The sequence below is a fragment of the Haemorhous mexicanus genome, chromosome 31, assembly GCF_027477595.1.
Source record: "Haemorhous mexicanus isolate bHaeMex1 chromosome 31, bHaeMex1.pri, whole genome shotgun sequence".
In the NCBI taxonomy this organism is placed as follows: domain Eukaryota; kingdom Metazoa; phylum Chordata; class Aves; order Passeriformes; family Fringillidae; genus Haemorhous; species Haemorhous mexicanus.
In genome coordinates, this window is record NC_082371.1 from 3,725,433 (window position 1) to 3,786,489 (window position 61,057).

The window sequence follows — 61,057 nt, forward strand, 5'->3', positions numbered from 1 at the left end:
CTTTGTCTTGGGCAGCGTCCAACCAGTTGGCGTTGTAGAAAACAGAAATCACATTAAAAGCTCACCCAGGGGACAAAGCCATCCCTGTTTCCATGTGCAACAGCTCAGTTTGCTCCTACAGCAGAAGGAAAATGTGCAAATTTTTCGTAGTGTTGCAAAACTCCCCAAGTTTTGGCAACTTCTGCCCGGACGGCCTTGCCCTCGACACGGAGATGTGACCAAGCCGGGGTTTTTCCCCTCCCTGAGCCCTGTCAGAGGTGATGGAGGGGACAAGGACAACATTTCCAAAGCCTGGTGGGTGCAACCAGGAACTGGAGCGGAGGAATGAGGCCGGGAGGGGCTCGGGGTTCCCACCTGGCAATTTCCAGGTGCGGGAAATGTAAACTCAAGCCGATGCTTGTGGCAGGTGTGTCACCAGCTCTGATGAAACAAGACCTCAGACAGGTATAAAAGGGCTGCTCCAGGCTCCTGGGGCACATTGACGGATCCAAACCCTCCTTGGAGACCAGGGTGAGTAGGACAGGGATGGTCCTTGCAGGGGAAAGGATGAGGGAGAAGCAGTTTGGGATCCATCAGCCCAGTGTGATGGGTTCTCCTCGGGGTAGAGCAGAAGGTTGGTTTGGGTTGGAAAATGAGGACAAATTAATGGGGTTTTGGTGCCATCTTTGGTGGAGGCACCACTAATTCTGTGCCCTCTGCCCCTGCTTCCCTCACCTGAGAAAGGTCCCCAGGTGTGTTGGAACAAGCTGCTCCTTGGCAAAGCCAAACTGGAGCTGTATCCCAGCAATATCCCCAAATCCCCTCATTTTCTGCTCCCCACCAAGGAGCTCAGGCGCAGCTCCCGCTGATTTTTGCCCCATCTCACTCTTCGAGGTTTGTCCCCAACCCCTGCAGGTCCCCCCAGAGCTCAGCCATGTCCACCAGCACCCACAGCCACGCCGGGAGCCGTCAGTTCCCGGGGAATTGCACCCTGGAGAAGGCCCTGCAGACCGTGGTGGACACGTTCCACCAGTACAGCATCCGCCAGGGCGAGATCGACCTCCTGAGCCTCGGCGACTTCACCACGCTGCTGACGGAGCAGGCGCCGTCCTTCCTGCAGACCTGTGTGAGTGCCCCAGGGACAACCCCACGGGGATGGGGCTCAGGAGCCCCTGGGGGTCGGGGGGTTTCTGCCACGCCCAGTTTGGGGTCACCTCTGCTCTTCCTCCCGCCGCGCGTGGTGGTGGTGGAATCAAACGCAATTTAAAATTCTTCTGGTTTTTGCCATGCCCGGTTGAAAGGTTCCACATGTGTGGCACTGGGAAGTGAATTGAGCTCACACCTGAACAGTCCAGCCACGAGATTTGAGATTTTTCTGGTTTTTGCAAGGCCCAATCGAAAGATTCTCTTTTCAATGGCAGATAAAATGTGAAATCTTTGCTGTCGTCAGCAATCTCGCTCTGGCTCTGATTACGACCCGAGCTGTCGTTTCTCATGTCGTAAAAATTGGTTTTGGAGGTCTGCAGGATAAGAAAATCCATTTGGATCCCTCTTTGAGGTGTCCCCTTGAAATCTGAGACCACACAATTGCATTTTTCCTCCTAACACTGCGAGAAGAAGTGGCTGTGGCATCCATGTGTTGTGTTTGTTGAAGGACCTCAGCAACCTTCTCCAGGGCTTCTTGGGCCTCGGCTGTGAGGGTTCTGGGAGTTCTAATGTTGCAGTCTCCTCTCAATAAGGTGGAAAGTGGTGCAAGTTCATTGTTGGTGATTCCCAAAATTGGCCTTGTCCAACTGATTTCTCCCAAAATTGGCGTGGTCCAATTGGTTTCTCCCAAAATTGGCCTGGTGCAATTGGTTTCTCCCAAAATTGGCCTGGTCCAATGGATTTCTCCTAAAAGCCACTGTGTCCCCAAACCACAGGGATTTGGGACAAAATCCTGTCCCCTCTGGGGTTTAATTTGGGGCTAAGGGCGAGGCAGGGGAGGGTTGGGACATCCTGCAGCTTCCAAACCCTTCCCAGGGCAGAGAAGGATCCACCCAGCTCCAGGAGTGGAGTTGGGACAGGGACGTGACCCCAAATTTAGGAGAGGAACCGGGCTGGCTACTTGGGCAAGCTCTTCCAGGAGACCAACCTGAACAAGGACACCCTCATGTCCCCAAATTTAGGACAGGAACCGGGCTGGCTACTTGGACAAGCTCTTCCAGGAGACCGACCTGAACAAGGACAAGGAGGTGAGCTTTGAGGAGTTCACCATCGTGCTGAGCAAGCTGGCCGACGACGCCCACCGCATCAGCCACGGCTCCGAGCGCTGCGGGCCCGACCAGGACTGAGCCCGGCCGTGGAAAAATGGGAGAGGGAAGCTTGGGGAACTGGGCTCTGGCTGCTCCCTGCCCGCCTGGAGCAGCCCCATGGCACAATAAAGCAGCACTTGAAGTTCTCTGAGCTGTTCCTTGTCCATTGTGGGGGTGGGAGGGACATGGGGACAGAGGGACAGAGGGACAGAGGGACAGAGGGGGGTGGGTGGGGTCACCTGCAGTGATGGTTTTGTCAAAAAACCCTCATGAAGCAAAATGTTCCCAGTGCCCAAAATCCTCTGGTTTGGGATGTTGGGGTTTCAGGGTGTGGTAATGATGACTTTCTGCCGTTCTCGGAGAGTTCAGACACTTCCATGTCCCAACACTGCCACACCCAAATCCCAAATCCCAAATCCTGCACCTCAGGCACTGGGAATGCTCTGCTTGATGACAATTTGGGATTTGGGAAGTTGGGATATCCGGGTGTTGGGATATGGACCCGGGGGGGACAAAGCTGCTGCCCCCTCTCCCCACCCCAGCCACTCTCCTGCCCCTAAAAGTGAGTTTTGAAAGAATTTTGCAATTCTTTGCAACCTCGGGGTGTCCCGGCGGGCCCCTGGGCACCTCCCAGCAGATCCTGGGTTGCTCCTGCTCTGGTTCATGGATCCCTGGCCGAGCCTGGGCCTTGGGGACAGCTGGACAGGGAGGCTGCCCTGCAAGGACACCTGCAGAGCCGCCAAAGTGGTGCCAGCCCCTGTCCCTGTGACCCCCTTGTCCCTCAGTGCCTGCACTGACCACTCACACCTGGGGGTCACCCCTGGCTCAGGCCACCTTGGAACCCCCTGTCCCCCATCCTTGTCCCCCATCCTCGTCCCCCTGGCACCTCCAGGGCGATCAAAGGGAGCCCAATTGCACCAAATTCCTGAAATTGCACCAAAACTCCGCAACACGGCGGCCGCCCCCGGACACCCGGTTGTGAAACGTCCCCGATGTCCCCAGATGTCCTGTTCTGCAGCAGAACCCACCAGTTGTGAAAGCAGAGCACGCCAGCAGCCAGGGCTGGGGGCTGGGGATGGAATCCCGGGGTCCTTTCTCTTGGGAAAGACCTCCAAGGTCGAGTCCAGCCTGTGACCTGTCCCCATCTGGTCACCCAGACCTGTCCACACTTGGTCACCAATGTCCAGCCTGTGACCTGTCCCCACCTGGTCACCCAGATCTGTCCCCACCTGGTCACCCAGACCAATGTCCAGCCTGTGACCTGTCCCCACCTGGTCACCAACTTCCAACTTCTGACGTGTCCCTACCTGGGCCAATGTGCAACTTGTGACCTGTCCCCACCTGGTCACCAATGTCCAGCCTGCCACCTGTCCCCACCTGGTCACCCAGATTTGTCTAGCCTGTGATCTGTCCCCACCTGGCCACCAACTTCCAGCCTGTGACCTGGCTCCACCAGGTCACCCAGATCTGTCCCCACCTGGTCACCCAGACCTGTCCCCACCTGGTCACCAATGTCCAGCCTGCCACCTGTCCCCACCTGGTCACCCAGACCAATGTCCAGCCTGTGACCTGTTCCCAACTGGTCACCCAGATCTGTCCCCACCTGGTCACCCAGACCAATGTCCAGCCTGTGACCTGTTCCCACCTGGTCACCCAGACCTGTCCCCACCTGGTCACCCAGACCAATGTCCAACCCTTCCTTGGACACCTCTAGGGATGGGGACTCCAACCCTCTGTGTCCTGGTTGTCCTTTCCAGGAGGAAATTCCTGCTGGAAGGAGCTTCTGAACTCGGCCTTGTTTTGGCCTCCAAACCCAGGAGGCCCAAGACCAACCTGAGACCGACCATGACAAGACCAGCCCGAGCTGGGCAGGTCAAACAAACCCCAGATGAGATTGCTGAGTCAGCAGGCAGCTCGTTTTGATGAGGAAACGCTGGAAAATCTCGTTTTGCTCCCAAACTTGGCGGCTCGGAGCTGCCAGGCCCGCGCGAGGCCTCCGCCACGCCGAGAAACACCACCACAAAAAAAGCCACAAAGGCAGGCCAGAGGCCTGAAAAGTGAAATAAAAATGCACCTTTCAGCCACACCTGGGCTCTGCAGCTCAGGGCACACCTGGGGTGGGGACAAGCCAGCCTTGGCACGGAGGGAACGGAGCTCCTGGAGCTGGGCCAGGCCGGGAACACGCCCGGATCGTCTTTCATGGACAGCTGGTTGCTGCAGGCTGGGGACGGTCCCGGTGCCACCTGTGCCCCGGGTGACACGGAGCGGGTAGCACTCGGTGTTCTGCTCTGGTGAGGGGTCAAAGGTTGGGCTCGGTGATTTTGGAGGTTTTGGGCAAGGTGTGGGACACTGGGATGCACCAGGGGTGGAGATATTTTGAGGACCTTCAACACCTGGCATCAGCAAACGGCTCTGGAAAGGAGGAAAATGGGGAAAAATCCCAAATGTGGAAAAAATCCCAAATGTGGAAAAAAATCCCAAATGTGGAAGAACTAAAAAGTGGAAAAAATCCCAAATGTGGAAAAATCCCAAATGTGGAAGAACCCAAATGGGGAAAAATCCCAAATGTGGAAAATCCCAAATGTGGATGAACCCAAATGTGGAAAAACCCCAAATGTGGAAAAATCCCAAATACGGAAAAATCCCGAATGTGGAAAAATCCCAAATGTGGAAGATCCCAAATATGGAAAAATCCCAAATATGTAAAAATTCCAAATGTGGAAGAATCCCAAATAAGGAAAAATCCCAAAAGTGGAAGGATCCCAAGGGAAGGGACTTTTGCCCAGAGCTGGTGGTGAATCCCAGCAGGTGAGGGGACAGGGCCACCCCCACCTGAGCTGGTGACACCCCGAGCTTGCGGGAAAAGCCACAGAGCCCCTTTTGGGGAACTTTCTGGAGCCTTGAGCAATGCCAGGGGCGTTGTGGGGCCAGGAACGGGACAGGACGGGGACATTTCACAATGGGGACATTTCATGGCTGGGCTATAAGAGACACCGGGGTGGCACCGGCCCCGCAGCCGCCCCAGGGGACGTCGCTGAGGTGACAAGATGAGCAAGGCAAGTGTGGGGGGCATTTGGGGGTGTCCGTGCTCTTTTCCAGGTGATCCGAGGTGTGAGGATCCTCAGGGAGCTTCTCTTCATCTCCACCCCGGGGTCCTGGCTGGGCAAAACCATCTCCAGAGCCTGTGAGGAGAGAGGTTTCCTCCTGGAAGAGGTTCCTGGCCACCAAAGAGGCTCGGGGACATCAGATCTCCTGCTCTGTGTCCCCACTGAGGGTTTTTGGGGTGTTGTCACCTGCTCTGTGTCCCCACTGAGGGTTTTGAGGTGTTGTCACCTTCTTTGTGTCCCCACAGAGGGTGTTGGGGTGTTGTCACTTTCTCTGTGTCCCCACTGAGAGTTTTGAGGTGTTGTCACCTTCTTTGTGTCCCCACAGAGGGTTTTGGGGTGTTGTCACTTTCTCTGTGTCCCCACTGAGAGTTTTGAGGTGTTGTCACCTTCTTTGTGTCCCCACAGAGGGTTTTGGGGTGTTGTCACCTTCTTTGTGTCCCCAAAGAGGGTTTTGGTTTGTTGTCACCTGCTTGATGTCCCCACTGAGGGTTTTGGGGTGTTGTCACCTTCTTTGTGTCCCCACTGAGAGTTTTGGGGTGTTGTCACCTGCTTGATGTCCCCACAGAGGGTTTTGAGGTGTTGTCACCTTCTTTGTGTCCCCACAGAGGGTTTTGGGGTGTTGTCACTTTCTCTGTGTCCCCACTGAGAGTTTTGGGGTGTTGTCACCTTCTCTGTGTCCCCACTGAGGGTTTTGGGGTGTTGTCACCTTCTTTGTGTGGTATCAGCTGCTCTGGTTGGTTTAGCACCAGAACCAGCCTTAGGCCAGGCCCATTTTGGGGCCAAACCAGCTCTGAGCTCTCACCTGTAGGTGCACAGAGGCTGCGAGGTCCTTCAGCCTCCTTGGAGAAAATTCCAACAGCTCCAAAAAGGAACGTTCCTCCCCAGATTTTCTCCCTCAGCCTCCTTGGAGAAGGAGGTCCTTCAGCCTCCAACAGCTCCAGAGAGAAATGTTCCTCCCCAGATTCTCCTGGATCCAGCCCAGATATCCCAGATTCTCCTGGATCCAGCCTGGTTATCCCAGATTCTCCTGGATCCAGCCCAGTTGTCCCAGATTCTCCTGGATCCAGCCCAGATATCTCAGATTCTCCTGGACCCAGCTCAGATATCCCAGATTCTCCTGGATCCAGCCCAGATATCCCAGATTCTCCTGGACCCAGCTCAGATATCCCAGATTCTCCTGGATCCAGCCCAGATATCCCAGATTCTCCTGGATCCAGCCCAGATATCTCAGATTCTCCTGGATCCAGCCCAGATATCCCAGATTCTCCTGGATCCAGCCCAGATATCTCAGATTCTCCTGGATCCAGTCCAGTTATCCCAGATTCTCCTGGATCCAGCCTGGTTATCCCAGATTCTCCTTGATCCAGCCCAGATATCCCAGATTCTCCTGGATCCAGCCTGGTTATCCCAGATTCTCCTGGATCCAGCCTGGTTATCCCAGATTCTCCTGGATCCAGCCTGGTTATCTCAGATTCTCCTGGATCCAGCCCAGTTATCCCAGATTCTCCTGGATCCAGCCCCGATATCCCAGATTCTCCTGGATCCAGCCCAGTTATCTCAGATTCTCCTGGATCCAGCCCAGATATCCCAGATTCTCCTGGATCCAGCCTGGTTATCCCAGATTCTCCTGGATCCAGCCTGGTTATCCCAGATTCTCCTGGACCCAACTCAGATATCCCAGATTCTCCTGGATCCAGTCCAGATATCCCAGATTCTCCTGGATCCAGCCTGGTTATCCCAGATTCTCCTGGACCCAACTCAGATATCCCAGATTCTCCTGGATCCAGTCCAGATATCCCAGATTCTCCTGGATCCAGCCCAGATATCTCAGATTCTCCTGGATCCAGTCCAGTTATCTCAGATTCTCCTGGATCCAGCCCAGATATCCCAGATTCTCCTGGATCCAGCCTGGTTGTCCCAGATTCTCCTGGGCATTCCGAGTGACCATTTCTCCTGCAGGGCCAGCAGAGCCAGGAGAAGCTGTCGGAGCTGGAGAAGGCCATGGACGCCATCATCGACGTCTTCCACCAGTACTCGCGCCGCGAGGGCGACCTGGACACCCTGACCAAGCAGGAGCTCAAGCTGCTGATGGAGAAGCAGCTGGCCAACTACCTGAAGGTGAGGGGCTGGATCCCAGTGCCTGGAGCATCTCCAGGGTTTGGGTTCACCCCCTTCCTGCTCTGCTCTCCTGCCCAACCACCCCGTCCCAAACGTTCTCCACTGGAGGAACCCTCATCCCCTTCTCTGCAAAAATCAACCCAAAATCTCATTTTCCACACCACAAACACCGCAAAAAACCATTTTTTTTCATTTGGAGCTCACCTTCCTAAAGCCAAAGGAACGTTTTCTCCACCCAGGGATGGAGATTTTGCCCTCACTTTGTCCCCTCTTTCTTCACAGCACGTGAAGAGCCAGGCCACCATCGACCAGATCATGAAGGACCTGGACGTCAACAAGGACGCCCAGATCAGCTTTGGGGAGATGATGCTGCTGGTCACCCGTGTCACCTGTGCCACCCACGAGCACCTGCACGAGGTGGAGGACCACCAGCACCAGCACCACCACCAGCACCAGCACCACCACTGAGCTCCTCCCAGCAATCCTGGAGCTTGGAGAAGGTTCCAGAGCTGAATCCAGCCTTAAAATCCTCCCTCCTCTTCCTCCTCCTCCTCCTCCTCTTCCTCCCAGCGCCGTGGCTTTGCTGCCAAATAAAGATTTCCAAAGCTCTCCTGGGTCTCTGTGGGTTCTCCGGGGTTTTTTCCCTCTCCTAAATCCACCTTTGGGATTGGGAATCTGGGATTTGGGCTTGCACCCAGGATTTGACAGATTTTTGCATTTCCAGCTGGAAAAAAAACCCACTTTTTGTTTTTTTTTGGCCTGCTGTGGTGGTGGGGAGGAGCTGGGAGGAAGGATGGGGAGGGATGAGCAATGTTTTTTGCAGAAAAACCTTTTTGGGGCATTTTTGCTCCACAGGTGGTGGTGGACACGTTAAATTTTGGGCTTAAAAATGGACAAGAAGGTGAAAGAACCCCAATCCCTGACCCAGAACACCCCAAATTTACCCCAAAAATGTTAATTAGTAAATAATTAGCTGCTCTCCAGAGTGAAAAGCTGCCCGGGAGCTCCCCAAACCCTTTTTGGGGCAGAAAACCACCAGAGCTGATTTCCCAAGGGTGACTCAAAGCCCTGAAACCGCCCAGCTCCGGGAAGGAACCTTCCAGAAACTTCCCCAAAGCAGCAAGAGCTGAAGCAAGACGCAATTAATTAAGGCAATTAACACAAGACCTCCCCGGGTTTGCTTCACCCCCAGGTTGCTTCAGCTTCCTCTGGAGGCAGTTTTGACACCCAAAATGTCAAATTCCTCCCAACGGGGTCAAAGCTGGGGGTGCCCTCAGCTCTGTGCCCCAGAAAAAAATGAGGTGTTCTAAAAATGTTTATTTTTAAAATTTATTTTTAAATTTTATTTTTAAATTTCATTTTAAAAAATGTAATAATAAATAATAATAAATAATAATAAATAAATAATATTATTTTGCATTACAAAATAGTATATATGTTATATATTATTATATATTATATATTATATTATTAATATATATAATATACGATATATTATTATGGTATATAATAATATAATATATTATAATAATAGATAATATTATGTTAATATGCACTATTAATACGTGTTCTATTATATTAAAATATATAATTATTTTATTATATAATATATAGTATATTATTAAGTCAATATATAATATAATATATAATAGATAATAGATAATAGATAATATAATGTATAATATATAATATATAATTATTATATATCTATTATAATAGATAATAGATAATAGGTAAAATATTATATATATTATTATATATTATTTATAATATATATTATGCAATATATAATATGAAATAATATAATATGAAATAATATAATATAATATGAAATAAATAATATAATATAATATAATATAATATAATATAATATAATATAATATAATATAATATAATATAATATGAAATAATATATAATATATAATATATAATGTATAATATACAATATACAATATATAATATATAATATATATTATTTTTAATTTATAATATATATTAAGTAATATATAATATAATATAATATAATATAATATAATATAATATAATATAATATAATATAATATAATATAATATAATATAATATAATATAATATAATATAATATAATATAATATAATATAATATAATATAATAATATTGAAATTATAAATAATATATTATTATTTATTTATTTTTAATAATAATCCCCTAATAATCTATACAAATAATAATAATAATCCCCTGAAAGTCTCCGGGATCCGGAGGCGAGCCCGCGCTCCTGCTGCCACCTGCTGGGACGCGACATCGCCAGGATGCGACACTTGGAGAGGCCACCAGGTCCTGCCCGAGCTGCGACCGCCAGGGGAGCTCTGACTTTGACCCTCGTTCGTGGAGAAAATTTCCTAAACTTCAGCCTAGACTGGAACCCACACAAGTGGGAAATTATCGAGAGCAGCGTGGGTGAGAAATTCAATTTTTGGGATTTTTAGTATGCAAGGTGGAGGGCACAGTGTGTCCTCCTGGGTTTCTTCTTCTTCCTCCTTCTTGGGTTTCGTGGCATCTTGTAACCGGGTGGAAAAATCCACACTGGGATCAGTTCTTGGGTGAAAAGGGAGAATAATTTAATTTTCCAGCTCTTAATTGGATAGTTTAATCTTAAAAGACCTCGGAAGAAGAGACTGTTGGCCATTTTGGGCCTTGCTGCCCAACTGACAGCAGTGAGATTGTTTCACTGATAAGAAATAACAAACACAATAATAAACACCTGAGTCCCAACATGAAATATCACCTCGAGTGCCTCCAACCCAGAGAAACCGATGGTTCCCCAGCCTGACTCATCCTCCCAATTCAATTTTTGGGATTTTTAGTATGCAAGATGGAGGGCACAGGGTGCTCTCCTGGATTTCTTCTTCATGCTTCTCCTTCCTTCTTGGGTTTGGGTGGCATCTTGTAACCGGGTGGAAAAATCCACATTTTGGGCTCTTTGGGGTCAGTTCTTCGGTGAAAAGGGAGAATAATTTAATTTTTCAGCTCTTAACTGGATAGTTTAATCTTAAAAGACCTCGGAAGAAGAGGCTGTTGGCCATTTTGGGCCTTGCTGCCCAACTCACATGTGTTTATTATTTCTTATCAGTAAAATAATCTCACTGCTGAGTCCCAACATGAAATATCATCTCGAGTGCCTCCAACCCCGACCCAGAGAAACCCACACCTGGTACCCCCACAGCCATGCCCCAAACCCAGCCCCGAAGGGAATCCCCAAAAATCCCCCAAAAGCTCGGGGGGTCCCTAAAGAGGGGGAGCAGCCAGGGCTGCTGCTGCTGCCCCAAAAGCAGCCAGGGACCTGCCGGGACTTGCTGCCTCTTGCCTCATCCTGCTGCGGGAGGAAAATTTGGCTCCAGCCCGTGGCCTGATCCCATTTCCAACCCAGCGAGGGGCGTGGGTGGCTCTGCAGCCCCTCCTGTCCCAGCCGCGGGGAGATGGCGAGCGAGATCAGCCCCAATCGGGAGATCGCGGTGCCCGAGCTGCCGGGAGCGGCACGCCCTGGGCACGGGGAGGGACCCGGGCAGCGCCGGGCTCCTCCGGGGGCACAACGGGCTGGGCTGGGCTGGGAGCGGCCCCCGAGCCTCTGCCGGGTCCTGGGGATGGATCAGAGCCTGAGCCTGGTCCTGGTTCCATCGGGGCAGGATCAGAGCCTGAGCCCGGATCCATTGGGGCAGGATCAGAACCTGAGCCCAGATTCATCAGGGCAGGATCAGAGCCTGGGCACGGATCCATCGGGGAAGGATCAGAACCTGGTCCTGGTCCTGGTTCCATTGGGGCAGGATCAGAGCCTGAGCCCGAATCCATCAGGGCAGGATCAGAACCTGAGCCCGAATCCATCAGGGCAGGATCAGAGCCTGGGCACGGATCCATTGGGGCAGGATCAGAACCCGATCCCAGATCCATGGGGGCAGGATCAGAACCAGAGCCCGGATCCATCAGGGCAGGATCAGAGCCTGGTCCTGGTCCTGGTTCCATCAGGGCAGGATCAGAACCTGGTCCCAGATCCATCAGGGCAGGATCAGAGCCTGGGCACGGATCCATGGGGGCAGGATCAGAACCTGAGCCCGAATCCATCAGGGCAGGATCAGAACCTGAGCCCGAATCCATCAGGGCAGGATCAGAACCTGGTTCTGGTCCTGGTTCCATCGGGGCAGGATCAGAACCTGAGCCCAGATCCATCAGGGCAGGATCAGAACCTGATCCCAGATCCATCAGGGCAGGATCAGAACCTGGTCCTAGTGCTGGTTCCATCGGGGCAGGTTCAGAACCCGATCCCAGATCCATTGGGGCAGGATCAGAACCTGGTCCTGGTCCTGGTTCAATCGGGACAGGATCAGAACCTGATCCCAGATCCATCATGGCAGGATCAGAACCCGATCCCAGATCCATCAGGGCAGGATCAGAACCCGATCCCAGATCCATCAGGGCAGGATCAGAGCCTGATCCCAGATCCATCAGGGCAGGATCAGAGCCTGGTCCTGGTCCTGGCTCCATCGGGGCAGGATCAGAACCTGATCCCGCATCCATCATGGCAGGATCTCATGCTGATCCTGGATCCATCAGGACAGGATCCCGTGGTGGTCCCCAGGTGTCCCCAGGTGTCCCCTCCGTGCCAGCACTGCCCTGCCAGCTCAGGGCTCCTGCTCCTTTCTCACCACAGCAGCCCCAGCTCTGCTGCCCTTGCCTGAGCTGGCCCAAGGCGCCTCCAGTCTGAGCCCAGTGACATTTAGGACAGCCTAAAAATAAGATTAAACCCCCTTTTCCTGCAGGAATTCTCCAGGTTTGTGACATTTTCCAAACTTTACCCTTGAACCCACAAACCCCTTCTGTTGTAGAGGGAAAAAAAACCCCAATTAGGGGATGTGAAATGCAGAATTTTACATGGGAAGGGAACATCGGGCTGGCTTTGTTGGGGACCCAAGGAGGTGCTTCGTCCCTGACCTACATACACCTCTCCAGGTGTGCCGTAAACATCCTCGGAGCGCAGGATAATGAGGGAGGCTCCTTGGGAAGAGGCAGCCAGAGAACAGGACTGACCGGAAGGAATCTTCTCCTCCTCCCACCCCCGAACCTGCCCGGGGCTGCTCCGAGCCGCTCCCGCCACTCCCGGCCCGGCCCCGGCGGATGCAGGTGAGTCTCCGCCGCTTCTTTTCGTCTTTAAGATGAATTTTTGTGTTTGAAATGAGCTTTTGTGTTCCTGGGGTTGCCTTGGAACCGGCTTTAGCCGGCGGCAGGACGGGATCAGCTCCCGGGCAGGAGGCTGGACGCACCTGGGGCACCTGGGGCACCTGCGGGAGCTGATTCATTCAGCCCCGAGCGCCTGGGTGGTTACAGGGAGCTGCTTCCCTCTAATCGAGCCGGGGAAAGTGGAGAAATGAGGGGAGGCGAGGGGAAAGTGCTCGGAGAAGCCGGGAAAGGAAAGTTTCTCTTTACCTCTGGAGAAATCAAATGCAGGAAGGCTGAGGGGGGATGTTTGGGACCGTTGGAAGGGATTTTTGGGGTTTTTGGAAGGGATGTTTGGGATTTTTGGAAGGGATATTTGGGATCTTTGGAAGGGATTTTTGGGATTGTTGGAAGGGATGTTTGGGGCGATCATTGGAAGAGATATTTGGGATCATTGGAAGGGATATTTGGGAGTTTTGGAAGGGATGTTTGGGATCATTGGAAGGGATGTTTGGGAGTTTTGGAAGGGATATTTGGGATTTTTGGAAGGGATGTTTAGGATCAATGGAAGGGGTATTTGGGGATTATTGGAAGGGATGTTTGGGATCATTGGAAGGGATATTTGGGTTTATTGGAAGGGATGTTTGGGATCTTTGGAAGGGATATTTGGGGGGATTTTTGGAAGGGATATTTGGGATTTTTGGAAGGGATGTTTGGGGGGATTTTCCTGCCACCCTGACAGTGGCTGTGGCCTCAGGCTCTGCTCCTCTGCAGGACTGGAGCCATGTCCAGGCTCATCAAAGCCATCACTGACATGATGCAGAGCTCCCAGGGCAACGCCAGGAAGGGCAGGAAATCAGAGACCTTCAGCAGGAGCGAGTTCAAGAAGCTGATCCAGCAGGAATTCGTTCCTGTCAAGGTAACAGCAGGGCCTGGAGGGGGAAGAGGGGCTGGGAAAGGGACCTGGAATTGTTGGAGTGAGTTAATAAAGGGACTGGGAATGTTGGGAATGTTGGGAATGTTGGGAATGTTGAGCCTGTGGAGACCCCAGAGCCCCTCCAGCATCTGCAGGGGCTCCAGGGAAGCTGGAGAGGGACTTTTCCTCAGGAACTGCAGGGACAGAGAGGTTGGATGGACACGCACAGCTGGGCACTCCCCATGGGCCGTTCGGGCACCCAAAATTTGGGATGTGGGTGCTGGGGACGCTGCAGCCACTGGGGGAGGTCGTTCCCGCTGTCACCACATCCCCCTCTGCCCTCTGGGGTATTTCGGGCTGGACGGGGGGGTTTGGGGGTCGGCAGCAGCCCCCCCCACATCCCGGCTGGGCTGGGGTCTCTCCTCTCTGGGGGTTTTTCCTGCGGAGCTCCCGCGCCCCCTCCCCTTCTCCCACAGGGGCAGCTCCAGCTCTGCAGCTCTGGCAGCGGGTTTGGACCCCTCCAGCACCTCGGGCTGAGGGGTCCCGGCCCTTCCCCACCTCGGGAGGGGCTGACGGGGTCGTGTCCCCCCTCAGAGGTCCCCGAGCAGCAAGTACAGAGCCATCCCCCGGCCCTCGGAGCCCGACACAGAGCCCATCAACAAGGAGAGGGCTCCCGCCAAGCCCTGCGTCTACTGAGGGCTCTCGGCTGCTCCTGGCACGTGGAGGGAGCAGGTGAGGGACAGCAAGGTGATGTCACCCGTGGGACACCCCCTGGGGTGGGGACAGAGCCGTCCCTGTGCCCGGTGTCACCCCCAGGTGACAAGGTGTGGTCATGGTGGTGAGCCCAGCCCGGCGGGGAGGGTGGGGTGGAGCAGGAGCTGGGCTCTGCAGGGCGTTAATCAGCTCTTAATTAAACCTGCGCAGTAATTGGGCACCAATCAGTGCCAATCAGAGCGGGCTGGAGGGAGGGACTCGAGCCCTGCCAGGTTTTGTGGGCTCACCCCCCGTGGGTTTTCCTCCCTTTCTGTAGGATTGCTGAGATCTCCTTCCAGGCTTTTCCTGCTCCTCCTTCCAGACCAGGAACATCCTGGGACAAGTGAGGACCACACCCAGCTCCACCAATTTACCTCCATGAGGCAAAAAATATCCCCAGGTGTCCTTCAGTCCCCACGTTCCAACGGCGTCTCCTCGGGGTGCTTGAAAAACGCAGCTTTGAAGGCTTGGAGGGGGTGGCTGGGGGCAGATTTTCTCTTTTTTTCCTCATAAAAAGCAAAAAATCTCAACCCCGTTGAAATCTCAGCCCCTTCACCCCGGTTATTAATGGGGAGAAAGTGGAAAAAAATCCCTGGTTAACAGGGCTGGGTTGAGCAGGGTAATTATTTGGGTCAGCCTGTACAGCAATAACGAGCCCAGAGTGACAATTCCGGGGGGAAAATTAAAATTTCATTTTTTGTTGGGAGTTCAGCTCGTTTGGAGTCAACAGCAAAATTCCCACGGGATTTTGGGGGGTGGACTCACCGAAAATGCACCTCAGCTGCAGCCAATCCTTCAGCTCTGCCTGAGGGGGCTCCTTGTGGTTTTTAGGGCGATCTTTCTGCACTGTAAATATCCCAAAGGTGATTTTTCCTTGCTTGTTTTTCCCCTTTCTCACATGAACGGTTGTAAAACCCCAAAAACCCCAATAAAAACCGTCCAACCTGGTGCCTGCCTGGATTTTAGGAGCCTCCCGAGGCTGGAGGGTGTGGTGGGGAAACTCCAAGGGGTTGGGAGGGTCTGGGGGCTGTGGGGTCCTGGAGGGCACGCTGGGGGTGGGGGGAGGTTTCTGGGATTTCTGCAATGTTGGGATTCTGCAGGGGTGATCCACCCAGGAATGATCCCACAGGGATGATCCCATAGGGGTGATTCCCCCAGAAATGATCCCACAGGGGTGATCCCACAGGAATGATCCCACAGGGATAATCCCACAGGGGTGATCCACAGGGGTGATCCCACAGGGGTGATTCCACAGGAATGATCCCACAGGGGTGATTCCCCCAGGGGTGATCCCACAGGGGTGATCCCACAGGAGTGATTCCCCCAGGGGTGATCCCACAGGGGTGATCCCACAGGGGTGATTCCCCCAGGGGTGATCCCACAGGAATGATCCTACAGGGATGATCCCCCAGGAATGATCCCACAGGGGTGATCCCACAGGAATGATCCCACAGGAATGATCCCACAGGGATAATCCCCCAGGGGTGATTCCCCCAAGAATGATCCCACAGGGGTGATCCCACAGGGGTGATTCTCCCAGGAATGATCCCCCAGGGGTGATCCCCCATCAATGATTCCCCCAGAAACGATCCCACAAGGATGATCCCACAGGAATGATCCCACAAGGATGATCCCACAGGAATGATCCCCCAGGGGTGATTCCCCCAGGAATGACCCACGGTCCCCAGAGCATTCTGAAGGTTCAGGGGGAGCCCAGCTCCATCCCGAACCCCTCCTGAATCCATCTGGATCCTTCCGGATCACGGAGGGGGAGTTGGGGATCAGCCATGCCAGGGGTCTTTCCCAACCTCCTCCATCCCGTGACTCTGAGTTTAGGGACACACCGAGCCCAGAGGGATTCAGGGAATGTGGCTCTTCACTGGGCACCTCACGGGGCCAGGGCACAGGTGACCCGTGGGGACAGAGGAGCTGGCAGGTGTGGCTGCAGTGCCACCACCCCCATGGTCCCAATTGTCCCCAACCCCTCCCCTGTCCCTTGGCGCTGCTGTGCAGATCCTGGAGCTCCTTCCTGGGATCTGGAGTAATTCCAGGATGGAGGAATCCATTGCTGGTCCATCATCAGCCACGAGATGATCCTGACCTCCCGTCACATTCACCTTTTCTGGAAAAATCCCTCGGCCCAGGATTTTTCTCCTGGGAAGCTGAGAAGCCTCAGAGAAAAGGGAAACAATTCTTAATCTCATTTGCTTCTCCTGAGTTTTGCTGGTCTGGAATGGGTTTGGAGATTGTTTACCCCCAGGTGGTTGTTTTGTTGGTTTCTGGTCTGAATTATTTTGTCTCGTTGCCAAGCTGTGTCGGGACTCTGGAGACAGTCACAAATTTTTCATGATTGTCTTTTTTTGCCTTCTGTCTGGATGCTTTCTGTATTCTTTAGTACAGTTTAGTTAGGATTCTTTAACATAATATATCATAAAATGATATGATAAAATAAAGTAGCATAAAATAAAAATTATAATAAAGTAATAAATCAGATTTCTGAGAACATGGAGTCAGATCTGTCATTCCTTCCTGCCCCGGGGATCACTGCAAATGCAACAACCTCCCTCCCTGCACCCCAACCCCAACCCCATCCCAGCTCTGTGTCCTCCTCTGGGAAGTGATTCCCCAAAGGAGGAAAATCCACCTGTAAAGGAGGGAAATCCACCTGTAAAGGAGGGAAATCCACCTGTAAAGGAGGGAAATCCACCTGGAAAGAGGAAAATCCACCTGTAAAGGAGGAAAATCCACCTGTAAAGGAGGGAAATCCACCTGTAAAGAGGAAAATCCACCTGTAAAGGAGGAAAATCCACCTGGAAAGGAGGAAAATGCACCTGTAAAAGTGGAAAATCCACCTGTAAGGAGGGAAATCCACCTGTAAAGGAGGAAAATCCACCTGTAAGGAGGGAAATCCACCTGTAAAGAGGAAAATCCACCTGGAAAGGAGGAAAATCCATCTGTAAAGAGGAAAATGCACCTGTAAAGTGGAAAATCCGCCGCTGCTGCCAGAGTTCCCTGAGTGTGAGAGCAGGGAATGAGGATCCGGGGTGGGAACAGCCCTGTGTGGGGGGTGTCTCTCTTTTTTCCCGGAAATGAGACAGCTCCGTGTCACTGAGCTGTGGCTCCAAGCCCGATTCCTGACTGGCCTCCCTGTGTTTACAGCTCCCTGACTCACTGCGATCGTTATCGCTCCGTTTTTATCTCCTTCCTGTGCCAATTGCCAGCCTCACCTGCCTGCACTGAGGTGCTGCTTTTCCAAAGGTTCCTCTGCTCGTGCTGGGTGAAATTAAGCCCAGGTTTAATTATAGCTCCTTCTCCAGCTCCCAGAGCTTAATCCTTGCTCTGGAGCTGGAACTGGATAAAGCCAGGAATGGTGCGGGTAAAAAAAGAGGGGAAAGTGGTTTTTTCTTCTCCAGGAGATCCCAACCCTAAAAGTCCATCCTGGGCTGTCTCCCTGATTCTGGAGAACATCCCAGCCCTAAACCCCCATCCTGGTTCTGGAGAACATCCCAGCCCTAAAACCCCATCCTGGTTCTGGAGAACATCCCAGCCCTAAACCCCCATCCTGGTTCTGGAGAACATCCCAGCCCTAAAACCCCATCCTGGATCTGGAGAACATCCCAGCCCTAAACCCCCATCCTGGTTCTGGAGAACATCCCAGCCCTAAAACCCCATCCTGACTCTGGAGAACATCCCAGACCCAGATCCCCATCCTGGGCTGGTTCTGGAGAACCTCCCAGCCCTAAAACCCCATCCTGGTTCTGGAGAACCTCCCAGCTCTAAAACCCCATCCTGGTTCTGGAGAACCTCCCAGCCCTAAACCCCCATCCTGGCTCTGGAGAACATCCCAGCCCTAAACCCCCATCCTGGCTCTGGAGAACCTCCCAGCCCTAAACCCCCATCCTGGCTCTGGAGAACATCCCAGCCCTAAAACCCCATCCTGGTTCTGGAGAACATCCCAGCTCTAAAACCCCATCCTGGGCTGGCTCTGGAGAACATCCCAGCCCTAAAACCCCATCCTGGGCTGACGCTGGAGAACCTCCCAGCCCTAAACCCCCATCCTGGCTCTGGAGAACATCCCAGCCCTAAACCCCCATCCTGGCTCTGGAGAACATCCCAGCCCTAAACCCCCATCCTGGCTCTGGAGAACCTCCCAGCCCTAAAACCCCATCCTGGGCTGGTTCTGGAGAACCTCCCAGCCCTAAAACCCCATCCTGGGCTGGCTCTGGAGAACATCCCAGCCCTAAAACCCCATCCTGGGCTGCCTCCCTGATTCTGGAGAACCTCCCAGCCCCAGATCCCCATCCTGGGCTGCCTCCCTGGGTCTGGAGTGCAAGGAAACACCAACACCAGCGGGATTTAGGGAATGTGACTCTTTATTGGGCACAGCCCAGCCCTTGCCAGGCTCTGGAGGGCACCGGGGAGGCTTCGGGACCGCCGAGGAGGTGACAGGGAGCCAGTCCCCATATGGCCTTGTCTGCCAGAGCTGGGACAAGGTGATGGCCACGCTGTCACTTCATCTTCTGCTGGGGCATCTGCAGCACCTGCTGCTGCTGCTGCTGCTGCTGCTGCTGGACCTGCACCTGCGGCTTCCCGTGGCAGCTGGAGCCACCAGAGCTGTGACAGCCACCGCCGCCCGAGCTGTGACAGCCACCACCACCGGAGCTGTGACAGCCGCCACCACCGGAGCTGTGACAGCCCCCAGAGCTGCCACCGGAGCTGTGGCAGCCCCCAGAGCTGCCACCGGAGCTGTGACAGCCACCACCACCGGAGCTGTGGCAGCCGCCACCCCCCGAGCTGTGGCAGCCGCCGCTGCTCTGGCGCTGCTGCCGGTGGCACTGGTCCTTGTCCTGGCGGGAGCACATGGTGCTGTGCTGGGTCACCTGTGGGGACACAGCAGCTGGCAGGGGCTTCTCCTTCCTGCTCCTGCCCTTCCAGGCAGCAGGAATCCAGGTGTTCCTTGTCCCAGTCCCAGCCAGATCCCACATTTCTGGATCCTTTTCCCCCCTGGCATTGTCCCACCGAAGGTGTTGGGGACACCCAGGCCATGCCTGGCTTTCCAAAACCAGAATCAAGACCCCAGACCCTCCCTCCACGTCCCCACCTCTGCTCCCTCTGAACCCCCAGGCTCCCTCCTCACCCACCCCGGAACAAATCCCAGCCCCGTTCCAGGTGTGGAGATCCAAACTCACCCCCCGAGGGTTCTGGAGCCCCCCAGCTCTTACCTGAGCTGCTTGTGCAGGAAGAGATGAGGAAGGATGAGAGGCAATGAGGCTTTTGGGGACTTTTATACCCTCTCTGCACACCCCACCTGGAGAAGCCCCTCCCTGTCCCGTTCATTTAATTCGCTGGTGGCTTTTTCTTTTCTTTTTTTTTTTTTTTTTTTGCCTCCCCATTTCTGGGGCTCCTGGGGTGACTCACCTGATCCACGCTGGGATTGCCTCTCCTTGTAGGTCGCCTTTCCTGTCCACAGAGCTGTAATTGCTGGCTCTGCCTGTGCAGGGCCGGGCTGGGGGAGCCGTGTGGGTGGCCCTGGTTTCCCCAGGTCAGGTTTGCTGTCGATCACACCCCGGGAGTGATTCGGGTTCAGGGGGAGATGATGTCTCACCCCCAAACCACAACTTCCCTCCAGGATGTCCTGAGGTTCTCTGGGCCTGCAACTCCCCTGAAAACTGAGGTGGGCCTGGAAGAGGCAGAAACAGTTTTGGGAAAGGAGAAAACTCTGCTTTAGCAGGAATTCCCTGGGCACTGGTGAGGGGAATGTCCAGCGCTGTGTCCAGTTCTGGGCATGCATGGCAAGAGGGGCTGGAGAGGGTCCAGAGAAGGGAATGGAGCAGGTGAAGGGGCTGGAGAACTCCTGAGGGAACTGGGGGAGCCCACCCTGGACAAAAGGGGGTTCAGGGGAATTTCTGACTCTGCACAACTCTGACAGGAGGCTCAGGTGGGAATCAGGAGGAATTTTTTCCTTGGAAGGGGTTTGGAGTCACCTGGAGGTGTCCAAGGAAGGCCTGGCTGTGACCCTCTGGCCTGGGGACAAGGTGGGGATGGGGCACAGCTTGGACTGGATGGCCTTGGGGGGGCTTTTCCAACCTCTGGGATTTTGGGATTTGCCTGGAATCACCTTTGGCTCGTTCCTCTTAGAACTGGTCAAAACACAGTGGGGCGATGAGGAAACTCCAAGGTTTCCTGCCAGGAGGACCTCAAGCAGTTGGAATTCTTATTTTTGGAAGGAATAAGCCCTGCCCTGGGTAACGATCCAGGATTAGCAAGGTGCTTAATTATGTGGTTGAGTCTCAGCCCGGGAACAAATCCATGGTTTTATTCCAGGTGAGCTGCTCCAGTGCTGCTGGAGGAGGAGGAGGAAGAGGAGGAGGAGGAGGAAGAGGAGGAGGAGGAGGAGGAGCCCTCGGCCACACACAGTTGTGGGCAACTGGCAGACCCCCGGGACTTTCTCCAGAGCTGCAGGAACACCATTTTTGCATTTTCCTTGATCCCCAATTAGCTCCTAATTGGGGCCAGCAAATCCCGGATGCACAGCCCCACACGGAGAGCTCAGGAGAGGCAATAATTTGGGATACTCCCTGTACCTTTCTGCTGCGTGGGCTGGGAATTCTTTAGGACCATGGAGCTTGCTTGGCTCCTCCTGTCGCTGCTTATGGAAGACATTGCAATCGTTAAACTGGAAGCAAAAAAAGGCTGAAATCTGGATTTTCCCACCTAGGAGCTGCTGTTGGTTTTATTGGAGTGAAAAATCTTGGGAAACAGTGGGTGGGAAATATTTGCCTTCCTCCCAAGCTCTGCTGCCTTTGATTTATTGATTTTATGGAGATGGAGGCTGAGTGGTTCCTGCCATCCAAACCCCATCCACATTTGCTGGTACCCAAACCAGAGGATTTTGGGAAAAGTGGGAGGACAGGGCAGGTGAAGGAACCAGGTGAGCAACCTGCAGCTTCTTTTGTGTTGCCAAACTGCTGCCACGATCTAGAACAGTGTCAGGACAAACTGTGGCTGGGTTTGGTCGCTGCTCTTCAACTGGGTTTTGTTCTGGCCTCAGCAGAAATGTGGGCAATGACTTCTGAGAAAAAAACACTCAAAGGTATTTTTGGCTCTTGGCATCTCCCTGTGTTCATTTCTTGGTGTTTTAATTGCCCTGAGTTTGTTAACAATGGGCACCTCTACATTTTGTGGTTGGCCACGCCTTGGAAATGGGTTTTGAATTGGGGGGCACAAGGAAAACCCCAGACTGGGACAAGGAGCCTTCCTGAGCCACCCCTGCTCCAAAAACAGGGAGTGAGCTGCTGCCTGCACCCTTTTCAGCAATGCCAGAAATTTCTGATCCTCCTGACGCACTCGAGAACAATCTTATCGTGGTAACATCCATTTCGTGAATGGCAATACCAGAGCAATAAATTACCCAATTCCTTTTAATTACAAGCTGAGAAGAAATTCAGCAGCTCGTTGTGTAACCATCGAGCAACGCCCCTGGCACGACCCAGAGCTTGGGCAGGGCTGGGCACAACTTTTCTAGGAAGGGTGGCTGGGAGTTTGCCACCAGCACGTGGAGGTACCTCCCACAGGGGCGGTGTTTTGGGGCCAAATGGCAAAAAAAAAAGTTTTATTTTTCTATAGGGCTTTTTGGCTCAAAACCTCTCAGAAATTATGGATTATGGTGGCTCAAATGTAGTCACAGACTGATCCACGCACAACTGTGCCAGCTGAGCAAAGCGTTTATTTCAGCACCCACAGACAAGCTCAGGACGGGTTACAGGACACACCAGGGGAGGGAAGGACACATTGTCCTTGGAAATTGGAAATTCCTGGGCACATGCAAAGCTTTCGGAAGGTGGCACAGGATCCAGGGCACTCCTGTGGATCACCTGCAGCTGGTGGGGTGATCACTTGTCATCGGAGGGTTTTCGGTGGATGTGCTGGAGGCACACCTCCGTGTTTCCATGGCAGGATGCTATGCTGGCCCCGTGGAATCCGGATCCGCTGCTCCCGTGGCTGCCAGATATGCCCCCGTGGAAATTGAATCCGCTATTGCTCATATGACAACCAGCTCCGCCGCTGCTCGCGTGGCTAACGGAGCCGCCGCTGTCTGCGTGGCTAACGGGTCCGCCACTGCTCGTGTGGCTACCAGATCCACCACTGCTCGCCTGGCTACCAGATCCACCACTGCTCGTGTGGCTACCAGATCCACCACCGCTCGCCTGGCTACCAGATCCACCACCTCTCCCACGGCTACTGGATCCGCCACCTCTCCCGGGGCTACCAGATCCGCCACCGCTCCCGGGGCTAGCAGGTTTGCCGCCTCTCCCAGGGCTACCAGGTCTGCCACCTCTCCCGGGGCTACCAGGTCTGCCACCTCTCCCGGGGCTACCAGGTCTGCTGCCTCTCCCGGGGCTACCAGGTCTGCCGCCTCTCCCGGGGCTACCAGGTCTGCCACCTCTCCCGGGGCTACCAGGTCTGCCGCCTCTCCCGGGGCTACCAGGTCTGCTGCCTCTCCCGGGGCTACCAGGTCTGCCAATGCCCCAGACACAACGGGATTCCCCGCTGTGCTGGGAGGACCGTTCCTCGTCCTGGCGGGAGGACATGGTTGGAGACCTGCTGGGAAAACTCATCCGTGAGTGAAAGCAATGAGCAAGTATCCAAGGCTGCGTTGGATGGGACTTGGAGCACCCTGGGATGTGCTAGTACTAAAACCAGTGAGCGGATTTTAAGGTCCCTTCTAACCCAGCCCTTGCCATGGTTTCATGATTCCATAATTCCATGATTTCCCAGTTCTAAGCCAAGCTTTTGAGCAGGAGAAGAGTAATCGCCGCACATCTACCCGTGATGGCCCCCTTGTACATCAGAGAAGTGAAAAGAGAAGAGCTGGACAGACTCCAGAGCTGGCAGAGCCCTCAGCCACCCGAGCCAGGAATTTTTATGCTTTCCTACTTGGCAGAAGGACCGAGACGGAGATAGGACACGGAAGAGAAGTGCCCAAGAGCTCAGGACTGGGGGGACGCTGGAGAGCGATACGAGAGCAAAAACCAGATGGATCTGAACTCACCTGGATCGGAAGGAGCTCGAGAGGAGACGCTGAGGAGCTGAGACACTGAGGAGAAACGGGGAGCGGGGGCTTTTAAAGTCTAAATTGGGTTTCTCTGGAAATGGGAGGGACGTGATTGCTCAGCGCCCTGAGCACTTGGCTAATTAGGAGTATTTCCTTCCCCCCCCGCCGTTGCTTTGATACATGGAGCAGATAAAAATATTAATTGTCCATCAGGCCTGGCCCCCACGTGGGTGCTGCAGGGCTGGGAGAGTTTGGGAGGGTTTTTGTCACCTTTGATTGTGGCATTTACCTGTTCCTTGTGCCCAGTTCTGAACTGAGATGGGACAGGTGTTGGAGGGTGGGAAGGTGGGATTGTGGGGTGGGGTGGTAAAGGAAACCCAGAAATAAAAGGGAAAGGGAAAAGGACCAAAAAAGGCCGTGGTGGTGGGTAGCAAAAATAAACATAATTGGACAGGGCCTAGCATAAAAGAAACACCAAAAATTCTGAATGAAGTCAGCAGAAAGCACTAAAAGCAGGGCTGGCATTTTTCAACCCAGTCCTTTCTTTACTTCAAGGCTTTCAACCCAAACAGAAAGAATTTAAAGCCCATAGGATGTGGGAAGCATCCTGGTAGGAGCCAAAGGACATCGGGATCTGCCTCTTCAACACTCTGCTTTGGGGACAAAAGTGTCTTTGTGCCCATGGAGAGCTTCAGGTCCCATCTCCTGCAGGACCCTAGAGGCCACTGGGATATTAAAAATAGCCTGGATTGAATGAAAATAAAACACAGAGTCCAGGAGACCCCTTGGTCCCCAAAGGAGCTGAACCACTGGAACTGAGAGATGGGGAAATCCGGATTCCTCACTTGGCATATTTCACAAACACGGGGGAAATGGAAATCCTTGTGAAACTCGTTATCCGTGATTAATTACAGCCCTGATTCCGTGATGGGGATAAACCTGTTCCATCGATGGAGACAAACACCTGAGCAGGGCCTGGGCCCACGTCGGGGGCAGGACTGTGCTGACCCCACAGCTGCTCTCTGTATCCCCTACAAAGCTCCTGTTCCTTGGAGAGGCCTCCCTGGATCCACAGACACCACTCTGAGAGGGAAATGGCTTTTTTTGGGTCATTTGTTGGTTTTATGAAGGAATTGCCCTTGCAGAGGTTGGCGAGGGAGGCTTGGGGCGGTGTCGCTGTCAGTGTCCACCCTAAAACCCCCACCCTGCACCTGCTTTTGCTTCTTTCCCTTTTCCTGCAGGAGAAATCCCCACCCTGGGAGGTGGCTGATGGTGCCATGGGCCCTGTCCTGACGTCAGGAGGGGATGGAGGTGTTCACCTGGGCTGGGGAGGTGCCAGGAGCTCCGAGCACACGGGGCCGTGACTCACAGCGGCTCCACATCCCTGCTTGGCCCCAAAAATCCTCCCAGGGGGTTCCTACCAGACCCCACCAGAAATTTAGGGCCTTTCAGAGCCATTCCCAAATCCTTTTCCTGCCTTTTTTCCCCCAGGGCTTTTTTTTTGGAGGTTTTTGGTGCCAATCCAGCTGCTCCCGTTGCCTCGCGGTCCCAAATAGACCCTGAGCTTTTTCCCTCTCCGATAAAAAGTGGATTTTTCCTACACAACGTTATTAATATTTAATTACCCCCTTGCATAAACACCCCGCGATGAAAACTGTTACTTTACCAACCAGGAAATTGCCTGGAGTGAGAACGAGGAGCCACCAGGTGGAACCACCCCGGAGCCTTTGTGAGGCCGCTGCAAACCCAGCTCTGGCCACCAGAAGGACCAGGAGCCACTCAGAGGGACGAAGAAGAAAAACCACGGATGCGAGGGGGGTTTGAGCCAGCATTTTTTATTGCCTCCACATCTGCTGTGAAATGAGGTGAAAAGCATTTTAAATTTCACAGCATCAGTGGGTCACAACTTCAGAGCGCGTTACAAGCAGAGCGACAGAGAGAGATGGGTGACAAAGCAGGACAGGGAGGGGGGACAGGGACAATTCCCTTTGCTTCCCCTCACTCCTCACGTCCTTTATTTGATCTTCCGGGCTGGCACTTTGCAGACCTGCTTCTGCTGCTGGCGGGGGATGCCCTTGGCCACGGGCACACAACCCTGCTGGACCGGAGGGGGACAGGGACAGGGACAGGTCTGGACTGGAGGGGGACAGGTCTGGACTGGAGGGGGACAGGTCTGGACTGGGATGCTCTTCACAGGGGGAGGACAGGGACAGGGACAGGTCTGCACTGGAGGGGGACAGGTCTGGACTGGGATGCTCTTCACAGGGGGAGGACAGGGACAGGGACAGGTCTGCACTGGTGGGGGACAGGTCTGGACTGGGATGCTCTGCACTGGTGGGGGACAGCTCTGCACTGGGATGCTCTGCACGGGTGTCCCACAGCACGGCTTCCCCCCTTGGGCCACCGACCCGTGGCACCTCTCGGAGCACACGGACCTCCCATATCCCTGGCACCCCCCTGAACCCCCGTAGCTGTACGTGGGCCTCCTGACACAGGTGTCCCCCCCTCCGTGGCACGAGCCCGAGGAGCCCTGGCACCTCTCAGCGCACACGGACCTCCCGTAACCCTGGCACCCCCCTGAGCCCCCGTAGCTGTACGTGGGCCTCCTGACACAGGTGTCCCCCCCTCCGTGGCAGGAGCCCGAGGAGCCCGAGGGGCAGCGCTCGGTGCAGCGGGGCTGCCGGTAGCCGTAGTGGCGGTAGTCGTGGCCCCTCATGCCCTCGGCGCCCTGGCCGTGGCAGCCCGAGGAGCAGCAGGTGGCGTAGCCGTAGCGGAAGGGCGTGCGCCGCGTGTCCAGCCAGGAGCCCGAGGGGTCGTACCAGGTGGAGTTCAGGTTGAAGTAGGATTCTCTTCCTGAGGAGTAAATCATGGCGGGGGGAAAAACCTGGGGAAGAGATGGGTTGGTGTCAGTGCCTCCTCCCTTGGGGTTTGGCCCGAGGGCCTGGATCCAGAGGAAATTCCTGCAGTTGCCCAACGCTGGTCAGATTGCATCCAAATTGCATCCAAACCCTCTTTCTGACCTTCCCTCTCCCATTTTTCACCTCCAAGAACAACACCAACCACAAGGCACCACCACGCGTTGGTGGCACCGCTGTAAATCCCACCCCAGATCCCTCAAGAGCTTCTCCCGTGTCAGAGTGTGGCCTGAAGGTCCAGGTGTGACCTCCCAAATCCAAACCCCCATCCAAGAAGGGATGAGCCTCACCAGGTCTCAAACGAAGACAGGCAGGGGAGCAGAATGTGAGATGCTGCGGGGCCGAGGGCTTTTATAGAGCTCCAAGAGTTCTCCTGAACGTGAAACACGCAGCAGGAACGAGGATTAAATTATTTATTGGCAAAACATCTCCTCCATTTGGATGCTGTTCCCGGTGCCTGGCATGTTCTGCTTGACTCACCATTTCTGATAAGCATCTTTTAATTATAACATCGGTCCCCAGCGGGGAACATGAAAGTCTGAGGCGGACTAAGCCCCACTTTGGAGGTGTGAGGCAGGTAATAAAGGACTTATTCACCCTCTGCAGGGTGACCTGTGAGTCAGGAGCTCTGAGCCTCCCCTCCCGCTGCCCGTGAGGAGCATTTCCAGGTGAAGCACGAGCAGGTGATGGGAAGAGCCAGCTCAGAGTCACCAAAAGCAAATTGTGCCCGTCGGTTTCCGTGATGTTCTGGGCGGGAGGGAGCCAGGCCGGGCAGGGCCTGGCACGGCTTTTCCAGGGAATTTCTGGCTGCCTCATTCCTGGAAGTGTCCAAGGCCAGCTTGGACAGGGCAGGGATGGTGGGAGGTGTCCCTGCCTGTGGGAGTTGCAGTGAGATGAGCCCTAAGGTCCCTTCCAACCCAAACCATTCCGTGGTTCTGTTTCTTCTCCATTTCTGAATTCCAGGCTTGCCCCTCCCCTCACCCCCAAGTTGGTTTTTTGAGGTCCCTCCCAACCCAAACCACTCCACAATTCCATGGTTCTGCCCCAGCTTCTGAGAGGGTTTTGGCACAGTCTCCCACAGCAGCCTCGGGGCTGAACAGGGGGAGGCTCGGACTGGGGGGATGGAAAACGTGGGGGTGAAGAAGGGGCTGATCCTGGGGCTGGGGGTGTTTAACAGCTCCATTAAAACCTGGAAAATGGGGTGGACTTGGAAAATCCTCCAACTGGGGTGAGGGGCTGGGATGGGGAACTGGGATGGGAGAGCTGGGATGGAAGGACTGGGATGGGGGAACTGGGATGGGGAACTGGGGTGGGGGAACTGGGGTGGGAGAACTGGGATGGGAGAACTGGGATGGGAGAACTGGGATGGGGGAACTGGGATGGGGAACTGGGGTGGGGGAACTGGGGTGGGAGAACTGGGGTGGGAGAACTGGGGTGGGAGAACTGGGGTGGGAGAACTGGGATGGGGAACTGGGATGGGGAACTGGGATGGGGAACTGGGGTGGGGAACTGGGGTGGGGAACTGGGATGGGGAACTGGGATGGGAGAACTGGGATGGAAGAACTTGGGTGCAAGGGCTGGTGAGAAGCAGCTTGAGAGCTAAACTGGACCAAATCAGACCTGGAAGTGAGGGCTGAGCTGGCCCTTGGTCTGTGGGCCCTGAGTCACCGTGCTGGGAACTGGGAAGAAAATCCCTAATTAAAAAAGGGCTCTCCCAAGGTAAATCTCACAGGTAAGTGTTTTTTTTTTTATTTGGAATGAGACACGAGAAAAAGAAATTGCTGTGGTGAAGAAAACGAGGGTGAATTTCCTTTTTTTGCCTTCCCAGCTCTCCGTGGTGGTTGTGTGAGGACACGCCCGGGAGATGCCGAGGCAACAGAAAGAAATTAAATTATTCATTTTCATGGCCTCTGCGGGAGGTTTTTTTGGCAAGGCGAGGAGAAGCAGCAGGTTTTCTGTGTGCCTGCACCTTCCTGCAGGAGCGAAAAGGCATCCCCGGCATGCACAGCCACCCCTCCCGTGCCGGGCCACGCGCTCATTATCAAAATTAACATGCAAATGAGGATGTGCACTGCTCCCATTCGGGGGATGAAGGCTCTGGCACGGCCGCAGAGCAGATGTTGGTGCCCGGCTGTGCCCATGCCGAGCTCCCGGGGTGGGTGAACCACGGCGGGGAGGATTTTCCAGCCTGGAGAAACCCCGGCGGGCAGAGCTGAAACCCTCCCGTGTGAGCCCTGATTTAAATGTCCGAGTTCCCTCGGGAGAGTTTGAATGGCTCTCAACATCTTCTCATTGCAATACCGATGGGCAAGACACAGAGGAACCGAGAGTTTGCTAAATAATTTTCAACTTTATTCTTGAATACACGGGGAGGAGATAAAGCTGCAGGAGTCTGCGATGCTCCTGCCTTTTTACAGTGGTTCCTTTTTTCCTTGTAAAGTCCGGGAGCTGCTTCCAAACTACCCTGATGCCCGGGAGAGCAGATCCGTGGTGGTTCCTCCACGTCCGAGTGGCCTCAGGAGGGGGAACCCCTTCTGCTGCTCCCCAGGGACAACCAAAACCCGGCAGGGGGAGGACGCCCCGAATTTAAAAATTTAAAGTGTCAGTGCCGGGGCCAAGCAGGGCACCCCCAAATCTGACGTGTAAAAAGCAGCAGCGAGCCCAGAGCAGCGCTGGGAGCATCCCTTGGGCCGGGGGGCGACCCCCCCCAGCCCAGCCGGGAGCTGGGGAGGGGTCCCCGGGCTCAGTTCTTCACGCAGAGCGGCACCAGCGTGACCTGCTTCTGCTGCTGGTGGCCTGGGTGAGGTGGCAGGGGGACAATGGGTGGGCAGCAGCGCTGGGCGGGCCGGGGGCAGCAGGGCACGGGCCGGGGGCAGCAGGGCACGGGCCGGGGGCAGCAGGGCACGGGCCGGGGGCATCGCTGGATGCAGGGGCAGCGATGCTGCAGGGGCTGCAGGACCACCGGGGGCTCCTCATCCTGCTCGGGTCGTTGCTCCACCCGCCTGCGGGGCTTCCCCGAGTCGGGCTCCGGGCACGGCGGGCACGGGCGGTGCTGCTCCAGCGGCCGGCGGTGGATCTTCACGGGCGGGGGGCACACGGGGGGCACCGGGCTCACCTCCACCCGCCGCCGGGGCTTGCAGCTCTGCGGGGCTGGGCAGCAGGAGGGCCGGGGTGGGCACAGCTCGCAGGGGTGGCAGCTCTGGCTGGAGCCCTCGGTGTCGTGGCTGAGGCTGCCGGGGTTGGGGCAGATTTCGGGGGGGTTGGGGCAGATTTCGGGGGTGTCGTGGCAGTGCCCGGCGGAGCTGGGCCGTGTCCAGCCCTTGTGCTGGCACAGGTCGTGGTCGGTGCCGCCTCTCTGCTGGAGCATCCTGGGGCAGAGATCACAGAAGCGGGGAGTTATTGAGGATGGAAAAGAATTCCAGGGTCATCCAGTCCAGCCTGAGATGGATCTACATCACCCAGCCCAGAGCACTGAGTGCCACCTCCAGGAATTCCTCGATGGGCACTCCAAACCTCCCTGGGCAGGCCCTGCCAAGCCCTGACCCCTTTCCAGGAGGAAATTCCTCCGGAGTCCAACCCGAGCCTGTCCTGGCACAGCTTCTCTCCTCCTGTCCCTGTCCCCTGGGAGCAGAGCCCGACCCCCCGGCTGTCCCCTCCTGCCAGGGACTTGTGCAGAGCCCGAAATTCCCCCTGAGCCTCCTTCTCTCCAAGCTGAGCCCCCCAGTTCCCTCGGGAGCTGCTTCTCCCATGACTCACAAATCCTTTGAGGGTGACCAAGCCCTTGGGCATAAACAGCCTGGAAAAACGCAAACAAAACGCCGACGCCTTTTTTTCTTTCTTTCTTTCTTTTTTTTTTTTTTTGCTATTTTCAAGGAATCGGAGAGAATCCAACTCACCCTGCGAGCAGAAACGGACGGGCTGAGCAGGGAGCCGGAGTCCTGAGCGCAGAGAGCCGGGGCTGAAAGCTTTTATATGGGCTGAGCTCTGCAGGGAATGAGGCACGTCCTGGGAATGAATAGCTGAGCACTGAGGCCGCTGCCGTGTGTGTGTGTGTGTGTTTTGTTCCTGGAGCTCGCTGTCGGCTTAATCAGCCTCAATTAGCGCCTGGCCCGGTGTGGCCAGCGCTCTGCAGAGGCAGTGGCCATTATCTCATTAGTGCTGGCCGTGCTCGGATGGGCTCCTGCCCCGCGTTAGTCAGACGGGATCCCGGGATGCGGATACCTGGGATGCCGGGATGCTGAGTGATGCGCCCAGAAGGGGACTCTGGTGGCGGTGGGAAAACCACAGAAAGGCTCCGGAGTCCTTCCAGAGGAAGGGGAGGGAATCCAGGGTGGTCCCAGCACGGCGAGGAGCAGCGGGTGGTGCTGCTGCGGGTGGCTGGGAGATGGGAACCCGGGATCCCTGCGGACGAAGGGCACGGGGGGGACAGTGGCAGGCTGGGGATGGGATGTTTGGAGGATTATTCCCTGATTTAAATGGATTCATTCCCTCCCAAGTGCGGAGCACCTTGTTCCGGCGAGGAAAAGCCTTTTATGTGTGGAAAGTCTGGAATGGGGACACCAGAGGAGCGATGACCTCACCCAGAAACAATTCCGGGCTCTGCCAAGCACCGTGTCCACCTTTCTGACATTTTTGCTTTGATTCACGCTCGGTGGAGCTGCTCCAGTTTGCATTTCTGTGGCCGAGACATTTTTAAGTACCAGGAAAATTCCTCTCCCAGCAGCCCCTCGGGGCTCCAGAGGCATTTCCATGCGGAGTAAGGGATGCTCGGAGCTCTGTCCGGTGGAATTTGGGTTTGAATCACTGGGAAAAGCATCCGCAGAATTCGGGGGTGTGGCTCCAGGGCTGTGCTGGCACCTGGCAGGGCTCTGCTGTAATTTATTCCGTAGCTACAGGAGAAGTGGAATTGCCTGGCAGGAAGCCACGCGGGATTTGTGTGGAAAGATGGAAAAGACCTCGGGATCTGTTAGGGCCGAGCAGGATTTTAGGTTTAGAGCTCATTGCCAGAGCCTCGAGTTGATGCTGGGCTTGGATTTTTTTTTCACATTAGAGGAGTTTTGGAGCCACTTCCCGAGGATTTCACAAATCCCCAAGTGGGAATATTGAATTTCTGATCTGGTCTCTTAAAGCTTCCCACATTTTAATAGAACCCAGAGAAAATGACTCAGTGTTTCTGGATCCTTCAGGCTGGACCTAAATCTGACCAGCCTGGGCTACTGGGACGTGTCCATGGCAGAGGGTGGGACTGGATGAGATTTAAAGTCCCTTCCAACATGAACCACCCTGGTCTGTTTAATAATTTTAAAACCTTAAAAAGCTCAGCAAATTCTCTGGGAAGATTCCCATCAGGAAAAAAAAACCCTCCAGCTCTGGCTTTAGGACCACAGAGATGCTTTGGTCGCAAACTGGATCTCAAATCAGCAGGAGAAAAATGAATTAAACTGATTAAACGAATGAATTAAACTGTCACCTCTTGCTGAGGTGACATTTTTCACCTGCAAGTTCCATTTTCCCCCAGGTGAGCCCCAGGAGTTCACCAGGTACACCGGGGGCGTTGTCGTCACAGAATGCCAAACATGCAAAATTAATTACATTAATCAATTAGGCAAACGCTAAACACGTCCCACACTGCTGTTTAAGGGATAAAGAGAAATGAATAAACATAACCCAGGAGTCTGCAGAGTCAGAAGTTACAAATTTTATTGTCTTTCACGGCTAATTGGGGATTAAAGAAAGAGAAGGGAGAAGGAGACAGCCCCATCACCAAGAGGGGAAGGAAGAGCAGCGCCAGAAACTCGCTGGGCAGCGGCTTCAGGGCACAGCCAGGGGGCTAAAGGCAGCAAAAAGAAGTTCTGGGTGTCCAAGCAGAGCAGGAGGAGCGTTTGGGCTGGGATCCATGTCCACATCCACGTCCGAGCCGGAGATCCGCCAGGTGAGCTCAGTTGCCGCCGCAGCAGCCGCCGCAGCAGCCGCTGTTGTTGTTGCTGCTGATGGTGTAGCAGCAGGAGGTGGGCATGCAGCAGGACTGCATGGGCATGCAGCAGGGGCTGCAGCACTGCATGGGGCTGCAGCACATGGGGGTCTTGCAGCAGCGGGGGCTGCTGTAGCAGCACACGGTGTAGTTATTTCCGCCGCCGCATCCGCAGCATCCGTTGGGCATCTTGGGGGTGGTGGGAGTGGAGGCGGAGCTGGAAGGAGCAGAGAGAGGCTGTGAGGGGGAGCAGCAGGTTTGGAATTTGGGGTGAATTCAAAGCTCTGGTGATTCGTTCACCGATTGGGGTTCAAGGAGGGCAAACCCAGGCGTGTCCTGTTTGTAAATCGTGGCTGCAGTTCTGGGTTTTCCCCGTGGTGCGGGGGCCCAACGACTCATTCTGGTGTCTTAGGAGGAGCAAGCCACTCTGGACCCTTCTGGAATATTCTCCGTGCCCCTCCCCTGCATGGCCCTGTTGATTGTCCCAGAGCCTCCTCGAACATTCCCAGCTCATCCCCGTAACTCCTCGTGCAGAGTCCACAAAACCCTGATGTCCAAGCCCCATCCCAGACCCCCAGAAATACTTAGACCTGCTATAAGTAGCAGATATCCAAATTCTGGATATCCAAAATTCCCTTTTGGGGGGCGAAGGAAGGGTTAGAAGTTCTCACTTACCCTGCTGAAGAGTGAGGAGAGGTGAAGGGAGGAGAAGACGAGCGAATGAAGCGAGCTGGGCCCGGAGCCCTTTTATACTCCCGTCCATCCTTCCTCCTGGAAGTGAGACAGCCATTGACCATTCCAGCTTCCCTGTTTATCCATTCAAACCCATATTTTTTAGCCATAGGTGTCGCCTGGAATTTGCATTTCGCCTCATTACTGGTGATCCACCACGCTGCTTCTGCCTCGTCATGGTTTAGCCTGGAGATAATCAAAGGGCTCCGGTGAATTTGGATGAATTTGTCCTCCCCACAACCTTGAGAGGGAGCCAAAAAATGTGGCCTCGTATCTGCTGGATGGATGGAGATGTTCTGGGATTGACTCAGCAGCAGCTGGTGCTGAATCAGTGCAGGAGCCCAAACCCGGCCCCGGCGTCGTGCCGGTCGTTCCGTCGGGATGATGTTTGGAACAAATTGGGAAAATATCAGGAAAATGGGGATGTTTGTTTGCTCCTGGTCACCAGATGTGCATGTGAGGAGGGAGCCAGGAGTGTTTGGGATGTCTGGGGCTCACTCACCCGCACGTGGCTCCGTGCAAATGCGTTGTGGAATGGTTTGGGTTGGAAGGGACCTCAAAGATCTTCCAATTCCTGCTGTGGGCAGGGACATGTCCAGGCTGCTCAGAGCTCCATCCAGCCTGTCCTTGGACACTTCCAGGTTTGGGAAGTTCTCGCTTTATTTATTCATTTTTATTATTAGTAATATTTTTATTAATATTGCAATTAAAAGGTGAAGGGGCAGCTCTGCCTGTGCAAGAGGCAACACAAGGGATGGTGGCTCTGGGACGGGGTGTGGAGCACCCCAAGCCAACATTTCCCTCCTGCAGCCTCCCCTGGCATCCAGCTGAAGTCCAGGAATCCTGGAATCCTGGCCCTGAGCAGGGATGGAGGGGTTTGGAGTTGGTGCAGGACCCTCCGAGGGTGTTGGAAATGGAGTGAGCCCAGAATGAACCAAAAGTGAGAAGATTGAGGTGGAAGAGAAGGGCCCAGCACAGAAACTGCTCCTCACTGGGCTGGTGGAGCTGAGTGGGAGGCAGGGACTCAGGAAGAGACTTTGTTGAGGTGAAACCATTTTCTGTGAGGTAGAGGAGGGACATCAAGGTAGGGCAGAGCCTTGGGCAGCTGAACCCTGGCAGGAGCACCGGGCAGGAATTTTGGGAGGAATTTTTTCACCGTCTGAAATTGCAGCTCTCAGTCGAGGACCTGGCCACATTATCCTGAGAGCTGCCTAATGAGAGGATGGAGATCCTGCCTGGCCTGTTCCCTGCTGCTGCCTGACATCCTCAGGGATCCCGGGGCTGCTGGGGAGAGGGGTCGGCCCAGGTGAGCTGGGACCAGCCCCGAGGACGGTGACAAGGACCTGGCATTGCTCTCTGTGCAGTGCAAGGGGGAGCAGATTGAGATTTTAGAGCTGTTTCATCCCTGAAGGAAATGCCAGCAGCTCCCTTCCAGGCTTCCCTGGCATGAGAGCAATTCCTGGAGTGAAAGAGGGGAGAAGCAAGGTGGTAATTGTGACTTCTGCGTGAAGGGCAGGAGAACACGCGCGGCATTTCCTTCCTGCTGGGAGAGACAAATGCACCTGGACGGATCCATTTATTAATTTACAAGGAATTAACGGGGCAGAAGCAAAGGGATGCACTCCACTCGTGCCTCCTGAGGGAGGTTTTCCATTGGCAGCTGTGAGAAGGGAGGTGGAGGTGGGCACTTCCCACCCTGGATGGTCGTGTCCAGCTCTTGGTGGAACCAAGGTACCCAAATGATTTTTGGGGAGTGGGGTGTGGATCACAATGCAAAGAAGAGACTGAAGCAGGGTGCAAACAGAGTCAGAAAAAGGCAAAAAATGCATCAAAAGGATGGCAGTGCAGAACTTTCATGTTTGGTAGAACCCAAAGCAACCCTTGAAGGCAGCAGACGTTCCTCAGCATTTGTTTTACAGCTTCAGTTCAGTGTCTGATAACTCAGATGGCAGAGGCAGAACCTCCATGTGCTGAGCATCAGACTGTCTGCAGGGACTGGCTGTGGGTCCCGAGGCAGATTTTGGCTGTCTGGGATGTGTCTGTGTCAGACTCTTCCTGAAGACATTCCTGTTTTTTGTGAGTTTATGAATTATTTTCATAGAACCAGCCACTGGTTTGGGTTGAAAGGGACTTTAAAAATCCATTTTTTCCACCCCTTGCCATGGGCAGGGACACCTTCTACTATTCCAGGTGGCGCCAAGCCCTGTCCAACCTGGTCTTGGGCACTTCCAGGGGCAGCACAACCAGAAATTCCCTGGAAAACCTCTGCCAGCTCCTCACCACCCTCACAGGGAACGATTTCTTCCCAATATCCAACCTCAATTTCCCCTCTGTCAGTCTGACCCCACTCCCCCTTGTCCTGTCACTGCAGTTCCTGATGAAAAGTCCCTCTCCAGCTTCTCTGGAGCCACTCCATATCCTGAAAGCTGCTGTGAGGTCTTCACACAACTTTTTTTTCTCCTATTCTCTTTCTATTCCTCTGCTATTTTATACAGAGAGAGCAAATATCACTCCCAGAGGTGCCAGAAACTCCAGTTTGAATTAATTTACCATCAAGGACACCCTGATTTTATTTGAGTGAGCACCTTGGAGACAGGAGAATCCCAACACTGGGAAAAAACACCGGGAAAAGGTGAAAGGCGCGGCAAAACCCTTTGGACCCACCAGCCAACAAACAGCTCAACACCAGGAGGTTGCAGGGTCACAAACTACAGATTTTATTGTTTTTTTTTTCCAGAAAGATTGAAGCAAAACAGCGATGAAAAGAGTGAAACATCCCATGCACCAAGAGGAGAGCGAAGAGCAGCGCCAGCGCTCGCGGGAGGAACTCGCTGGGCGGCGGCTTCAGGGCAGGTCACAAGCACGAGGTGAGGGAAGGCAGGAGAAGAAGAGGAGTTCTACAGCCTCTAAGCACAGGAGGAGGAGCGTTTGGGGCCATATCCATATCCAAATCCGTATCCAAGAGGGAACGAGCCCGGTGGGTTTAGCTGCTGCCGCAGCAACCGCCGCTGCTGCTGCCGCCGCAGCAGCCGCTGTTGTTGCTGCTGATGGTGTAGCAGCAGGGCATGGACATGCAGCAGGACTGCATGGGCATGCAGCAGGGGGTGCAGCAGGGGCTGCAGCACTGCATGGGGCTGCAGCACATCGGCCTCTTGCAGGTCTTGGGGCTGCTGTAGCAGCACATGGTGTAGCTACTTCCGCCACCGCAGCATCCGTTGGGCATCTTGGTGATGGGAGTGGAGGCGAAGCTGGGAGGGAAAGAGAGAGTTTGTCTTTTTCTCTGCTTGAATCTCCCAGAGGCTGAGGCAGCTTAAAGCATTCTTATCCCCAAATCCAGCCCAAACTGGCCAGGGAGGTGCCTGGTGTCCTGAATCCCAGGACAGGCTCCTGTGCTTCTGGCGCTCTGTCCAGCACTGGTTCTCACAGAGAGAATCCACCTGGGTGCAGCCCAAAACCAATCTCTGGTCCCCAAAACCAATTTGTGATCCCAAATCTTCTGCAGTGTCCAGTCCCAAGCCGGACAGCCCAGAAAACCCTGGAGAAGCCCAGGGAATCAGAGAGCCCCAAAGTTAAGACAAGTAGCAAAGTCCAACTTACCCTGCTGAGCAGTGGAGGGAGGAGAGGAGAAGTGGAGATGATCGAATGAAGACCCCTGGGCTGGGACACCTTTTATACGCTCCAAAGCCTCCTCCCCTGGAAATGAGGCATCCCTCGGCAATTCCGACCCCGTGGATCACCCGGGGTACCCCCTCACGTGCCTTCCTCCTCCGGTGTTTAATCTCTGCCTCTTTCTGTTTGCTCACCGCCTCAATTGTGCCCCATAATTACTCCTCCAGAGGAACAACAGATGCAAATTTTCTAATGGATTTGCGTTAATGGCACCGGAGGGAGGGAGCTCTGAGGTATTCCCATCCCTTCCCAAGGAATGACCTTGGGACACAGGGACACTTAGCAATGTGCCTGGGGGGAGCCAGGTGCTGAAGCAGTGGGACAACCATGCCTGGAACTTGGAGCTGTCATTGCTCATGTGTCCCCTCTGCCCTTGGCCAGGATCTCTGGGGGCCGGTGGAAATTTTTGGTCAATGGGGATCCTTTTTTTCCTGCCTCTGTGGTCAAAGTTTAGGCTGGAATTTCTCCTTTCTCAGTCTTGCTCTTGGGCCTCCCTTCAGGGTGCTGGGTCCTCACACTCCCAGTTTTGTAATTTTTGCTGTATTGGTAAGATTTTTTTCATTTTCACCCACGGAATGGATGGGTTGAGTCTAAACGAAGTGGCTTTCAAAGCACCAGTGCACATGTGAGGGTTTTTCCCTGTGTTGGCTCCACACATCCCATTTTCTGAGATTATCCCAAAGGTTTCTGGGACTGAGGAGATTTGTGGTGATCTCGTTTGAGTGTTCACATGAGGAACTGCGGCCACACGAAGAGCAGGGACAGCTCCACCTTAGAAAATGTTGATGGTGCTTCCATGTGATGAGAGGGGCCTCCAGTAAAAGATGGGAATTCCAGGATGCTGAGGCAGCACCAATTCATGGCAAAAAGAGGCTGCCATCACATCCAGGAGACTCTGACTGTGAGGCTGACGTGCTGGCAGGTGATCCCTGGTGATTGGGACAGGATCTGCCTTTCCAGGATGTGACCACGACCTCTTGTGACGTTGGGTGTCCCCTCTGGAATTGTCCCCAGGGGAGCATTGTTTTGGTCACTCAATAATAACCAAGAGTTGCCTGCAGGAAGCAACGTCCTCCTTGTGTAAACCCTCAAACATCTCCCTTGAATCAATCATTCATGGCATTTTTATCGGGTTTTATTGCTGTCCTGTTGGCCAAGATGATCCTGGTATTGTAGTCATAGAAATACGGAATGATTTGGGTTGGAAGAAACCCCAAAATCATCCAGTCCCACCCTCCTGGATGGGCAGGGATAACTTCCAATATCCAAGGTTGCTTCAAGCCCCATCCAGCCTGGCCTTGGACGCTTCCAGGGATGGGACACCCATGGAATTCCCTGTGCCAGGGCATTGCCACCCTCACAGGGATGGATTTCTTCCCAATATCCCATCTAAACCTGCCTCTTCTCCAGGCTGAGCCACCCCACCACTGTCAGCATTTAGAGCATTTTCCCTGCTGTTCAAGGCCATTTAACCTGCTCTCGGGTCGGGAATAACACCCCCACAAAATTCCTTTTATAGGCCACACCCCATCCTGTGATGTTTTTGGAAACTTCCACGGTGGTTCTGTGAGTTTGAGATTTTTGGGGATCTGTTCCTGCAGCTTTTCCAGTGTGGGGTAAGGCCACGTTGGATGGAGCTCTGGTCTAGCTGCAGGTGTCCCTGTCCATGGCAGGGGTGTTGGAACGAGGTGGTTTTTGACACCCCTTCCAACCCAACCCATCCCACGATTCTGTGATTCAAAGATGGAATGAATATTATGAATATTCACAAGATTTCCTAAACAGAAAGCATTTTATTGAATGTTCTGATCTGGGATATCCTCCTGCCTGATTTACAATAAATAAAAACCCTCCTGAAGACCCAAGCAATGTTTTCAGAGAGTCAAACACGTCGAGAAGGTGATTTTAATGCAGATGTCGCTTGTGAAGGTTGGAGGAAGCAAATCAAGCCAGAGCTCCGGGCATTTTCTCCAGACCTGCAATTCCAAGCTGAGTCCTGCATTTTAATAGCAAAGAAAGTCCCAGCCAGGGAGGGAAGGTATCGTTGACTCACGGGTTTGCTATTTTAGGAATGAGGCTTTTAGGTTGATTGCCAACCCCAGGTTTCATTCCCTGCTCGGAACTCGCCGGGGAAACGCTCTGCTCCCATAAAAATTCAACGATTTCGGGGGGTTTCTAAGGTTTTATTTTTGGAAGATGGTGGTGGGAAGAAGATGCTGCCTGCTGTCCAGTGAGTAGTGAATTCCTCCTGGTACCTTTGGAATGTCCCTTCCGAGGTCAGGGGTGAGCTCCTGTGCATCTCAGAGCTGTCCACAACTTCCTCCTGAGGGGCAGCTCCGACCTCTGCTCTGGGACCAGGGGCAGGACCTGAGGGAATGGCTGGAGCTGTGCCAGGGAGGGTCTAGGTTGGATATTTCTGGAAAGTTCTTCCCCAGAGGGTGGTGGGGCACTCACAAGGCTCCCCAAGGAAAGGGCTTTGCCCCAAGGCTGCCAGAGCTCCAGGAGTGTTTGGATAATGCTCTCAGGGACAGGGTGGGATTTTGGGGTGTCTATGGAGGGGCAGGGGTTGGGTTCCGTGATCCTGGTGGATCTTTTCCAAGTCAGGATATTGGAGGAGTCTCTGATTTATGGAGCCCTGCGTTTTCACATGGTGCAGTTACACCTCACTCAGACTTTGAGTTTTAATTACTTCAGCTTTCCGTTCTGTAGTAAAGTCTGAGCTGATGTGAATGCTCAGGAGGGGCAAGGAGGAATCAAGGAATGGTTTGGGCTGAAAAGGACTTTAAAGCTCATCCCGTTCCTCCCCTTTCCATGAGACACCTCCCACTGTCCCAGGCTGCTCCAAACCCTCCAACCCAGCCTTGGACACTTCCAGGGATCCAGGAGCACCCACAGCTCCTCTGGGCACCCATTCCAGAGGATCAGGAATGCTCTGCTTGCTTCAGACACGACTTAATTTGTACCAAGAGCCTGGACAGCTCTTTGTGTCCAAAATGTTCTGCCGTGCCACCGGGCACACCCAGGACCTTGGCCAAAGGCACAGATGGTGCTGGAGTGAGGACAAACTCTGGGCAGAGTGACAAGTCCTGGGCAAGGTGACAGGTCCTGGGCAAAAGGGAAAATTCTGGGCAAGGTGGTAAATTCTGGGCAAGGTGGTAAATTCTGGGCAAGGTGGTAAATTCTGGGCGAAGTGGAAAATTCTGGGCAAAGTGACAATCCTGGGCAAGGTGACAAATTAAGGGCAAAGCCACGCAAGAACAACCAAAAGACCAAACGTTGTGTTTTGCTTAATGCCAAGTTTTATTGTCTACAAGCCAAGAGAGGAAATGAGGAGAGGTCACAGTGACACCAAAGGTTTCCCAAACACCAAGAGGAGAAATAACACCCCACTAATATCTAATGCCTTACACAATGGATGGTAAATTCAGGTGTTCTCAAGACAGTCAGTAATTAAAGAGAGCTGATAAATAAAGGACAGAAAGAAGCAGCAGCTTAAGCTTGGAAAGAAGAAGAAAATCTCTATGAATTGTCTCCATCACCATGAGAACCAGAGGCAAACCAGGAGCTTTTCACCTCCTTGTGCCCGTTCTTGGGGCCACCCGGGGCAGCTCAGCAGGTCTTCCTGAGGCTGGCGCAGCACTGCTGGATGGGGATGCAGGGGGTGCAGTACTTCCTCACCGGGGTGCAGCAAACCACCACGGGCTTCTTCACCACGCAGGAGCAGCAGGGAGAGCAGCAGGGACGTGGGACACAGCACACGGACTTATGGCACACCTTGGTGCAGCACACGGACTGGCACGGGTCACAGCAGGTCTGGCACGGGTCGCAGCAAGGCTTCTGGCATGGGTCACAGCAGGACTGGCACGGATCACAGCAGGGCTTCTGGCACGGGTCACAGCAGGTCTGGCATGGGTCACAGCAGGGCTTCTGGCACGGGTCACAGCAGGTCTGGCACGGGTCACAGCAGGGCTTCTGGCAAGGGTCACAGCAGGTCTGGCACGGGTCACAGCAGGGCTTCTGGCAAGGGTCACAGCAAGGCTTCTGGCACGGGTCACAGCAGGACTGGCACGGGTCACAGCAAGGCTTCTGGCATGGGTCACAGCAAGGCTTCTGGCACGGGTCACAACAGACAGTCTGGCATGGGTCACAGCAAGGCTTCTGGCACGGGTCACAACAGACAGTCTGGCATGGGTCACAGCAAGGCTTCTGGCACGGGTCACAGCAGACAGTCTGGCATGGGTCACAGCAGGGCTTTTGGCATGGGTCACAGCAGGACTGGCACGGGTCACAGCAAGGCTTCTGGCATGGGTCACAGCAGGACTGGCACGGATCACAGCAAGGCTTCTGGCATGGGTCACAGCAGACAGTCTGGCACGGGTCACAGCAAGGCTTCTGGCATGGGTCACAGCAGGTCTGGCATGGGTCACAGCAGGGCTTCTGGCATGGGTCACAGCAGGACTGGCACGGGTCACAGCAAGGCTTCTGGCACGGGTCACAGCAGGACTGGCACGGGTCACAGCAGGGCTTCTGGCACGGGTCACAGCAGGACTGGCACGGGTCACAGCAAGGCTTCTGGCACGGGTCACAGCAGGTCTGGCACGAGTCACAGCACACAGTCTTCTTGCAGGGGTCGCAGCAGCAGGATTGCTGGCATGGGGAGCAGCACACGGTCTTGCAGGGGCTGCAGCACACGGTCTTGCAGGGGCTGCAGCACACAGTCTTGCAGGGACTGCAGCACACGGTCTTGCAGGGGGTGCAGCACACGGTCTTGCTCTTCACGACAGAGCAGCATCCCGTGGAACAGCAGCCAGTGGAGCACATGGTGTTGGGAGAGGAGCGAAGGGTGGCCGGAGCGAGGACCTGGAACACAAAGGACTTTGAGATTCAACCCGTCTTTCCACACTGCCCAGGCCCTCATCCCACCCTTTTTCCTAATTCTTTGTCTTCAGTTGGAAACCCAAGATCCTCGCAGGAATCGAACCAACTGTTGCTCTGTCCCAGAGATATTTGAACTCTGCTGGGAGCTGCCCACTCTGTGCTCATCCAGGACTTTCCCTCCCTGAATTTCCACCCCAAGCAGCTCAATTTCCACTGTGCTGTCTCCACCTTTTCCAAGAGGCAACAGATCAACAGTCTCAGAAAAATCTGGATTTCAGGGAGAGCTGTAGCTCATGGAACCCTGCAAGGCTAAAACCATGGAATTGGAAAACCTTGGAACCGTAAACCCATGGAACCATAAACCCATGGAATCACAAATCCATGGAACCATAAACCCATGGAACCATAAACCCATGGAATCACAAATCCATGGAACCATAAACCCATGGAATCACAAATCCATGGAACCATAAACCCATGGAACCATAAACCCATGGAACCATAAACCCATGGAATCACAAATCCATGGAACCACAAACCCATGGAACCCCAAAGCCAAAGAACATTTTGGGTCGGAAGACACCTCTGAAGGTCCATCCAGCCCAACGCCCTGCAGAGATCAGACCCAACGACCCAGCCTCAATTCATCTCTTGCCCAAAGCCAAAGAACCAAGAGAACCAAGGATCTCTGGTAGGAAGCACTCACCGTTCTTGTTCTTGCTGAGAGCTGAAGGTGTGTGAGGAGCAGAGGCACCTGGAGACCTTTTTATTGAGGTCGGAGTTGTCCTGCCGGACATGAGGTACCCCCCAGCAATCCGTGATTTACGCACTAAGCCTGTACTTATTCACCCAATGGGCCTTCATGTGTTTAGTCTTTGCCTCGTGGCTTTTGACCAACCCCTCAATTTTGGGTTATTATCAATTTGTTGTGTGAATTTTTTACAATTTTTTAATGTCGAGTTAATTCTTGTGGGACGCTCGGAGGCGTTGTTTCTGCCCGCTTTGCATATGGTAAGGCTGCTGCATGGAGATGATTAATTGACATAAAAATCCTAATTAAGATTGAGCTGCAGTGGATTCCAGAGGCGTGCAGAAGCTTCTGGACGTCAGTTGCTCCTTGATATGATTTTTAAAATAGAATTCCAGGAAGTGCAATTCCTTGGTCCCGTGCTTTGCGTCTGAATGCAGAAATGGTGGAGCCCAAAGTCCTGCTCTGGGGTCACCAGAAAGGCAAATCCAGAAAGTTCCCCGTGTCCCATCCCTCGCTGCCTCATCCCATCCGTGCTTGGGAAAACACCTGGGAATAGAATCATGGAATATCCCAGGCTGGAATCAAGGAATATCCCAGGGACCATCCAGCCCAACCCCTGGCCCTGCACAGCCCCAAAATTCCACCCTGTGCCTGCGGTCATTGTCCAAATTCTCCTTGAGCTCAAGGCTTTGCCAATATCAAACATTTTCACTGCAAATTCATAGTGGAAATTCGGAATTGGTTTCGGGTCAAATCGGAACCTGCGTTTTTCCAATTCCTCTTTGACGCATTTAAATAAAAGCAAAATGCAAAACGGCTCTGGAAGTTTTGCATCCTGTTTATGCTCGGCATGACTTGATCTGCGAAATTCCAATTCAGTTCTTTTCAGATTCCAAGATGCCCTGGAGTAATGGAGGAGCCACCCACAGATGCTAATTCTGGAAAAACTCCGTGCTCAGCTCCCAGTCACCCGCTGGCAGCGATTAGCGCTGATGCTAATGATCACCTTGTGATCAGCCATTAATGAGGGATGTTAATATCTATTTTGCATAAAAGCTCCGTGTGATGTCCTGAGCGTCTCGAGGATCTCAAATTAAACCACGACTTTATTAAAAAATGATCTCTCTCCCGTCAGGGGAAATGTTTGGGGTCTGAGGTCACGCTCAGGGGTGGAAACGGGGGCTGAGCACCGAAGGACCCCCTGCATCCCTGGAGACCCCTCACTTCTGCTGGAGTAAGGGAGATTTAAGCTGTGTTTGCTCATCCAGTTCTGGATGTTGAGGACACTTTGGGCCACCAGAACCTTCCATTTGTCTCCTGGTGACGCAAATCCTCTGTTTCCCCTCAGTTCTGCTCTTGATGTTCGGCCACATCACAATTTGAGGAGCTGCTCCTGCTTCGAGGAATTCACAGGACCGTGAAGTCACCTCTTCTCCAGGCAAGGCCATCCCAAGGTCAACGTTCCAGTTCCCTCAGAGCTTAATTTCCTATTGGCTTCAGCTTCGTTAATGACCTTGAGCAAGGTGCCGCCCATCATCTCCTAATTAGTGATTGACTGAGCCCCCGGCTCCGGATGATCTGCAGGGGATTCCAGAGCCTCCAGAGAAACTCCAGCATGAGAAATGTGGCACACCCCGAGCAGGGAGGTGATGGAAGAGGGGTTGGCCAAAATGAGGCCGTTTTATGTTGACTTTGTACGGGTTTGGTGCATGGGTTCATCTGGTGAGCCAAAAAAACCCCATTGTTGCGGCTGGATGTGAACACCAGAGGTGTTTAAAGCTCTGCAAGGTGGATTCATGGATCCAACAGCAATTTTACGGAGGAAAATATTCAAATTAGGGCCATAAAAATGTCGCAATCATATTTTACTTTGAGGGAAAGGACTGTGCAGGCTCTGAAAGATGCCCAGAGGAGCAGAGCTCTGTTTGGATTGGAGATCCAGGAAAGCAATCCTGAGGCAAATTCCTCCCCATTAATCAATCCCTGGGGGTTTCCTCACAGTTTGTCCAGGGCTGTGGAATCCATGGTGTTATTTGAATTTAATTTTAAAATTTATTTTGTTTTTAAAATTTGTTTACACTAAAGTGTAAACAACAGAAATTAGTAAGCCTGTAGTTATTTGACGTGTCCTTAGCAGAGCAGAAATGTCCCTTCAGGCCACCTGGAGAAGAAGATTTCTCTTGCCAAACGTTTGTTTGTCAATTCCTTCTAGGCCTCCCCACCCTCACAGGGAACAATTTCTTCATTTTATCCCACCTAAACCTCCTCTCCATCACTCTGAAATAATTTCCCCATGTCCTGTCCCTGCAGTTCCTGAGGAACGTCCCTCTCCAGCTTCCCTGGAGCCCCTGGAGATCCTGGGAGAGGCTCTGAGGTCTCCACAGGCTCAGCATTCCCAACATTCCCAACATTCCCAGCCTGGCTCCATGGGGGAAAGGCTCCTTATCAACTTCATGGCCTTCTCTGGATTTGGAAAAGGAAATAAAACGTGCCATGGTTGGTGATGGAGGAGAAAGTTGGAAGCTGGGGCACCCCAGGGAAGTGAAAGTCTCTGCTTGAAGACCAAACCAGTTCTGTGGCCGTGAAACCTCAGAAACTCAATTCCCACCGGCAGGGAGGGCAGGAATGAGTAAGAAAATTGGTTTTTTTCAGGCTCCTGTGAGGTGGAGCCACCTCTTAGCAAGGGCAGGAACCCCCAGGCAGGTGAATCATTCATTGCTCCCTGTCCCGACCTCAACTTTTCCTTTTTAACCCATTCCTCTCTAATGAGCATTTTCTCCAGAACCTATAAATAACCAATTGCTTATTGACCAAGTGGTCATTTAGTGGCTATTGCAGCACTCAGCTCATTCCAGGCTGTTTCCCACGCCAGGGGTGGGTGATGAGGGATGAATCACTCCGGGGAAACCTTCACTTATTTTACACTGCAGAAACTGGTTAATTGAGGTTGTTCCATGTCCCAAACCCTGAGGGATTTGATTTTATTTTGGTTCCAAAAATAGCAGCGGCTCTGAAAGCAGAAACATGAACACACAGGTCAGGTGGAGCCCCCAACATCTGCTGAGCCCAGGGCAAGGATTTGTTTCCCCCAGGAATTCACCCCACGTGCTCCTCCCAGCCCTGCAGGTGTTTTCCATGGATTTCATGTTTCCTTGGCATTCCTCCGGCTCCAGGGATTAAATCACAATTCCAAACCCACAGGAAAACAGAGATGCCACCAGACCAGCACGGAATCCCAGAGAAATCCCAGAGAAAAGAGGTCCCACACCACCAAATCCAACTTGTGCCTGACCCCCACCCTGTCACCCAGCCCAGGGCACTGAGTGCCACCTCCAGGCCTTCCTTGGACACCTCCAGGGATGGGCACTCCAAACCTCCCTGGGCAGCCTTTTCCAAGGCCTGACCACCCTTTCCATGGGGAAATTCCTCCTGATGTCCCCCCTGAGCTTCCTTTTCTCCCAGCTGAGCCCGCCCAGCTCTCCCAGGAGTTCTCCAGATCGTTTTCCTGCGGCCCCAGCTCCTTCCCCAGCTCTGTTCCCTTCTCTGGACACACTCCAGCCCCTCAATGCCCCTCTTGCCCACCGACCCAGCCCATCTGATGGAGCAGTGACTGAAAACCTCCAGGACTGTTCGTTTGGCTTGAAACACCATTTTTATTGTCTTGCTGGAGGACGAAGCAGCAAAGCAAGAAGGGAACCATTCCCAGCAGCTGGCAGAGGAAAGAGAAACAGCTCAGAGCTCCTCAAACCGAGAGGTTTCATCCTAAAACTGCATCACCTCCGGCAGTTTTTGGAGGTTTTTCTTGGAGAGAAGTGGCAAAGCTGCAGAGCCACGAGCACTGGGATGAGCTGGAAGCTGCGGGCGAGGAGCAAACCGGTGCATCCAGGGGCTGGATCCTGCCCTCAGTACTTGGGGTAGGATGGTGGCAGCTTGCAGATGTTCTTGGTGGCCTGGGGGCAGACTGGGGGGCAGTAACGCTGCACTGGGGGGCAGTAACGCTGCATGGGAGGGTAGCAGGGCTGCACTGGGGGGCAGCAGGGTGTCACGTAGCTGAACTTCTGCACAGGCTGCCTCTGGAAGGTGTAGTGGCACGAGGGCCCCGCGTGGCAGGAGGAGCGGGACTCGTGGCAGGAGGAGCGGGATCCGTGGCAGGAGGACTCGTAGTCGTGGCAAGACCCGCGGGAGCACATCGTGCTGGAGTTCTGGCAAAGCTGTTTGGAGCAAGGGATTGACGTGGTGAGAGGAGGCTCTGATTCTCTTCTTGTATTCCCCCCCCTTTTTCTTTTTAATATTTTTTTTTCTTGGTGTCTCCCATGAACTGTTTCTCTCCTTTTTTCACCTATCTAATCCAGACCCAAAGCCCCTCGATCCTGCCGGGTCTGCTGGGAGTGCTCTGGGAATTGGGGTGTGAGATCAGGTCCCTATGAGTCAGTTGGAGCCCCGGGAGCCCACTTGCCAAGCCCCAGCTCCAGCAGAGTTTGTGTCACCCGAGAATCCCTCCAGGGGCTTCACCTTTTCTGTGATTCCCGGGAACCCTTGTCCTCCATCCACCATTCCCCACCCCTCCCTCCCTCCCTCAGCACACTTCCCTAAATCCCAAATCCCACAAGACTCATAAAAACCCCTCATGCAGGTTTCAAGAACAGAAATGGCGAAGTTGGTCTTACCCTCCTTAGCTGCAGTGAGAAGTTTCTGGAAGCGAAGGCGAGTGACTGCGGAGGACGGGGCTGAGGGACCTTTTATCCTCTGCCGAGGTTATTTGGGGTGTGAGGCACCTCCTCACGATGACACCTTAATTAATTCTGCGCTCAATCCCGCAGATGTTTGCACTTCCCCTGATTTTAGGTGTTCCCTCCTTGACGCACCGGGCCCCGTCCCGGCGGTGATTCCTACGGCAGGGATTTTGGAAGGGCAGCTCTCTCCCATTTCCTGGAGACTGACACTGATGTGACGGGTGTTAATTAAGGATGAGGGACACCTGGGATTGCATCAGGCACAGAAAAGTCTCAGAAATGCTGACTCCTGGGGTTGGTCCCCCGTTGGGGGCAGGTGACAGCTCAGGGTTTTAATTCCCCTGTTGTTGAGTGCCAAGAGGAAATGGGATTACTGCCTGCAATTCCTGGGGATGGCACAACGCCGGAAAATCCGGCGGGATCTCCTCGGCTCCCTGGGCTGGCAAGAAATAAAATGTTCCTGATTCTTCACGTGTCCCTCAACTTGGCAGATGACTGGGATGATCCCATCAGGTTGTTCCACGTGAATCACGGGTTATTAAAGAGAAAAACATCTGACCCTGAGCTCTGTATGAGGTTTGAGGATATTAAATTTTCCCGTTCCTTGGTTTGTCTTTCCTTCCGTGATCCCTAAAATTTTTTTCACCTGACCTCACCGAAGGATTCAGAGAAGAGGAGCTGAAGTTTGAGCAAATATTGGGTTTTGTCACTCCTGGTGGAAGCTTGGGCACCAAAGCTGGATTTATGGCCCTGTTTGACTCAGAGTTTGAAGTGTAAGAAAATTAAACTCCTCATCCTGGGAAAATGTTGCCCATTAGAGCAATTCACTGACTGGGAAGGGAAGATCTCCAGACCTGGGGGTGTCCCACAGCTCTTCCCCAGGGTAAAGGCAGCCAATTCCTCATGGGAAGTTTTGTGGAGTGAGGGAAGATGTCAGGAATTCCTCAGGGACCTTTGGTGGCCCAGGTCCCTCAGCTGCCACCCAGGTGACAAAGTGGGAGCTTGTGTGGCAGTTCTCCTTTTGTCCACATTGGTGCTCTGCAAAATCTTTCTACCTCCTCAAGAGCCTTCCAAAACCACCCAAAAAACATCTCTGAACCTTTCAAATTCAGGGCCTGCTCAGGCAAACGGGATCTCAGATGAGTTCCCATCATCCTTTGCTCACAGTTCTTTCCCAGGAATTTGGGCCTTCTGTTTTCAGAGGCTCAGAGGCTTTCAGATATTTGAAATTTTATATCCAAAGTCTGAAATCGAGCTTGGAGTAAGTTATTACATATTGAGAAGGAGCAATGTGACCTACTAATTCCCCTTCCATTTAATTTCCTGGAATTGCTGAGGTGGGAAAAGCCCTCTGAGATCATCGAGTCCAATCTTTTACCATCTCCCCCTTTCCTTCACTGACTTCCATCCATTCCCAAATGAAAGTGGGAATTATTTGCCACCAAATATTGGGGTACTTGGGAAATACAAAGAAATTTGAATTGAAAACCCCTGAAAAAATTACAAAAAAAATCAAGGAAAATGAGAATAAAGGAATTCAAAGGCAACGAGGGTCTCATGAATCAGATTTATTGTTTCCCACACCCAGATGAGTCTGAAACAGAAGCACAAGACAGAGAAAGATTCCCAACAAATAATTACACCCTGAATGATTAGAAAAGGACATTTCCTGAATAATTAGCAAGAATAACACCATAAATGTTAATTAGGAGAGGATTTCATCCCCAGGGGTTTCAGCGTGGTCGAGACGAGCCGAGGTCGAGGTGCCCAAGGGAGGAGCCGGCGGCTCCGGCTGCCGGCGCTGGATCCTGTTCAGTACTTGGGGCACGCCGGTGGAAGGTTCCAGATGTTCTTGGTGTACTGGGGGCAGTAGGGCACCTGGGGACAGCAGGGGACCTGGGCACAGCAGGGGACAGCAGGGGGGCAGTAGCGCTGCACGGGGGCACAGCAGGGGACAGCAGGGGGACAGCAGCGCTGCACGGGGGGACAGCAGGGCGTCACGTAGGTGCATTTCTGCACCGGCTGCCTCTGGATGTAGCGGCAGGAGGGCTCTGGCTCGTGGCAGGAGGAGCGGGATCTGTGGCAGGAGAACCAGGATCTGAGGCAGGAGGAGCGGGATCCGTGGCAGGAGGACTCGTGGTTGTGGCAGGAGCCGCGGGAGCACATCGTGCTGGAGTTCTGGCAGAGCTGGAGGGAAAAGAGAGATGGTCAGGCTGGGACAGCTGCTCCCCTCCTTGGCTCTTCTTTGGGGCTGGGATGAAATGTTCTTTCCCTCTGTTTTGGGATGTACAGGACATGGTGACCCTTCCTTTTGGAGGACACTCCATGATGGTGTGGCTCTGATGGGAACGTCCCTCCCAAGATGCTCCTGTTGGCTTTTCAAGGTAGAATTTCCCTCCAAAACTGCTCTGACTTGTCTGAGCTCTCTCTGCCTCCATCACCTGCCAGTCTGGGAGTGAAATCCTTGCTGGCTCCCAAAGATTCCCAGATCTGCTCCTCCAATTGCTCCTGCTTTTCTGCCATCCCACCTGTGAGCAAACCAAGCACTCTGTGCGTCTGTCCAGACACCCAGCCATCAAAAATAAGGAATTTTTAAGACAAAGGCAAGGTCTAAACACAGAACTCTGTGAACTTCTGCTGCTCAAGAGTAAATAAATCAACAAAATCCAACTCACCCTTGGCTGGAGCAAGAGGAAGAGCTTGTGGAGCAGGTGCTGAGTGAAGGATGGACAGGGGATGCCGGACTTTTATATCTCCCAAAAGGTTGTCCTGGGCATTAGACACCTCTTGGCAATGCTGACACAAACCCTCATATTCATATTTATCTCCTGTGTCTGTTTTTAGCATTTCCGACTTGACGCAGTCAGGAGAAAAAGCCAACGATGACTTTTTCCTCAGCACTTTAATAAGCAAGGAATTTCCCAATCTGCTTAGAAGGGAATTTTGGAGGCACTTGCATATTCCCGTGGCAAAAATGAACCTATCCCTGGAGTTATTAAGTGATTTGTCGTTGGGCAACCGGGATTGCATCAAGTCCGGAGGGTTGACTCCTTCCCCGCGCGCTGCCCCTGGTTCTCCGTGGCAGAGTCACATTTTGATTGATAGGTTTTTTTCCCCTGACACAAGGGACTGTAATTAAGAGCCACAGCTCCCAGGGACTTCATTAGAGGGAGGTCCTGGTGACTACCTGGGACCCAACGCCTCGACTCCGGAGGTGACGCCAGAACGACGTCCCCCATCCCAATTTTTTCCCTTCCGTTTGCCAACCGTCAGCTGTTTTTTTTGTTTGTGCTGTGATATTTTCCTCCTGGATGGAGGGGGTTTCAAATCCTCAGCAGGAAATGTTTGTGTGAGGGTTTTACTTCTCGCCATCCCCAGGTTTCTCTGGGGTCCCGTTTCATTTAAGCAGTTTTGTAGTTTTTATTCTTTCCCGCATTTTGCTCTTTAGTCTGAAATTTCTCTCACATCAGCCCAAGGTTTTAGGACAATAAAATGGACAATTGTCCCTTTCCCGTGACTTTTATCCAGGTGAGAGCCACAGGAACAACTCAGGGGTCAGGGAATGAGGTTTTCTTTAGGATCCCTCCCCACCCAAACTATTGTACGATTCTATGAATATTTTAATTTATTTGTCAGGCCGTGGTTCAGAAACCCAAAAGCTTTTAGGAAAATCTTCTAGAGCTTAGGAAAATCTGAAGTCTTCTGGAAGCTGCTGTGATGTAGAAATGCTTTATCTGGGTTGATAAAACTCCTTTTTGTGGGGAGGCCCTTGAGTCAATTCTCTGTCAGGCAGGAGGAATCCATGGAATCAGGGAATGGTGGAGTGACTTGGGTTGGAAGGGACATTAAGGATCATCTCATTCAACTCCCAGGGTTATTAACTCCGGCTGAGTCTGGCTGCTGAGCTCTTGGGGAAGCTGATGCAGCCACAGAGCCTGTTCTGGAACTGGTGTCTCAGCTGGACTGGGAGATAAGGAAAGTCTGAGGTTGTCAAAAGTCCAGAAAGATTTCACACTTGTTTTAAGTGCCTGCAATTGTTGCTGAAAACAGTAATTTGGAGGTCAGTGAAAGAAGGAGGGCTGGGAAAAGCCACGAGGTGCTTATTTGCATTTATTAGACACCTCAAAATGTTTGTGACTCTGAGTCAGAGGGACACACGAAGTGTGAGGAGCGGCTGAGGAGGGGACTCAGTTCCCCCCAGTGGAATCCTGGAATGGGCTGGATGGGGAAGGACCTTAAAGATCTCCAGAGCCACTCCTGCCATGGGCAGGGACACCTCCCACTGTCCCAGGGTGCTCCAAGCCCTGTCCAGCCTGGCCTTGGACACTGCCAGGCATCCATGGAATCACCTGTGCCACCCTCCCAGGAGCAATTCCCTCTGGATATAAATGTATAAACACCTATTCTGTGTATCCATACCTGAATAAATAGGGTGCAGGTGAGCTCCCTGAGCCTTCACCTGCTCCAGGAATGCCTCTGGAAGCACTGGCTTTTATAATTTTGAAATTTCAGGGACATTTGGTGATGAGCTTGAGGAGAAAAGGGGTGGCTAAGAAGTCAGAGGTAACAATCATTCCAAAGGAAAAAGGTCAAAGAATAAACAAACCATAAACTTCTTTTACTTTTGGAAATCAAATTTTATTGATTTGGAGGCTGTCAGATGGGTGAAAAGCAGCAGGGATCATTCCCAGCTTCATGGAAAGCAACCTGAGCTGGGTCTTGCATGCTGAACAAATTAAACCAAATTAGAGGAAAACCAGGAGCCCAATTCTAATCACAGATGAGGAATTCAAGGATCAAATTAAAAATGGGAATAAAGAACCATCGATGGAAGATTCAGGCATGGAGAGCACCCAAGGCAGGAGCCATCCAGAGTGCCCTCAGTATTTGGGGTAGCACGATGGCAGCTTGCAGATGTTCTTGGTGACCTGGGGGCAGACTGGGGGGCAGTAACGCTGCACTGGGGGGCAGCAGGGCTGCACTGCGGGGCAGTAACGCTGCACGGGGGGGTAGCAGGGCTGCACGGGGGTGCAGCAGGGTGTCACGTAGCTGAACTTCTGCACAGGCTGCCTCTGGAAGGTGTAGTGGCACGAGGCCCCCGAGTCGTGGCAGGAGGAGCGGGACTCATGGCAGGAGGTCTCGTGGCTGTGGCAGGAGCGGCGGGAGCACATTGTCCTGGAGAGGTGGCAGAGCTGGAGGGGAGAGAGGAATGGTCACAGCCAGCAGGAACTTATAGATATTTGTTCTGGGATTCCCCATTTTCTTCCTAATTTCCAGTTCTTCAGGGGTGAGAAAGTGGGGTCAGTGCTGTTGGGAGATGATTTAATGCCTTGCTAAACCCAGAAACTTTTAAGGATGGGACTTGATTTCCAGAGAAAAATTGGTCCAAACTTCAATTTCCCAAGAGCAGCTCCAGACCCTCTGGCTCCTCCCAGCTTGGAAACCTCCCAGCCCCTTTTCCACAAAACCCTCTGTCTGTATTTTCTGCCCTTTCTGTTATTTTGGTTTGCCTTGAGCCTCTGCTCAAAGCTTTTATTTTCATTTGTTTTAATAATTTGCTCTTGTGGGTAACAAGAACTTGGTCTCCAGCACGACCAAGATCCAGAGGTGAGGAGGAAGTGTCCCACACTCCAATTCTACCCAAACTCATGCAAAACCTTCCAATTTCCTAAAGAAACTCCAGGGGAAGAGAAAAATTGGACTCACCCTTCCAGCAGAGGGGATGGAGCTGTTTTGGAGCAGAGCAGCGAGTGAAGGAAACGGGGATGGGAAACCTTTTATACTTTTCCACAGGTTTATCTGGGACATGAGGCATCCCTAATTACAGATCCCAGCCCATTTCTATCCGCTGTGTTCAGCTTCCCGTATTTTCCCTTTGATGCTCTGTGCTTTTAGCATTGTAATTATTAATAGCTCATTAATTCCTTCACCTCCCTATGAACGAGATTGGAAGGAATTTTCACGGGAAGTGACCCATGGATCTGCTCGTGGACAACGTGGATCAGGCAGAAGAGGTGTTTGTAATCCCAGATTCCTCAGGGTCACGTGGACCAGGAGCTCCATGTCATCGACCTCCTTGTGAAAAAATATTTATTGATGTTAATCCCTGAGGATTAGGTTCAGGGCAGGGATTCTGCAGGGGGATTGCACAATGGGGCCGGATATCTCCATGAGAGGTTTGCATTAGCCCAAATTTGTCCTTCAGTGGTCATTCCAACCTGCCTGCCCCGTGTGGCCCAGCAAGGATTTCTCCTCCAGGTGCCCACCAAAGCCACAGGTGCTGCCACCAAACCAGAGTGGGCTCCTGTCCATGGGGTCACAGGTTCTGCCACCAAACCTGCCCCAGAGTGGGTTCCTGTCCATGGGGTCACAGGTTTTGCCACCAAACCTGCCCCAGGGTGGGCTCCTGTCCATGGGGTCACAGGTTTTGCTACCAAACCTGCCCCAGAGTGGGTTCCTGTCCATGGGGTCACAGGTTCTGCGACCAAACCTGCCCCAGGGTGGGCTCCTGTCCATGGGGTCACAGGCTCTGCCACCAAACCAGAGTGGGTTCCTGTCCATGGGGTCACAGGTTCTGCCACCAAACCTGCCCCAGAGTGGGTTCCTGTCCATGGGGTCACAGGTTTTGCCACCAAACCTGCCCCAGGGTGGGTTCCTGTCCATGGGGTCACATGTTCTGCCACCAAACCTGCCCCAGGGTGGGCTCCTGTCCATGGGGTCACAGGTTTTGCTACCAAACCTGCCCCAGAGTGGGTTCCTGTCCATGGGGTCACAGGTTTTGCCACCAAACCTGCCCCAGAGTGGGCTCCTGTCCATGGGGTCACAGGTTCTGCCATCAAACCTGCCCCAGGGTGGGTTCCTGTCCATGGGGTCACAGGTTTTGCCACCAAACCTGCCCCAGGGTGGGCTCCTGTCCATGGGGTCACAGGTTTTGCCACCAAACCTGCCCCAGGGTGGGTTCCTGTCCATGGGGTCACAGGGTCTGCCACCAAACCTGCCCCAGAGTGGGTTCCTGTCCATGGGGTCACAGGCTCTGCCACCAAACCTGCCCCAGGGTGGGTTCCTGTCCATGGGGTCACAGGTTCTGCCACCAAACCAGACCCAGAGTGGGTTCCTGTCCATGGGGTCACAGGTTCTGCCACCAAACCTACCCCAGGGTGGGTTCCTGTCCATGGGGTCACAGGTTCTGCCACCAAACCTGCCCCAGGGTGGGTTCCTGTCCATGGCCCACAGGTTCTGCCACCTCTGTGGATCTCCATCCACCAAAACCTGGCCAAGCAAACCCCGCCTGAGGCTTCAGGTGCTGTTTCAGTCTGGTTTTGCACCCCAACGTGGTCTTGGGGGCAGCGGTATCAAATGCCAGGACAGGATGGTTTGGGGTGAACGGAATCCCAGATTTCCAGAATCACTGATGTTGGAAAAGATCTCCAAGACCACCAAGCCCAGCCTCTGACCAACCCCCACCTGGTCAAGCATTGAGAGCCCTCAGTGCCAGGTCCAGGAGTTCCTTGGACACCTCCAGGATGGCCCAAACCCTCCCAGAGTGGTTTCGGTTATTTTCTCTTCTGATTTTACCCAGAATTTTTTATTTCAGCCGGGCCAGAGTGCTGCTGTTGCTGCCCTGCTTCCAGCACTTCTGGAATGATTTCAGGGATGATGAGACAGGCATGGAGACACAAACACAGCAGTGTGATGCAGGAGACACTTCTGAACCTGGATTTTCCCGTGAATCACGGGTGAACTTTGGTCTCCCATGCCTGGCTACAAGTCATGCCCATCCGACCCATCAATTACATCTTCTTGTCCCATAAAAGGCAGGAATGTGTCAACACTGGGATGGCACCGGGGATTAGGAGTGAGGCACGAGGGATTTGGGGTGATGCTCTGCTGACTCACCGGGATCCCTCAGACTGGAGCACTCCCAGCTGGGCTGTGCTCCCCTGGCACACAGAGCAAACCCGTGACACCTCCCTGAGAGGTTTGGGTCAGGCCGTGGTCAGGCAGCACTTCAGGGATTTTTGGCCACGTGTGGGAGGAGATTTGCTGTCACCTGAGAGAGGTGAGGAGGGAAAAATGAAAAAAAAAAAAAAGGTGGCATATGTAAGTATCAGGAAGTGGGGCAGGAAACAGAAATGTCTGAGGTCATTAGAGGGCAAAGCCCCCATTTTCCAGGAGTGGCTCACTGTGGAAGCTTCCAGGTCCATGAGGTGTGGGATGAGCTCCAGGAGGTGTGGGATGAGCTCCAGGAGGTGTGGGATGAGCACCTGGAGCTCCATGAGATGTAGGATGAGCTCCATGAAGTGTGGGATGAGCTCCATGAGGTGTAGGATGAGCTCCATGAGATGTAGGATGAGCTCTATGCAGTGGGATGAGTTCCATGAGGTGTGGGATGAGCTCCATGAGGTGTGGGATGAGCTCCGTGAAGTGTGGGATGAGCAGCTGGAGCTCCATGAGGTGTGGGATGAGCTCCATGCAGTGGGATGAGCTCCATGAGATGTGGGATGAGCTCCAGGAGGTGTGGAATGAGCTCCATGCAGTGGAATGAGCTCCATGAGATGTAGGATGAGCTCCATGAAGTGTGGGATGAGCTCCATGCAGTGGGATGAGCTCCATGAGGTGTGGGATGAGCTCCATGAGGTGTGGGATGAGCTCCATGAAGTGTGGGATGAGCTCCATGAGGTGTGGGATGAGCAGCTGGAGCTCCATGAAGTGTGGGATGAGCTCCATGAGGTGTGGGATGAGCTCCATGCAGTGGGATGAGCTCCAGGAGGTGTGGGATGAGCTCCATGCAGTAGGATGAGCTCCATGAGATGTAGGATGAGCTCCATGAAGTGTGGGATGAGCTCCATGAGGTGTGGGATGAGCAGCTGGAGCTCCATGAAGTGTGGGATGAGCTCCATGAGATGTAGGATGAGCTCCATGCAGTGGGATGAGCTCCATGAGGTGTGGGATGAGCAGCTGGAGCTCCATGAGGTGTGGGATGAGCAGCTGCAGCCGAGCAGCAGTGCTGCCCCTCCCTGTGGTTGACTGAGGGGGTTTGACCCACGGCCTGGAGCATTTACAGATCCGTGTTTGCACACCTGACTTGGCTCCGCCTGGACCCACCTGTGCTTGCTGTAAACACTGCAAGGTGGAGAGGCTTTTTTGGCTTTTTTTATTCCTGGGATAATTCTCTGCAGGGGCTCAGCACCTTCGCTGCTGTGGGAGGAGAAGGTGGGGACAACTTCCTGCTGGATTGCTGCAGCCTTTCCTGCTTCCCTCTGCAGATGTGTGGGGAGATAACACAACTCCAGCTCTCCAGGGAGAGATTCCCTGTCTCTGCTCCTCAGGTCCTTCCCGAGTCTTTCCTTGCACGGAGTGGCACAGCCTGGATGGCTCCGGCTCAGCCGGGAGCGTAGGTGAAACCTGGGATTGCTTGGAAAGGATTCACCTTGGAGATTTTATCTGCCCTTCCCACAAAGGCAGACCCAAACCCAGCCTGGAGCCGCCAGTCTGGCTGGGTTGGCACAGGCTGGGTGAGGGGGCACAGGGATTGGCACCCCTCTATGTCCCCAAGCCAGGCTGGAGCCTGTCCCCAACCCCAATGTTCATTCCCGGCACCTGCAATCACCGACCTCACACCTGGCATTGAGGCTCCTCGTTATTTTAATTAAGAGCAGTAATAAAACCAGTGCTAATAGCACCTTTCTCGTTCCTTTCAAAGGTTCATCACGAAGTCTTGGCTAATTAAATGTCTCCTGCATTACACACAGCACTGCTCTCATCCCACAGAGCCCCAAACCCCACAGAAATTGGCCTGGTGGGGTCTGGGGTGGTGAGAAATCCACCTGCAGATGTCAAATTCCTTTTTTCCCTTTCACATCTACAAGGGACTCAGAACTTTGGTGGTTTAAGTCAGTTTAAACCTCGTGAGGAAATGAGAATGTTTTTTTCTCACTCAGGGGGGACATTGAGGGGTTGGAGTGTGTCCAGAGAAGGGAACAGAGCTGGGGAAGGGGCTGGGGCAGCAGGAGGAGGAGCTGGAGATCTCCTGGGGGGCTCAGCTGGGAGAAAAGGAAGCTCGGGGGGGACATCAGGAGGAATTTCCCCATGGGAAGGGTGGTCAGGCCTTGGAGAGGGCTGCCCAGGGAGGTTTGGAGTGCCCATCCCTGGAGGTGTCCAGGGAAAGCCTGGAGGTGGCACTCAGTGCCCTGGGCTGGGTGACAGGGTGGGGATCAGGCACAGGTTGGACTCAAAGGTCTTGGAGAACTTTTCCAACCTCAGTTCCTCTGGGATTCTGGGATTTCCTGCAGGGAACACAGATTTTCAAAGCAGGGGGAGCTCCCTCGCAGAAAAGACCAATCTAACCCCAAATTCTCCATTTGGAGGGGTCAGAAGGGACACTGAGCACGATGTGGTCCTTCCTCTGCTCGTGTCCTCCTCTTTGTGGAGATCAGGGATTTCCAGACTTCCAGGACTGAGCCTGCTCTGCGCTCACCAGCCACGAACAGACTGCAAACCCTTCACAACGTGCCCGTGGGGGTCCGAGGCTCCGAGCCAAGGGCTGGGCTTGCAGAGAGGCTGATCTGCACCTTCAGCCCCAGACAGCTTTTGAAATCAGCCTGGCAGGTGCCCAAGGTGTGGGGACTGCAGGGCTGAGCCACCCCAGCCGCTGGAATGCCACGGGAAGGGGAGGGAGCTGTGGAAAGCAGCTCCCCTCAGCCCAGACAGGCTGGGGAACGATGCCAAAGATAAGGAAAACCAGTGGAAAAACACCAGGAGGCCAGCAGGTTTGATGAGCTTTAGGCTTTAATTTAACATCACACCTTTGCTACTGGAGACAGGAGCAGGGAACGAAGAACAAATCCCAATTCCACCGCGCTAATGCCACTTGGGGTTCTCAGGAGGAGGGAAAGGGGCCGCGGGGATGAGGCAGGGCCTGTCCAAGCTCAGGGACAGGGGACAGGGAGCAGCTCTGAGCTTTTCACTTCTGCTGCTGCTGCGGCGGCCACTGCACCGGCTGCTTGATCTGCTGCTGCTGCTGCTGGCACGGAACCTGGGCCAGGGGCACCTGCCCCGTGCCCGCCGGGCACTGCGGGGTCAGCACCACCACGGGGGTGACGTCCGGCACCGGGGTCACCTCGTGGCACACGAGCCCCTCGGAGCCGTGGCAGGAGCGGTCGCTGTCGTGGCAGGAGGAGCTGCCGCCGTGGCAGGAGGAGCTCTCGGAGCTGTGGCAGCCTCTGTTCTCACGGGAGCACATCTTTGGGCTGGCTGAGAGAAGGTTGGGGAGCTGGGGAGGAGAGAAGGTCGGCGTTAGGGGCAGGGAGGGCACGGTTCACATCGCTCCCAGGTTCCCCAGCAGGATTTGCCTTTCTGCCCGCCCAGTTCCCCCAGTTTGGGGCTTCGTTCCTGCAGTGCTGGGTCAGACTGGACCATCTGAGCACCCCCAGGAGTCCCCACAGCAGCCCTGGCCTCTGGTTCTGCTGGGCCTCATGAGCCATTTCCCTGCTATGTTTTCAGTAATTTCCTTGCTCTCCCCTAAGCCATTTCCCTCTTCTTCCTCGAGCCATTTCCCTGCTAGTTTTTGAGCCATTTCCCTGTTATTCTTTGAGCCATTTCCCTGCTCTTTTTGAGCCATTTCCCTGCTAGTTTTTGAGCCATTTCCCTGCTTTTCTTTGAGCCATTTCCCTCTTATTCTTTGAGCCATTTCCCTGCTAGTTCTTGGGCCATTTCCCTGCTATGTTTTGAGTAATTTCCTTGCTCTCCCCTGAGCCATTTCCCTCTTCTTCCTCGAGCAATTTCCCTGCTATTTTTTGAGCCATTTCCCTGCTAGTTTTTGGGCCATTTCCCTCTTATTCTTTGAGCCATTTCCCTGCTCTTTTTGAGCCATTTCCCTGCTTTTCTTTGAGCCATTTCCCTGTTATTCTTTGAGCCATTTCCCTGTTATTCTTTGAGCCATTTCCCTGCTAGTTCTTGGGCCATTTCCCTGCTATTTTTTGAGTAATTTCCTTGCTCTCCCCTGAGCCATTTCCCTCTTTTTCCTCGAGCAATTTCCCTGCTATTTTTTGAGCCATTTCCCTGCTAGTTTTTGAGCCATTTCCCTGTTATTCTTTGAGCCATTTCCCTGTTATTCTTTGAGCCATTTCCCTGCTCTTTTTGAGCCATTTCCCTGCTATTTTTGAGCCATTTGCCTGTTATTCTTTGAGCCATTTCCCTGCTCTTTTTGAGCCATTTCCTTCCTATTTTTAATCCATTTCCCTACTAGTTTTTGAGCCATTTGCCTGCTATTTTTGAGCCATTTGCCTGTTTTCCTTGAGCCATTTCCCTGCTATTTTTTCAACCATTTCCCTGCTATTTTTCAAGCCATCTCCATCCTCTCCCTGCAGGAGCAGATGCTCTATGTGATGCTGGGATATCCTGCACCAGCAAGAGGGATCCTGGCAAGAATCCCAAAATCTTGTAGCCTTGAGGGGCCCTGGCACAGCCAGGACTGGTGGCAAAGCCCTGGAAAAATCCACTTCCAATAAAGACAAATTCCTCTGCCTTCCTCCCTCCTCGTGTCCTCTGCTCCCTCCAGGCCCAATTTCCTGAGCATGGGGAAAATCCTCTGTGCACATCCCAACCCCCTGCCAAGGATTGCTGGGATTTCAGGGGGGCAAAAATCATCTGGGATGCTGAGCTGGAAGAGGATCCTGCTGCTCCTTCCTCTCACAGTTTAAATCCACCTTCTCTGTCCTTTCCTAAATTTCTTCAAGGAAGAAATTTCAATACTTCAAGGAAGAAGTTTGAATACTTTCATCTCCTGAATGTTTTCCAAAGGAGCTTATTAAAGGAGTCAAGCTTATAAAAGCAATTAAAATTCCCAACTTAACCCCGAGGTTTCTTTTGAAAGATCAGCCTGCTGTCTTCCATTCATCCCCAAATCACATTCTTGGCTTTTATTCATTTCCAGTTTGTCCTTTGGATGCTGGAAAGCACCAGAGGGATCCAAACATAACTACAGGTAATAAATTTTGCTTCTCAGCATAAGCAGTCCTAATTTTTGGGAGCACAAATCAGCCCCAGCCACAGAGGCGAGGATTTGGCTCTCAGTAACCCCAGGAAATGCCCCCAGAGCAAAGCTCAGCTCAGTGCAGGGAATTCTCCTTGGAATTAAAGGTTAGCAGGCACTCACCTGGGCTGTGAAGGCTCTGGAGGAGGAGTGGAGCTGAGTGAATGAGCTGCTCTCCCCTCCAAGGACTTTTATACAGTTCCCAAGTCCCTTCCTGGAAATGCAATAACCCCCTGGGGCAAAAATGACCAAGGTATTTACAAAACAGCCCCACCCCTAATTACCCACCACCTTCAAAAGCTCCTTCCTCCCGATTTCTTTGATTGACTTGTCAGGCTCTGGATTGTCTTCCTCGTCTTACACAGCTTTAATTGCACCCTGCCCCTGGCGGGCTCGGAGTGAAAACCGTGTGGGCGGCGGGGCTGGCTCACCCTCACGGCACGATGAATTTTAGGTTGCAAAACGGGTGGCAAAGGTGGTGAGTTTTGGGGTTCCTGTCCTCCCGAAACCTCTCACCTGGAGTCTGGCAGGAAGGAGAGGTCCCGGTGCCCCGTCCTCCCCGACTGGTCTTGGCAGGAGAAAAAATCTTGGGGCTCTTGTGGAGAAAAACCACCACTCTCAGGTTCTCCCCATGAAAAATGGTGAATTCTTAGAAAGTTCTGGTTGGATGTGCTTGGAAAACATCTTTAAGGTTGTTTTCACCCCAGGAGGCACCTGCAGGTACCAGAACTGAGCTGAGGGTCCCCTCTCTGGTGGGGTCATTTCCCAAAGGAACAAAACCAGGATGGTGAAGGCTGTGGCCACTGTGGGAGGCTCTGGCTGGGAGGTGGCCCTGGCAAACCCAGCTGGTGGCACAGGCCGCTGCTGGAAGTGTGAATTCCCCAAAAATGTGACGAGGTTTCCTCAACATGAGGGAGGATTTCTCCCCATGGTGGAGCCCTGGAACAGCTGGAGTGTCTGGGGTCAT

General features: G+C 53.4%; 10 protein-coding genes and 2 long non-coding RNA genes across 12 annotated transcripts; 3 read left to right on the top strand and 9 right to left on the bottom strand.

The window, feature by feature from the left end:
* Positions 1–392: 392 nt before the first annotated feature.
* On the top strand, positions 393–2,419 carry LOC132340234 (protein S100-A12-like). The gene is made up of 3 exons (XM_059871101.1): positions 393–510; positions 895–1,105; positions 2,148–2,419. The coding sequence occupies exons 2-3, from the start codon at positions 914–916 to the stop codon at positions 2,310–2,312; spliced, it is 357 nt and encodes a 118-aa protein (XP_059727084.1). The 5' UTR covers positions 393–510; positions 895–913; the 3' UTR covers positions 2,313–2,419.
* Positions 2,420–5,197: 2,778 nt separating this feature from the next.
* LOC132340235 (protein MRP-126-like) lies at positions 5,198–8,107 on the top strand. The gene is made up of 3 exons (XM_059871103.1): positions 5,198–5,329; positions 7,340–7,498; positions 7,781–8,107. The coding sequence occupies exons 1-3, from the start codon at positions 5,321–5,323 to the stop codon at positions 7,964–7,966; spliced, it is 354 nt and encodes a 117-aa protein (XP_059727086.1). The 5' UTR covers positions 5,198–5,320; the 3' UTR covers positions 7,967–8,107.
* A 10,601-nt stretch (positions 8,108–18,708) lies between these two features.
* Positions 18,709–19,660, bottom strand: LOC132340236 (keratin-associated protein 5-4-like). The gene is made up of 2 exons (XM_059871104.1): positions 19,576–19,660; positions 18,709–19,233 (listed from the first exon to the last, which is right to left on the bottom strand). Exon 2 carries the CDS (start codon positions 19,213–19,215, stop codon positions 18,862–18,864), a length of 354 nt encoding a protein of 117 aa, XP_059727087.1. The 5' UTR covers positions 19,216–19,233; positions 19,576–19,660; the 3' UTR covers positions 18,709–18,861.
* A 2,399-nt stretch (positions 19,661–22,059) lies between these two features.
* On the bottom strand, positions 22,060–23,671 carry LOC132340254 (uncharacterized). The gene is made up of 2 exons (XR_009489822.1): positions 23,406–23,671; positions 22,060–22,954 (listed from the first exon to the last, which is right to left on the bottom strand). It is a non-coding gene; the product is annotated as an uncharacterized LOC132340254 (long non-coding RNA).
* Positions 23,672–25,227: 1,556 nt separating this feature from the next.
* On the bottom strand, positions 25,228–26,669 carry LOC132340185 (keratinocyte proline-rich protein-like). Its single transcript, XM_059871030.1, has 2 exons — positions 26,614–26,669; positions 25,228–26,292 (listed from the first exon to the last, which is right to left on the bottom strand). Exon 2 carries the CDS (start codon positions 26,275–26,277, stop codon positions 25,423–25,425), a length of 855 nt encoding a protein of 284 aa, XP_059727013.1. The 5' UTR covers positions 26,278–26,292; positions 26,614–26,669; the 3' UTR covers positions 25,228–25,422.
* A 1,984-nt stretch (positions 26,670–28,653) lies between these two features.
* On the bottom strand, positions 28,654–30,363 carry LOC132340140 (uncharacterized). The gene is made up of 2 exons (XM_059870939.1): positions 30,220–30,363; positions 28,654–29,691 (listed from the first exon to the last, which is right to left on the bottom strand). The coding sequence occupies exon 2, from the start codon at positions 29,688–29,690 to the stop codon at positions 29,067–29,069; it is 624 nt and encodes a 207-aa protein (XP_059726922.1). The 5' UTR covers position 29,691; positions 30,220–30,363; the 3' UTR covers positions 28,654–29,066.
* A 1,643-nt stretch (positions 30,364–32,006) lies between these two features.
* Positions 32,007–33,123, bottom strand: LOC132340209 (keratin-associated protein 9-1-like). Its single transcript, XM_059871066.1, has 2 exons — positions 32,970–33,123; positions 32,007–32,511 (listed from the first exon to the last, which is right to left on the bottom strand). The coding sequence occupies exons 1-2, from the start codon at positions 33,089–33,091 to the stop codon at positions 32,262–32,264; spliced, it is 372 nt and encodes a 123-aa protein (XP_059727049.1). The 5' UTR covers positions 33,092–33,123; the 3' UTR covers positions 32,007–32,261.
* A 2,596-nt stretch (positions 33,124–35,719) lies between these two features.
* Positions 35,720–36,772, bottom strand: LOC132340247 (keratin-associated protein 5-7-like). Its single transcript, XM_059871117.1, has 2 exons — positions 36,624–36,772; positions 35,720–36,274 (listed from the first exon to the last, which is right to left on the bottom strand). Exon 2 carries the CDS (start codon positions 36,247–36,249, stop codon positions 36,010–36,012), a length of 240 nt encoding a protein of 79 aa, XP_059727100.1. The 5' UTR covers positions 36,250–36,274; positions 36,624–36,772; the 3' UTR covers positions 35,720–36,009.
* A 3,199-nt stretch (positions 36,773–39,971) lies between these two features.
* On the bottom strand, positions 39,972–42,385 carry LOC132340175 (keratin-associated protein 5-5-like). Its single transcript, XM_059871013.1, is given in 3 exon segments — positions 39,972–41,555; positions 42,280–42,339; positions 42,341–42,385. Coding segments are annotated over 3 exon segments (1,341 nt in total). The 5' UTR covers positions 42,371–42,385; the 3' UTR covers positions 39,972–40,304.
* Positions 42,386–45,957: 3,572 nt separating this feature from the next.
* On the bottom strand, positions 45,958–47,190 carry LOC132340246 (putative small proline-rich protein 5). The gene is made up of 2 exons (XM_059871115.1): positions 46,992–47,190; positions 45,958–46,535 (listed from the first exon to the last, which is right to left on the bottom strand). Exon 2 carries the CDS (start codon positions 46,512–46,514, stop codon positions 46,227–46,229), a length of 288 nt encoding a protein of 95 aa, XP_059727098.1. The 5' UTR covers positions 46,515–46,535; positions 46,992–47,190; the 3' UTR covers positions 45,958–46,226.
* On the top strand, positions 46,429–47,675 carry LOC132340259 (uncharacterized). The gene is made up of 2 exons (XR_009489827.1): positions 46,429–46,560; positions 46,958–47,675. It is a non-coding gene; the product is annotated as an uncharacterized LOC132340259 (long non-coding RNA).
* Positions 47,676–48,610: 935 nt separating this feature from the next.
* On the bottom strand, positions 48,611–49,890 carry LOC132340237 (putative small proline-rich protein 5). The gene is made up of 2 exons (XM_059871105.1): positions 49,733–49,890; positions 48,611–49,244 (listed from the first exon to the last, which is right to left on the bottom strand). The coding sequence occupies exon 2, from the start codon at positions 49,221–49,223 to the stop codon at positions 48,870–48,872; it is 354 nt and encodes a 117-aa protein (XP_059727088.1). The 5' UTR covers positions 49,224–49,244; positions 49,733–49,890; the 3' UTR covers positions 48,611–48,869.
* Positions 49,891–61,057: the final 11,167 nt, after the last annotated feature.

What these genes read in the sequence shown, in the direction of transcription:
- LOC132340234 (XM_059871101.1), top strand. Translation starts at nt 914, where the DNA reads ATGTCCACCAGCACCCACAGCCACGCCGGGAGCCGTCAGTTCCCGGGG. An exon ending in CGTCCTTCCTGCAGACCTGT is followed by an intron (nt 1,106 to 2,147) that starts GTGAGTGCCCCA and finishes CCCCAAATTTAG; the next exon opens with GACAGGAACCGGGCTGGCTA.
- LOC132340235 (XM_059871103.1), top strand. An exon ending in AGCTGGCCAACTACCTGAAG is followed by an intron (nt 7,499 to 7,780) that starts GTGAGGGGCTGG and finishes CTTTCTTCACAG; the next exon opens with CACGTGAAGAGCCAGGCCAC.
- LOC132340236 (XM_059871104.1), bottom strand. Translation starts at nt 19,215, where the DNA reads ATGTGCTCCCGCCAGGACAAGGACCAGTGCCACCGGCAGCAGCGCCAG.
- LOC132340185 (XM_059871030.1), bottom strand. Translation starts at nt 26,277, where the DNA reads ATGATTTACTCCTCAGGAAGAGAATCCTACTTCAACCTGAACTCCACC.
- LOC132340140 (XM_059870939.1), bottom strand. Translation starts at nt 29,690, where the DNA reads ATGCTCCAGCAGAGAGGCGGCACCGACCACGACCTGTGCCAGCACAAG.
- LOC132340209 (XM_059871066.1), bottom strand. Translation starts at nt 33,091, where the DNA reads ATGGTCAATGGCTGTCTCACTTCCAGGAGGAAGGATGGACGGGAGTAT. An exon ending in TCTCCTCACTCTTCAGCAGG is followed by an intron (nt 32,512 to 32,969) that starts GTAAGTGAGAAC and finishes TGCTCCTTCCAG; the next exon opens with CTCCGCCTCCACTCCCACCA.
- LOC132340247 (XM_059871117.1), bottom strand. Translation starts at nt 36,249, where the DNA reads ATGCCCAACGGATGCTGCGGTGGCGGAAGTAGCTACACCATGTGCTGC.
- LOC132340246 (XM_059871115.1), bottom strand. Translation starts at nt 46,514, where the DNA reads ATGTGCTCCCGCGGGTCTTGCCACGACTACGAGTCCTCCTGCCACGGA.
- LOC132340237 (XM_059871105.1), bottom strand. Translation starts at nt 49,223, where the DNA reads ATGTGCTCCCGCGGCTCCTGCCACAACCACGAGTCCTCCTGCCACGGA.